Source organism: Benincasa hispida, chromosome 12 (assembly GCF_027475165.1).
Source record: "Benincasa hispida cultivar pf3 chromosome 12, pf3_genome.v1.1, whole genome shotgun sequence".
Classification (NCBI taxonomy): Eukaryota; Viridiplantae; Streptophyta; class Magnoliopsida; order Cucurbitales; family Cucurbitaceae; genus Benincasa; species Benincasa hispida.
Window position 1 is genome coordinate 21,116,201 of NC_143489.1, and position 72,089 is coordinate 21,188,289.

Genomic DNA, 72,089 nt, shown 5'->3' on the forward strand with positions numbered 1-72,089 from the left:
CATGACTAAATAGTAATATTTAATTTTGTTAACAAATACCCTAAAATTATGAGATTATGGAGATGGAGAACCGATAGATGATTACACTTTTTAAATTAAGAATAAAATTACTTATTTCTATCAATTTCTCCCTTCCTTCTTCACTATTCCCTTATTTTCTCAAATAGCTCTCAATATATCCCACTCTCCTATTTTCTCTTTATTTTTCCTATAAACAAACCAATTTTTCCTATCATCTCAACCAACTTTCTTTTTTCTCTTTACAATCTCAATATCAATTGAAAATAAATTTATCTCAAATTGTAATTAAAAAAGCAATAAAACATATCAATAACGATAAAACATCTACTTAATAATATACCAAAAACTACAAATGAAGATGAACATGTGTATGTCACATACAACCTGAATAAAAAAATTTACAAAATTGTACACTAAAATATCATAATATCCTTTAAATTGCCCTTTAAATCCCAAATTTAAAAACAGAATGATTTATATATCTTTTTTTTATGTATAAATGAAAAGAAAAAATAGTTGTACCTTTTTAATCATTAGAGCGAGAACTTCAATAATTGCATAAATATCAATGAAAAGAGTAACATATATTTGCAACCAAGATACCAAATAGAAATCTACAAATTATTATTGTGGACGAATAAAAAAAACAACCATGGTATAAAATAGAAAAAAGCAAGAGATTCTCTAACATAAACAAAAATATAAAAGTTTAATTTTTTTTAAAAAAATAATCTTCTTAAAAAACTACATTTCAATAAATAAAAAACAGTCAAATCAAACTCTAACCTAATCTTCATAACACGATCATAAATTTCAAATGATTTGTTCATCGTGTACTTTTGCCAAAAAAAATATATATATATATCAAATCCACGAAAATCCTCAGTTCACACAAATTCTAAGACCTGTGGAAATTTACGACATAACGATATGATAAGGAAATCTGAATAAATCATGATAATGGATGAATGATAGTGAATCCAATGGTCATTCATTCATTCTCATTATCAAACTTTTCAAAACTTTGAAATCAAATGAAATGACCACTAACCTTTCAGAAACTTTGAACGTTGTTCTCAGGATTCGACAACTTTTAACATATAAATTGTTGTTCAACAAACTACTTTTATGAAAGTTCTTATTCATAAAAAACGTCCATCGTGTTATATAAAGAAATAGTTATACGTGAAATGTTTATGAGGCTTAAAAAAAAGTTATTTTTAAGAGCAAAAGATGAGGGTTCAAGAAGAAAAATTAGGGGATTAAATTTTTTTTCAAAAAAGAAGTAAGGGTAAAATGGAGAGTCAAAGATTCTTCCGATTTTGCCCCTATTAATATAGTATAGATTATTGGTTAGTATAGAAAAGGAATGGGTCTTTCATTGGTTGATAAATCCACCACCACATTTAGCCAATAAAATTCACCCAAAAATTAAAGAAAAAGAAAAGAAAGAGAGAAAGTGGGAAATAATACTAATAATAATAGCAGAAGAAAAAAAAAACAGTGAGAAGAGTATGTTCTTTTTCGTTTTGGTGAAAAAGAAAAAAAGGAAAAACAATTTTTTTTAGTCCCTAAATTTTTAAAGATATGTACATTTGATTCTTAAAATTTGGTCAATTCAGTATCCAATTTTGAGATCCAATTTTGAGAAATAGGTTTAAAAGATCCTTGATACATAAAAGTAATATTAAGTATTATTAAAAGACCAAATGCTTCTATTAAAAATCTGCTAAAAAGGTAATTTTTGGAAAAAACATTATGAAGTTTACTTGATGAAACAAGAAAACTAGAAATAAATATTTCATTAAAAAAAAAAAAAGAAGAAAGAAATTGGAATTCACCGGTGTACAAAATTATTGGTCTCTAAATAAAATTTTGGAGACCAATACATGACAAATTAAGAGATGTCACATGTCTCTCACTCCAAGGTTAGGTTCAAATCCAAGTTCAATTGTTGGGTCTAAAAGATAATCAAGCTCAAGCCCACCTAATATCTATAAGAACTCTATAAACAGGGGTCTTATCCTGAAAGAACAAAAGAGCGAAGCTATGAGGCTCTTACACTCTAATCATTGAATCTTTGACTATATGAATAATATTACTCTCTTGAAGCCTTGAAGATCAAAAGATTAAAGCTATGAAGAGTATAACTCTCCTAAAGATATACAGAATGAAGATCGAGAAGACAAAAAAACAATTCTCTTGAGTTCAAGACTTTGAAGTTAAAGCTCCTAAAAGATTTGGAAGAAAAACTTCATTCAACACTCGAGATAAAGCACCAAATGATTATATATTAGAGATTACACTCACTAAACTGAAACTAATACAAATACAAAGTGGATTTCAATACATTAAATTTCTTCGAAGATCTCGTCGAACAACGTCCTCTAGAAAAATTTTCAATATCGATCCGAATTGAGTGTAAACTAGAAAAATAAATAAATGAATCCTTGATCCTTCTGTTTATATTTCAGAATTGTTCTATACGTGGAAACTGTTAGGGATAATGACCGTCCACGTATCTCTACAATGGTATTGATATTGTCCACTTTGAGCATACACCTTCATTGACAAGATAGTAAATAATACAACAAAAAACTCTTAATAAAGAATAGTTTGTAGGCTTACCAGACCACGACTCATTAGGCACTTTACAGGCAATACTTGTATGAGGTCCACGGTTGATCAGATAATATGTTGTATTTATCGCTTCTGCCCTAAATCTTCTCGCCAACCCAACATTAGAGAGCATGTATCTTACTTTCTCCAATAATGTCTGATTCATATGTTTTGCACACTCACTATGTCGTGGGAATATCCTTGACAGTATGATGACTAACAATCCTTTTAGCTTTAAAAAACTCATGGAACTTGGACCCATGGAATTCTAGACTGTCATTAGTTCACAATCTTTTGATATTTTTCAATCAAGATCTCCCACTGCTTGAAATTCTTGAAGACTATACTTTTATGCTTCATCATAAATACTCAAGTCATTCTTGAGTAGTCATCAATTATAGACATGAAGTACAACTCTGGAAGGCCCCAACACTTTGAATGGATGTAATCAAGTGTCTCCTTTGTTTGGTGAACGTCCCTTGGAAACTTGCTACAATGAAGCTTCATAAACACACAATATTCATAGCGTTCAAGATCCTACTTCTTATGCCCACAAAAAAGATTCCTCTTTAACAAAATATACATCTCCCTTTTCACTCATATAACCAAGTCTCATATGCCATAATTTGGTCATATCCTCATTATCAACAGTGGACGGTGCAACAATATCATAACCTGTTACTATGAAACCCAATAGAAAAATCAAAGTTTTGTATTTCATACCTCTAGAACTACCTAAAACCCCTTGTAGACATATAACATGACTCCACCTTTACTTTTGAAACCATAACTCTTACTATCGAGCACATTTAAAAATAGATTTTTTGTCATTGATGTAACATGCCTAACCCCATCCAAAATACAGAAGACACCATTATAATTGTTGGGAATACGATCAAAGTTTCACATTTGCTAAATAAGAGGATGATTGTTGGTTTACAAGAGAGGAAAACCATCTCTAATGGTATGAGATCTTTTGGGTGAAACTAAAAGTAAAACCATAAAAGGTATATACCGAAAATGGATAATATCATACCATTATAAAGATATCTAAGTATTATTTGAAACGTCATGAAATTCATTTAACACGAGGTTACTTGCATTGTATAATCGTATTTTAAACGAATTCTTGAATTACATAGTTTCCACCCAACCATGAGTACATCATTAATTTGCCAGAGTTATTTACGTGTACTACAAGAACTCTTCGTTTTACTCTTCAAAATCGAAATGATCTCCAACATCAATAACAAATATCTACTTTGTGTTCTTCATATAATTCAATTACCACATACCCCAGTAAACATAAATAATAAATTGATAATGTAGATTGTTTAGTTGATCTAATATGATTAATGGTTTTTTTTTCAAAAAAAAAAGGGAAAAAGAGAAAGAAAGATGCTAATCTTAGTAGATTAAAAACACTAAAGAAACAAATATCTTTTTTTATAGAAAAAAAATCTTTAAATATTTAAATTTTCAAAGACAGAAAATATGCTAAAATCTAGAAATCTGGAAATGTTTAGTGTTGTCCAATGGGAGGGGTTGAAATAAAGGCCCCCAATTGAGGTTGAAATCTGAAAGGCTATAGGCACAGAAAGGATCGAAAAGGAGGCACAAGGCTTGACGACGGGTAGCTTCAAAGCGGTCTTGGCATCTAGTGGCTTTGTTGTAGAAAATCCTTTGATTTCTTTCAAACCAAAGGTCTGCCAATAAGACCTTTACAGTATTACACCATGGATTTATAGGAAATGGGACCGGCAAGGAGCTGAAACACGTTACTTTTGAAATCATTGCACAAGATCCATGAGATAAATTGTAACAAGAGCGAGCTCAACTGACATAATGTTCATACTATCAACCTCGTAATTTGAGGCTCCCACCCAACACTTTAATTATAATGCTTCTTAAAAAAATGCTATAAATTATAATTTAAACTTTTATAAAGATAATGGATGATGAAAACAATTTTGGTATTTTTTTAATTAAAAAAAGAAAATAAATATGGAAAATGCGCAACTTAGATTCAAGGAAATTGAGGGGCCACATAACATACCATCTCAACCAATCTCCACGTTCATTCAACTTTTGGTACAATGATTTTCCAAAAATAATAAAAATAATAATAATAATAAAAGAAAGTACAATGAGACAGACTTATTATAAAATTTTAATTTTGAACAAGTTCGTCTCTTTACTCAAATATATATATATATATATATATATATATATTTGTCAAAGAGATGAAATTCTTTCTAAACTACTATATTTTTTACAATAGTTTAAATTTGTCTCTAGCTTTTAAATTTATCACTAATACATTTAAATATGAAATTCAATAATTTTTAAAAAATAAAATTCATTATTTTTTAAAAAAATAATTTTAAATTATAAAATAATCGAAAATATTTATAAATAATAGCAAAATATCACATTTTATATAGGATTTACTGCGATAGACTACCACTGCGATTTATCGCAAATAGACTGTGATATTTTACTATTATTTATAATTATTTATTTATTTTTCTATATTTGAAAACCGTTCTTAGTTTCGTATTTTTATTCTAAGCCTCTACAAATCTACTTCCAAACACCGAAAAACGTGATTATTAGAGGTGTTCATGAGTTGGGTTGGACTGGGTTGAAGAGCTTTTTAAACCCAACCCAATTGTTCGGGTTGTAAATTTCTTCAATCCAAATAACCCTCATTAAAAAATGAACTCAATCCAACTCAATCATAAGCATTTGGGTTAGGTTGGTTCAGGTTACTCGAGTCATTTATTTATTTATAAAAGGAAGTAAAATGTTAATACGTACAAATTCGATTTAACTATTTCATATATGAATTAAGATTAACAACTCAATTTCAATTTATATAATGTATAATCTTTTTTTCAAAGTGAAAAAAAAAAACTATTTTCAATAGTTGTTGAAGAATAAATTATCCAAAAAAATGATAAAATTAAAGAAAACTAAAATAAATATATGTATATCTAATTGTACATAAGCAAAAAAAAATACATTTTAAAGTTAATAATAAATTTTGATTGGTTTGAGTTATTTTAGATGACCCATGAACCAACCCAACCCATAAAGTTTTCATTTATTTGAACCAAACCCAACTCAAACAAATTAATAACTCAATCCAAATCAAACGTGTTGGATTGGATTAATCGATTTTTTCGGATCATTAGATTTTTTGAAAACTCCTAGTGGTTATATGGGTAGGGAAAAAAAGGTTGTGCAAATAAGTTTGGTTAAATTTTTTTTATATAGGATAAAATAATAATAATAATTAATAATTGATTATAAATATTTAATTGAAAAGACCGTAACTCAATTGATATGATGTTTATATTATTAACCTCGTAATTTGATTTTCGATTCTCCCACCCCACACTTTAATTACGATATTTTTTTTTTTTAAAAAAAATAATAACTGAAAAGTGAGGATGAAGTCAATTTCTCCAAGGAAGAGAGTGGGCTTGGAAGTTAGCACGCTGGACGAGGAGATCACGTGACGGTCACACCTCATTGGATGAAGTAACATGTGGGGTCCACATTGACGATTGTGCTGTCGGATTCCGATTGGTTGTCACGCACGAAATTGTACGGCGATAGCCTTTTTTCGATAATTAAACTTATATGGTTACAAACTGAAGTTTAGGAAACCAAAGGAATAAAATAAAATAAAAGTTTAATTATAATATATTTATATATATTATATTATATTTTATTTGAGTGTCAAAATTGAATTGTGGGTGCTTTTTTTGGGGGCGTTAATTTTACCAAAATGAGAGAAGCACCGAGGTTATATGCACGCAAATTCATACATTGCTTGTCTAGGTTAAATCCATCTTGAGGTGCTTGATTTATGTGTTTTTGTTTACTTTTGCTCTCATATATATTTTTTTAAATACCTATTTTAGTTAGAGATGTCTACGGGGTGGAGTCACGATGTCATTCTCCATCTCCCTTCCTACTTCCCATTTTAGATTCCCCACGGAAAATTTTTCCTTGTTATTATTTTTTTTTGTAAAATGCCTATTAATTTAAATCACTAATGTAAGCAAATTTTAATTAAATAATTAACTTTATCACTAAATTATTTATTATGATTAGTTTTATATGACAATTTGAATTTAAAGATAAATTACTCAAATTTCGACCTAAAAAAGTTAATTATTTTTTTTAGTAAAAATAAATAATTATAAATCAAATTATTCACATAATTTAATTTAAACATTCAATTTAAATGTATTCATTATCTTTCCTAATAAATAATCAAATTTAAAATTAAATGTAATATTTATATAATAATAATAATAATATAATATTAGATAATTATACTAAATAAATATGTAAAAACTAATCAGCGCGAGTACGGGGAATGGGGTGGGTCCGGGGTCGGTGACGGGACGGGGAATTTCCCCTCCCCGTTTAGCTCATGGGAGATTTTTTTCTCACGCTCCCTCTCCCATTCCCCGCCTAATCAGGGAATCCCCATCCCCTGGGGAAATTGGATATTTAAGATTTAGTTTTATAAACTCCTAAATTTGTAATAATATAGTCTATGTACTTTTTAGATTTTTAACAATTTATTTCTGTAAATTTGTAATGCTACGATTTAGTCTCTCTATCGTAAGAAAATACTATTGGAATTTAGTGAAGTTTTTTTTACACGTGTGATTGATAAATAATTGAGGTTCAAGTTTGTTTATAAATTATAAAGACTAAAGGGGCGTTTGGGGCAATGACTATCCTAAGACTATAATAACAACTCTTTAAATACTATTTCAAAACCCTCAAATAGTTACCGTCAACACTATTTCAAAACTTCAATTGCTACAATATTTACTATTTGCTACAGTTTTTACTATTCTACATTCACCATTTTTTTTTTTTTTTTTTTGCTACAGTGTTTACTAATACCTACTATAACTAAAATAGTTCATGCCTCAAATACATATTATTATAACTAAAACTAAATAATTTATACCCCAAACACAAACTATTATAATCTAACTATAATAACATATGACTATAATAACCAACTATTTGTCCTAAACGACCCCTAAGTTGTTCCATTATTAAAATTGATAATTAAGTTTGATTTTTTTCCTTTCATGAAATGGACTGAATTGTTACAATGTCAAAAGTATAAGGATTAGTTTGTTATATGCTAAAGTTCATCATGAACTAAATTATTTCGAGTCAAAATTTATGGACTAAAATTTTTTGCGACATTTTGTACCTTATTTTTCATAGTAAATTGACAATAATTTATTATTTATCAAAATGCATAAATGAACGCTAATTGCCATGTACTATCTCTTTTGTGGTTAGTGACATGTCTTCATGTCCTCATTGGTTGTACTCAAAAGAAAAAAAACACAAGAGTTGTTATTTCCACATTCCCAAATTGTTCAAACCATCAACAAATAATAATATCAATAAAAAAAGTTTAAAAATCATTTTTGGTTCTTAAACTTTTATAGAAGTAACATTTTAATCTCTAGCTTTTAATTTTTAATAATATAATTCGTGTACTTTTAATTTTATAATAATTTAGTCCTTAAATTTTAGTAGGCAATAATTTAGTCAATGTACTTTAAAATATATAACAATTTGGCACTTATAGTAAAAATAACTTTAAAGATTTAATGCGTTTTCTTACATATATAGATCAATAAAATAATTGGAGACTTAATTTTTAGTTTAAGTTTAATAATGATGAAAAAAAGTAAAACTCAATTAATTCTATATATATTTTTAATTCTTTTAATTTAATTCATAGACATTAAAACTTAATAGTGAAAGAGAGCATTTAGTGAAAAATCAAGGTTAACTAAAAGTGTAAATTTTAAAATTTATGGACCAAATTGAAACAAAACTCAAACCTCAAAAACAAAATTATAAAATTTTAAAATTCAAGGACGAAATCGAAATTAGATTCAAAATCGAGGCGAAGAATGTATTATTTTTCTTTCTTTCCTTCTTCCTTTCTTTCTTTTTTTTTTTTTAAGTTCTTTATAATAATTGAGAGTTGACAAAGTAACAGGTTTTTCCCCTTAATTTTTGGAAATTGAATAAAAGTAGATAAATGTTAATGAATATGAATTACATTATTAATTATTGAGATTACATTGCTTGCTTCATTAAATACATAGTTTGTTTTAATTTTAGGATGTGTTTGGAGTGATAACTATACTAAGACTATAATAATCACATATGTATTATTTTGTATTATTCAATTAGCTACAGTAACACTATTTCAAAACTCCCATTTACTATGGTATTCACTATTTACTACAAGTTTTACTAGTTTACATTAATCACTTTTTTATTCTTTGCTATAGTGTTTATTATTTTTTGGTCAAACTAAAATAGTAAACCCTCAAACATATACTATTATAACTCAAATTAAAATAATCTATACCCAAACACAAACTATTATAATTTAGCTACAATAATCTATGATTATAATAACTAATTTCTTGCCAAATCGCCCATTTATTATTGTTTGTTTTTTTGGTAATTAGTCAAATCAATGACAAAAAAAAAAAAAATTAATAATAATAATGATAATAATATGCATGGAAAGAGAAAGTAAAATGCTTTTGTTGGTTGAGAAGAGATAGAAAAGAAATGGGGATAGATTCCAACCCACAATCATAGGCTTCCTCTATTTTCTGTCTTCTCATTTCCTTCCACTTTTAGGGTTTCTTCTTTTTTTTTTTTTTTTTTCAACTCTTTTCTCACCAAAAACAACATTCTTCTTCTTCTTCTTCTTCTTCATCCTAAAATTTTGCTTCTCATTTTCCTTTTTTCTTTCAAAACCCTTGGTGGGTTCTTATCTTTTTGCACTAAAACCCCCTACTATTCCATTATTCCCCCAAAATCCCTTCTGGGTTTTCAAAAATTACCCAATAAAATTAAAAACTTCCCAAATAAAAAGAAAATTTCATTGATTTACCTCATTGTTCTTCTGAAGTTTCTCTCATCTTTCCTTTCTTGGCATCAAAAAAGAATTACATGCCATAATTTTCTTGTCCCTCTTTTGAGCTCATTCACAATTAACCCTTTCAAGTGTGAGAATCTTCCCATTTTTTCTTTTCTTTTCTTTTTTTTTTTTTTTGGAATTAATCCCAGCTGAATTTCTTTATCTAATATCCCCCTTTTTTAGGGATAAATTTCAAAGAAGAACGACATGGTTCGAGGAAAAGTAGAAATGAAACGAATTGAAAATTCGACAAGTCGTCAAGTGACATTCTCAAAGAGAAGAAATGGGCTCTTGAAAAAAGCTTACGAACTATCTGTTCTTTGTGATGCTGAAGTTTCTGTCATAATTTTCTCCCAAAAAGGAAGGCTCTATGAATTCTCAAGCTCCGAGTAAGTTCAATTTTTCCAACCCCCCCCCAAATAAATTTCAATTTTAATTGAATTTTTATTCATGAATTAAAAGGACGATAATAGTAAAAAAAAAATGAAAAAAAAAAGAAAAAAAAAAGAAAAGAACAGGCATTTTTTAGAGTAAATATCTCAACAATATCTATCTTTCACAGTGATTATTTATTCCAAAATTGTACCTCTTAGATTTCATCTGATTTTCCAAGATTTTCCTTTCTGGGAAACCGTAGTACTTTTATTTTTTTTTGGGGGATTTTTTTAATATAATTTCCTTAAGACATAAACTATGGGCAGTCTTTTTTTTTTTTTTTTTTTTTTGAATTATTATGTTGTTTTAAGACTATGATTTTATGGGTCAATTGTACCTTTTTTCTTGAGGGTATAATTCAAAAAGAATTTGCTAATAATGGACCTTTTATTTTACTTTTGTTGCATTGGGAGGAGTATACTGCAATTTGGATATATAAAATAATCTAACCCATTAATTTATATTCATCTTGATGCACATATAAATATATATATATATATATATATATATATATATATATACCTATATATATATACCTTCTAAGTTTACCAATTTAATTTATATTATATGAATTATTTTATGTTGTGTGTTTTTTTTGGTTTTATTGTAAGAGAAAGGGAAACATGTTACATAATACATATATATAGTTTACTTAATTATTTCTCTATTTCTTTATTACTGTAGATTATTATATGTTCAAATGCCTTTAATGATTAATTATTAATCACAGGAAATAATCTCTTTCAAAAAAAAAAAAAAGAAGAATATATTTTTCTACTATTTATTATTATTATTTTTCTACCTATTTTCCATCGCTTTCAATTATTTTGTGACCGTACATTCTATAATTTACTCTCTTCCCCCCCTTTTCATGATCATTTTTTTCACCACCTATTTGTTCATTAAAACTACACTTACTTGATATAATTTCTGCCGTTTTATTATTCTAAAGCAACATGCAATTAATAAAATATCCTTGCTTTACATATTTGTAATTATTGCTCTCACTTTGAAACAATTCTTTGGTTATTACTCTAGAAAATACATCATATATACACATTTATGCGTTTACATAGTCTTAAAAAAAGCGACAATATACGCTAATTGAATTCTTTAATTTCGATCATATTAATAATTTCAACTTATTGGATATGTAGAATTATAAATAAGTCGTTGATCTTAATATTTACTTCTTTAAAAGACTTTAGTAAACTTATTTATATCTTTAATAGTGTACCTCTATTTATTTTAATTTTGAGTATCCAGTAATATGAAGAACAGTGGAATGTGTATCTCAATATGTTCCAAACCTTTAATCCATCATATCAATACCTACGTACATACATATAATCTTTTTTTGGGTCACTTTATGACAATTTCACTTTGTTTTGTTTTTTGTTTTTTTTTGAAATATTTGAATGGAAAGAAATAAAGGAGTGTGTCTAGGTATAGAGGGTTCTTGAAATAAGGAGTGTGGTTTCATTTAGTCATGTTTAATCCTTCACTTTAGGCTAGAGTAACTAATTATATTTTTAAGAATATTTTTGTGCTTTTATTATGAATATTTGAGCTTTCTTGAATGCATTTTGTGTAATTTTTGTTTAATCCTTTTTTAGTTTGACTATGGATCTATGTTTCTATCTTCATTTTTATTGATAATCATTCATTTTAAGATATTGAAGCTTTAATTTATTAGATAATATATATAAAATAGGTAAAAAAGTATATGTAGAAAATGATAATTCTCGTCCAGAAGTACATTGAGAGTCATGGATTCTACAAGTGTCTGAAGTGTTACAAGTAAGTGAGGGTAAGAATTAACATGGAAATGATTAATTTGTAAATAATTATTAAATTAACTAATTAAATCTCAATGCATTTGATTATATAGTAAAGGTAAAAAGAATAAAGAAAAATATTAACCATAATTTATGATTTTTTTTTTTTTGTTTTAGTAATCTCGATATTGGAATTAGAAACCCTTTTAATATGAGAATTCCTAATTCTCAATCACTAAAACCTCTAAATTGATTTGATTTCAACACTAAGATTTGGGTTAAACATGGATTGTTGTAAGATCAAGCATCTTGAGACAAAATGAGTTTCTTAGCCCAAAATTCGAACAATTTAATTCTCTTCACATGTAATTCAATACATAAATTGTAAATTCAAGAAGCTCTCCTTACTAATCTTGAAAGAAGCATAAAAGTTAAGACTCAATTCATTGTAAAAACTTATCAAACACAGTCTAATGGCAAGGTTTTATATAACCTCCCAATGAAATCCCAATGTCACATCATTAATTATAACAAAATTACAAAATATCCCTACTTAATATATATATCATAAAGAGGATAAATAATAATAAAAAAAACTAAAATTACATCAAAATTATTAAATAAAATATAAATAATAAATCGATAGCTTGGATGGTGCACATCATCCTTGAACCAAATCAAAACCTTGTAATGTAGTTTTAAAGTCATGAGAAGAAAATGATGTCAATTTTCTTAGACTTCTCTTGGACGGTCTCCCTTATAAAACAACTTTATAGTCATGAGATATCAAATGTTGACACTGTTTGGGATTCCATCTATTTTGGAAAGAATATTACTCCTTCCAATCCTCATTCAATTTATTACCATTAAAGAAACTAGGCATAATCTTTGAGCTTTGTTTCATAGTCAATGTTTTATTTTTTTATTTTTTATTGTAAAAAAAAAGGTCTTGAATGTTTTGTTTTGTAAACAAGAAAGATTTTACCTCACTAATTTTCAAACTCATGTTCTTGGCTTTTATCTCTCTCTCTCTTTTTTTTCCTTGTAGATCGAGTATTCTTCATATGCCTTTTCCCTTCATATATTTCTATTGCTTTTGTCTCGGTCTGATGCCTTTTGCTTTTCGACTCACACACATCAAGATTTACTTCTCTTGGAAATAATGATACAAGAGAAAGATCGAATGTTACTTTGGAATCTAATGGACTAGTAATGTTAGCACAAGTAATCTAGTTTCAAGTTCCCTTCCATCTACTCTCTCTACCCCACTATTATTAACATATGCCTTACTAGGCAAAATGCCATTATCATGCATAAGTGCAACAATAGCAAGTTTCTTTGTATTACTTTTTACCTTGTCAAAATGGTCATATCATGGTAAGTAAACTATTTTTTTTTTCCACTAATGTATTGACATTGGAACTAGACTTAGATTTAGTGTACTTAATGATCTCCTTTAGAGTTGTCTTTCTATCTTGATGGCAACATGCACCATTTCTTCCAAATCTGCACAAGGTTGAATTTCTTCTCGATCAACAAACATATCAACAATTTTCTCATTAAGTCCTTCAACATAGAATCAATCTATGGTAGCTTCTTCATCTTCATATATGGTCATCTGCTCAAATAATTGCAACATCTCTTCATAGTAGCTTTCCACACTTTTGGTCCATTATCTCAAAGTTTCCAATTTGTAAAAAAACTTAGGAACAAAATGTTTCATCACAAGAAGCCTAACCTCTTCCATACAGGCATTGCTTGATTTTTACTCCTCTTTGATAACATATTATTCCACCATGTTAAGACATAGTCCTCAAATGTAGAAGCAATCGATTTTACTTTATCCTTTTCTCTATAGTAGTAGTGATCAAATATGACATCAATTTCCTCCTTCCAAAGAAGATACTCTTTGGATATGAAATAACACCACATCATTAATCGCAACAAAATTACATAAACAATCCTACTTAATATGTGAATAAAATTAGAAAATACTAAAATTACGATGCCTTGTACGGTTCATACCAAATCTAGTATGAAAATTCCATTAGATAAGTTCCCTAATTCTTTATAACAACTTCAAAATGTATTAGAAAACCCAATAGGATTAGACAATTCGAAGATTTTTTTTAATTATATATGATCATTAACCTTTAAATACATATAATTTCAAACATTCATAAATATCTCTGTCTCATTAATTTGTCTCTTGATCTCAAGTTGAATCCCTAACTCTCTCTCACACAAACACATATATAATTGGAAATCAAACAAAACATAGAATGGTTAATTAAACAAGACAAGAATAATTATTTATCAACTACAAAAATGTAAGCTACAACACAGCCCTAAAAAAGAAATCAGCTATATTAAGATATGTATTAATTATTAAGAAAATAAACCAGAACTTAATAGTAAGTTCAAATCCAAGAATGACATATAATAACCAACAAAAAGGTAAGAAAATAACAAAAATGTCCAATTACAAGTTTATTTCTTCAACTCTTTATCTAATCAATTGAATTTTTAAAAAGTATCTAAAAAGTCCATGAATTTTTAGTTTTGGGTTCAGGTCTATGAATTTTAAAATTGTCAAATAAGATCTTAAAGTTTTTTTTTTTCTCTTTTTCTTTCGAATTTCTTAATCATAGTTTTTATCTTCCCCAAATAAACAATTGAATTCTTAGCTAAATTCTAAAAACAAAAACAAGTATTTTAAAAACTATTTTTTTTTAATTTTTAAAACTTAGTTTGGATTTTGAAAATACTCTTAAAATGTAGACAACAAAACAAAGAAATCAAAAGATGCAAGTAATGTTTTATATGCTTAAATTTAAAAAACCAAATATAAAAATACCAAATGGTTATTCAAATGTCATCTTAGAGACTTATCATTGTTGTGGTTTCATATTTCTCTTTGGGCTTCGGTTTTTAAGACCTTTTGTAATTATCTCCTAGGTATTATTTTCCTTAGCCGGAAACCTTTTACCTAGAGGTCTCTTTGGGCTTGGTTCTTTTGTATGTCTTTGTATTTTTTTTTAATTTTTTTTTCTCAATGAAAGCCGTCGTTTCTATAAAAAAAACACAAAATTAAAAATTCAATAACGTAGAAAATACTTTTTAAAATTGAAAGATATAAAAGAACGAGCTTAGGTATCTTATAAACATTATTACGAGACCTCTTAAATTAAATCATTATATCAAATGAGCCACGTTTTGTCAGCACGTAGATGCCAATGTAGCTGCTTATTGACTAGACTAAAACTCATTTTCACCCATTTATATCTAAATAATTATATCAAATGAGCTTTTAAATATGGTTATAGTTACGATTATATTCTTAGATTTTTAATTATAAAAATTGAATCCTTAAATTTATATAAATATTAAAATTGAACACTCAAATTTATGTACTTGTAGACATGATAACAATCTTATAAATTTGATTGTTATCCTATAAGATTTAATCTTATAAGTTTGAGGGTTCAATTTTGATCACTTAAGGGGTCTAATTTATTTAACTATTGTAATTTTGAGGATCTAATTTTAACACTTCTAAAAGTTTGAGGACCCAATTTCTACAATTGAAAATTTGAAGGTGTAATTACATTTACTACCATATTTTAATGGTGGTTTTTACGATAATTCTTAATACGAATCACATAACGACTCAAAGTAATAATAATCTAGAAGATGAGTTTTAGAGTGATTTTGAACATGACAAAAATGATTTTAATAATTACAAAATCACTCCCAAACATAAACAACAAAGCTACAGTCTATAATCTCAAGATGTTGATGCCTGAACCTCTCGCCTCCGCCGATTTTCGACACAAGAGCTCCCATTTGACAAGATGAGATCTGTCACACCCTCTCAATTCCTTTCCATAAAATCTCTCATAAACTTCCCAACATTAATTCATTCAGTTGCTTTTCCTGTTTAGGGAAAAGCAAGTAAATGGACTGGATCATAAATGAGAAAGATTATAAGCTATTCAACTAAGAATAATATGTATTATCAAATTTTAAAACAAATTAATAAATGTTAATTTAGGGTAGTATAGAATTCCAAATGTTACATTATCAGTGACAGATCATAGCTAGTTTCCAATTTCATTCTACAAAGATAAAACTATTATAGTTTTAAATAAATTAGAAAAATTATTTTAAATGATAAAACTGCGAAAAATATATATAAATAATAGCAAAATATCACCGTTTATCTACGATAGACTACTATTTGTATCTATTATGACACAGATAGTAGTCTATCGCGGAATGAAATTTTGCTAGATTTATAAATATTTTATTTTTCTATATTTGAAAACAATCTTTTTGAATTTATAGCTAAGTATTGTTTGAATTTTATTCGGTTTATTTATCACTTGAATTATATCATCTTATTTGGTTCAGCATGCAAAAGACAATCGAACGCTATCGCAAGTATGGGAAAAATGGAGAAACCAACCCTTTTCGATCAGAAGGATACATGCAGGTTTTTTCTTCAACTAAACTCAATTACATACTTATATTCTATTTTAATTTTAATCCTTTTTGTTTATGAACTTTAAATTATTTCTAATTTGTACTTTCAATTATAATCGTGTATTTAGTAAGCCTCTAAGCTTAAAAAAGAGATTTATAGTACTTAAACGTTCAACTTTTGATGTTATTCCATTTTAGTTCCTATTCTTGTATGTTTAAATTTAACCACTGTAATTAGGGCTTCTGTAGTTTTTTTCCCCTTTTTAATTCGTCTGTTGAAGTAAATTCTTAACAAATTTGGTTAAATAATTATCATAGTTTTCATAAATAATTAACTACATAATATAAATATGTTTCCAAAACATAAAAACAAATGTTATAGAGATTGAGATTAACAATAAACTTAAAGTTGCACTACTCTTAAGATTAAGAGTATAGAGACTAAAATAATATTCTAACTACTGTTTAAGAAGCTTAATCTAAAATATAAGTTATGTTTGATAATGAATAAAGTCATTAATTATCATCTCAAATGACGATAGTTTAAAAAAAAAAAAAAGAAAAAAAAAGGATGGGTTACGTCAACCTTAAAAAACTCAAGAAGGAAGAAAGTCAAATGATGGTGACTTGAAATCATAATGATTTGACTTAAGAAAACTGCGATAAGACTTTTCGATAGAAATTTTTTAGGGTTTGTGTTACGGTTGCCAAGGCATCAAAATCTTTCACTCTCTTTTTTTTTTTCCTTTATTTTTTTAAATAATAATATTATTATTCCATTCTTTATTATTTGTTTCTGATAGTATATAAATTTCTTAATGCTAATATATGACAAGTTTCTTGTGGATTATGTTACAATATGTTTTATAAAAAATGATCAAAGAAAATTTCTGTCTGCTACTTTAGTTTTGATTATATAAATGTGTTGGTATGTTATGTAATTTAAGGCATTGAAGAAAGGAAATGTTAGATCAGGGAGCAAATTTAATATATAAATATTTATGGATGCATTAATAAATTTTCAAATGGAGAAAAAACCCTCGATCATTTTTTAACATAACAGAAAGACTATGTAACAACCAATTTGGAAGAATTAACATAAGATTGATTTCTGATGTAGGATGAGATGTTAGGAAATTAATCAAGTTTAACAAGTTAATACTAGTTCCTATAGCATTTTTTTCGAACGATCATCTTTTTGAATGAATGCATCAATACAAGTTTCGGAGTACGATGAAGGTGATAATGATGTGTCAATCTAAAGATATCTCAATGCATCTCCTGTTCCCTCGTTCCTTTAGTATCTTGTTAAAAAAAGTTAATACTAGTTTAGTTGATAATTTTGAGTTAATTAGTGCTTAATAACTAGTAGTTTATTTCAAGATAAATTAGAATATATATATATATATATATATATATATAACTTTGTCCTTCGTTTAAAAAGTACTCCTATTTTTCAAAGTTGCATTATTACGTTCCACCTTTCATAAATATTTTTAAACAATCATTGAAGTAGAAACCCCTTAGAATTTTGGATGAAAATTGGAATCTAAATTGAGTGTGTTGGTGATATGTAAAAAGGGTCGTTGGTAGTGTTTGAGTCAAAATTTTCATTTCGAGTCATCAACACATTGTTCAACGTCTCAATTTTCATCTAACATTCTAACTATATTTACAAATATTACCATCTAATAAAAGGTCAATAGTAATTTTTTTTAGGACGGTCAATGATATTATTATAACTTTTGAATGATTAGAAGTATTTTTAAATCGAAGTGTAAAGTTTACAAGTACTTTTTATAAGTAACCTCACTTTTAAATATGATTTGAAATAGAACTTTGTTATATAGAATTTTCTCCCAAGTCTCAAATTTGAAATAGATTTTCCTTATTTGATCATGGATTTGAGCTAACCACGAATCCGTTGCATCGATCTCTAAGCAGCAACTGAAGCAAGAAGCTGACATAACTGCAAAGAAAATCGAAGAACTTGAAAAATCACAACAGTAAGCAATTTATAAAGCTTACCATATTTTTCAATAATGTCACATGTGTTATAGGTTAAATATTGATATTGAGTATTATTTTGAATTTGAATAATGATCTTAGGAAGCTTTTGGGACGAGGGTTGGATTCATGTTCCTTTGAGGAAGTTCGAGAGATTGAAAAACAGTTGGTACATAGCTTAACCCGTATTAGAGAAACTAAGGTACGTTTCACAATTCTCACACTATTATATTTTTGTTAAATTTTATAAACTATGGATTTGCATAGTACTTTTGCATGACATATATATATATATATAAGAATATGAAAATTGTCGCAATAAATTTTTTATGATGAGATTTCTTAATTATTTGCTAAATTTTAACGAACACACGAGGATGAGATCTCTTGATCATCAAGATTTAACAGGTAGATTTCGCTAGACCAATTTTCGATGCATGAACAATTTCCTTCTCATGTATTCATGAGTTTTGTAAGAGAACAAATTTCTTCGACTTAGGGTAAAATGTTATCATGAGCTCTTATCGACGAAATACAAAACTAAGGACAAAAATTAATATTATACTCATGCAGTAAAAGAGCTACAGCTACTGAAACTACTCAGTGACAGTATGCATGTAAGGTAACCAATAGAATATGTTGTGAGTTTGTTTTGATTGCATGAAATGTAAAGAAAACAGTTAGGAATAATGGCTAAATGCAGCAGTTGTGTAAACGATGGTCGTCGATGTGAAATAAAACTCCGAAAGAACACGCGCAAACTTGACTCATCGATTCCCTATGCATTCGTTCACCTTCTAAATTTGTTAACCAAAATCCCTCCTAAGGGGGAAATTTCTTTGAGGGGATATGTTGAGGATCCCACAATGGAAAGATGGAGAGATCTCATAATTTTTATAAAATTCACGTGCTACTCCTTCTCATAGTAAATTAGTTTTGAGATGGAACCCATGTTAGGTAATATAGTATCGTAGTTCATGAAACCCAAACAAATAGTTGATCCTATATAAAAAAAAATGAAATTTGATCCAAGAATGATAAACCCACAAAAACACCATCTTGAGAGGGCATGTTGAGAATCTCACATTGAAAACAGTCTCTCGCAATCTTTTGAGCCCATAAATCTCAAATACCAATTGGTTTTGAGATGCTAAATTAGATAAGTTCATAGTGATTGAGGCAATTTAGTATATACAACCTCAAAAAGAACACTTTTCTTTGTAGATTTATTCTTTCACTTTGTTGAATGAAAATTCATCTTGAACAATAATAAGATCTCATTGCTTTGGATGGTCACCACCTAAACATCGAATGAGGTTGCCTAGCAAAAATGGCTAGTTAGCAAGATAATTAAAAAATTTAATATACTGTCGAAGATCCAACATTGGAATACACAATCACAGTCAAGAGACGGGAAATGTGTTTGTAGACTAATTAAAACTAGAATCCATGATGTCATCCAAAGAAAACTAGTATGAACGTACTTGAAAAACCGAAAAAAAACCCTAATTCATCGAGGGTTCGAAGGTGATAGGCAATTTGTGATCCCAAATGGCATGACTAAGAATTCATAGTGCACTTCGTGATCCTGGAATCTAGTGTTCTAAGATGTCATCTTCATGAACACATATTTGTTGTGGTGGCTTGACTTAATTACAATTTAGATTAAATGCAAGAGCCATATATGTAGTTCTTCATATTTGAACCAAACAAAGCAAAGTCTTTTACTATTAAAACACATTTTATTAGCAGAGTAGAAGTAATTTTGATAAATACATTTTGTGTGAAAATTGCATTAATCGTGAAAAATATTAACCTTTAGAGACGTTTTCGTGGTAAAAATTAATATTTTGAAAATTGTCCTTTTAATTTTTTTTTACAGGCTCAGCTATTCAAGGAGCAGAAAGAGAAGCTGATTGAAAAGGTAATTTTCATATTGTGATAGCTTTTCAGTTCATTCATATCAGATAACTAAATTTTCTTTTTGAATTTTTAGATTACTTGTACAATAGAAAAAATTTGTTCTTTGAAGTTTCATTTAGCTTATGGAGTTGATTTTAAAGTTAAAATCTTTATTTTATTTACAAGATCCAACCTAAATTATAGATTTTCTATGAACTAACTGATAGATCACAAAAATATTAACCTAACAAGAGTAATTGAACAAAGTATTGCCTCGCATTCTACAACACTTCCAAATATGAAAACTCAACAAAAATAAAATATGCTAGGTTGCGAAACTTATGTGAATCTAATATGCGAATACATAAGTCAAACACGATGTTACAAACAATATAGAACATAATAAACCAAATTGCGAGAATAACAGAAAAATAAACACACAAAGATTGGTTACACAATTTGATGCAATCACATCTACATCTGGGGGTAGTGTGCCCGATGAAAAAAACTTCATTGAAAAGATTTTAACAATTACGATGAAACACTTATCTATTAGACAACTTATACAGAGCCTCTTAAATAGCTTACTCTAATGAAGAGTTTATGCTTCTTCTAAACTTGAGAATCCCTCTCTTGTTGCTTTATTACTCTTTTCATCTTCTTGTTTGAAACATACTTCAATACAAGATAGTTTAGGCTTTACGCTTCCCCTAAGAATGAGAATCTCTCTCAAAGCTAGTACTTAGACTTCTCTAGGTACAAAACTAATACAAAAACTTATTCTTCACTGAAGTAGAGATGTGAATGTACGTTGCAATATTAGACACTAGCCACACCCTCATAGAGAGGAAGACACTTTTCTTGTTGCCATAACACCTCACTCGTAAATGTCCGTGAAATTTCTTCAAAAAGGACCAACCCTTACAACCACCATGAGACTAAATATATATAATCTTCGTAAGGAAACAATTCTGTAAGGGCAAAGAATCTTTCCTTGGACGGAACAGAAAGTGGTTTCCGAAAATCTACAACAGATAAGGAAAAAATATTCTCCAGAGAATCAAATAACCAAGATGTCCTTGACAAACATAAAGACATGTTGTGAGATAATTTGCTTAGATAAAAAAAACAACCGAGCCAACACAACTGCAATAACATGTTAGTTTGATAACCATTTGATTTTAAAAAATTAAGCTTATAAATATAATTCTACCCTTAAGTTTCTTTGTTTTGTCATCCATTTCTATCTATATTTTCAAAAAAACCAAACCGAAGTTTTGTTAAAGGATTTTCCTTTTTTTTTTTTTTTAGAAATTGGTTTTGTTTTTAGAATTTGACTAAAAAAATCAAGTGTAGAAAAGTAAAAACTAGATCTGAAATATTGGGAAGAAACAAGATATAAATTTCAATAACGAAAAAACAAAATTTGAAATCGTTATCAAAATGGAAGAAGTCCTCCTACTGGAATCAAAAACCAAACAAACCAAGAATCTAACTTTGATGAGAACTCCAACTTACACTAATATAAGAATTTTAAGAGAGAGAACAAATAAAAAAGAACCCTAAGGCAAAGCTGCATAAAGAATTAGAATCCATGAAAGAACAATGGCACTCTTGGATACATTTTCTAAACTTGTTTTTGTTTTTCAAATTTGGTTAAGAATTCAAATATTTTTTTAATAGAAATAAAAACATGTTAAAAAAAAAAAAGTGAGAAAACAAACATAATTTTCAAAAACTAAAAACTTAAAATCCTATCTAATTAATAACATTTCAGAACTACCAAACCTAAACATCCAACATAACCCAACATCCAACATATAAACCAACACTTATCTTGTCCATGACCAAAGAAACTAGAAACATCCAAATAAATAGCCTACCCTTGTCCAACAACAAAAAAAAACATGGTCTTTTGTTTAGATAAGGAAAGCTGCATTTGGCCACAAGTCCATACAAACATAACACCATCTAATTATCATTAATCTCTTTAAACAGTAAAGCCTCAGTTTTGCTTAACTTTTGGTTAAATTTGATTTTTTTATTATTGAGTTCAACTATTGGGAGTAGGATATCCAACAACCGACTTTATAAATGATGATTGATGTTATTAAAGTGTTGATATAATTAAATTTACTATAGTTGATTAGTTTAATGACTCAAACGGTGATTGAATATAGTATTAGAGTAGGAGGTCCTGTATCAAAACCTATTAGCTTGAGCTTTTAGTTCAGTTAGTGAGTTAACGGATGCCTTATCTATTAAGTTAGGCCTAGATTAACCAATTTCTTTTAGTTAGGGTTCCTTATAGAGACCCCCTAGCATCTTTGTTCAATCTTGGAGTATGAATCACTGAAGAACCTATCCTCTTTTAGTTGGAGTATGATTGATGTTATGTATAGCCTACTCCTTAACGTCTAACTTAGGCTCCTCCTAAACTTGAGATCTCCTCTCTTATAACTATAATATTCTCTGCAAGTTTTGTTTGAAACATTCAAACAAACTTACTTAGACTCCCTCTAAGTATAAGATCCACTCAATACAACCATATAGACTCCTTTGGGTATAAGTTAGCTTCAAACTTCTTCACTGAAGTATAAACTTAATCGATCTCTTCAACCAATTGTGAAAGACACTAGATAACAGCCTCGAAGAGAGGTATACACAACTTTCTTTTCAAATAACACTCTCACAATAAGTAACCACTTATACAACAATAAGAGGCTTACCCTAAACGAGCGCAAACACCCAAATACATATGAGCTACTACGAGGATAACTTCCGAAAGGAAGAGAATATTCATGAAGAAAGATATGGAAAGTTGTGCCTACAATTTATTTTTTCAGATAGAAACTGCTCAAATTGAAACAATGCTCTTACAAATCATAGAACAAATAACATGATATTTTTCCGGTAAAAAAATCAACCAACTCAACTCCAACAATACTTAATTTACACCAACTAAGAGAAATAAAGGTGTAAAGGTAAGAAAGGCTTTATACTCTCGTTTCTTATATGTGAAAATATGAGAGTTTTGCTCAAGCCATATAGACCAAAGAAAAGCCATTGTAAATGGAGAATTTTAAAATCCCAATGAAAACCATGTTCAAAGGTTTTCTTCTTCTTTTATTTTTGAAGAGTTTTTACTATAAGATGCTACAGTACCAACCTTTTAAGTTCAGAGTCGTGCAGTGTATCATCTTTTTCTCATTCCATTATGATGAAAAAAATAGAGTAGAGAAAGAAAAATAGCACACACAAGGTTTACGTGGAAAGCCCTAATCAGAGAGAAAAAACCACGGGAAGAATGATTTTTATTATATGATTGATACAAAGAATACACAGTGACTGCCAACTTAAATAGAAAAAAGGGAAACCCTAAGGTACAAGTATAAAGACAAAAAAGCCCCTAGAGTAAAAAACCCTAATTTTAACACTCCCCCTCAAGTTGGGGCGTAGATGTCAATAAGACCCAACTTGCTCTCACACGAGTCAAACAACTGTCTGGGCAGTCCCTTTGTTAGGACATCTGCAATCTGTTGGTTGGAAGGAATATAAGAAACACAAATGTTGCCACTATCAAGTCTCTTCTTGATAAAATATCGATCAATCTCCACATGCTTTGTTCTATCATGTTGAACTGGGTTATTTGCTATGCTTATTGCGGCTTTGTTATCACAATAGAGTTTCATTGGATCGGTATGATCTTGATCAAGGTCTCTTAAAACTTTTTCAAGCCAAATTTCTTCACAGATTCCTAGACTCATGGCCCTGTACTCAACTTCGGTACTACTTCTGGTAACAACACCTTGTTTTTTACTCCTCCATGTGACAAGGTTACCCCACACAAAGGTACAATACCCTGATGTTGACTTTCTGTCTACCACAGAAACTGACCAATCTGCATCTGTGTATGCCTCGATGCATCATCTTTTAGTTTTCCTGAACATCAAGCCTCTCCCTAAAGACGTTTTCAGATATCTCAAAATGCGCTCCAATGCCCTCATATGTTCTTCGTACGGAGACTGCATAAACTGACTTACCATACTCACTGCATATGAAATGTCGGGCCTAGTATGAGAGAGATATATTAATTTTCCTACAAGCCGTTGATATCTCTCTTTGTTAACTGGAGCACTTTCACTCATATCACTTAACTTTACATTTGCTTCTATAGGAGTATCAACTGGTTTATAGCCTGTCATACCTGTTTCCTTAAGCAAGTCTAGAGTATATTTCCGTTGGGAAATTGAAATCTCTTCTCTCGATCTAGCTACCTCTATTCCAAGGAAGTACCTTAGTTTTCCAAGGTTCTTGATTTCGAATGCCTCAGCTATCTTTGCCTTTAATCGGTCAATTTCTGAGGTATCATCACCTGAAATGACAATATCATCAACATAAACAATCAAAACTACAATCTTCCCAGGTACTGACCTCTTAGTAAAGAGAGTATGATTTGAATGTCCCTGTCTATACCCTTGTGACTTTACGAACGTAGTAAACCTATCAAACCAGGCCCTTGGGGACTGTTTTAACCCATCAAGGACTTCCTTAGTCTGCAAACTCGGTGGTTAAACTATTTCTCGAATTCTGAGGGAGGACTCATGTAGACTTCTTCCTCTAGCTCTCTGTTGAGAAAGGCATTCTTCACATCAAGCTGGTGAAGGGGCCAATTTTTATTGACTACAACTGAAAGCAGAACCCGTACTGTATTCAGCTTTGCTACTGGTGAAAAAGTCTCGGAATGATCAACCCCGAATGTCTGAGTAAAACCCCTGGCAACCAATCTGGTCTTGTATCTATCAACTGTTCCATCGGGTCTATACTTTACTGTGAACACCCATTTACATTTTACTGCTTTATGACCATTTGGAAGAGTGACTTAATCCCACGTATGATTTTTCTCGAAAGCCCTAATTTCTTCCATGACTGCGGCTTTCCATTCAGGAATTTCCAATCTGGTCTTGTATCTATCAACTGTTCCATCGGGTCTATACTTTACTGTGAACACCCATTTACATTTTACTGCTTTATGACCATTTGGAAGAGTGACTTAATCCCACGTATGATTTTTCTCGAAAGCCCTAATTTCTTCCATGACTGCGGCTTTCCATTCAGGAATTTCCAAAGCTCTGTGTATATTGTTTGGTATCACCACTATATCTAGGTTCGTAGTGAGGGCCTTGAACAGGAGATAGATTGCTATAGGACAAGTAACTCTGCAGTGGATATATTGTACACGATCTGTTACCTTTCCTTGGGGCAATCGGGAGGTCAAAGGATGCACCTCAGTCTTTACTTTCTTCGGACTTCATATTGCACTCACCCTCCTACTCATACGTCTCATGTTCTGTCATTTTTTCACTTTCAACGGTGTTTTCAGTTGGAATAGGTGACATTTCTTTTCCAGGTTCAACAATATTCTCTCCTGGAACAAGTGTCTCACAATCATCATTTTCTGCCTCGATTACATCTTTGCTTTCATCGTCTTCCCTGTTTTTGCTCTCACCATTTTCAACACAAGCATCAATTTTATCACATTTATTACCATCATCAGGGATAGAACTATTAATACCTGGAACTGATCTCCATTCTGACTCATGGATTGGAGTCGGAGAAATAACAGGCAGCGCCATTTCCTTCTTGAGATTCCTCCTATAGTATGTGATCCATGAGACTTGTTTGGTTTGTAGAATGGATTCATTGTTACTGATGTCAAGGATGGGCTCAAGCAAGACAGATAGACTCGGACCCCAATTGGTTTCTTCACTAGTATTCTCCCCCTGAAGAGAACCATTGGGAAAGAATGGATGATCTTCGAAGAATGTCACATCCATGGAGATAAAGTATTTTTTGGAAGAGGGATGATAACACTTGTACCCACGTTGATGAAGTGGATACCTCACAAAGACACATTTCTGAGCTCGAGGGGTAAACTTGGTTCGGTTAGGGCCATAATAATGGACAAACATAACACAACCAAAGACTCGGAGGGGTACATCAGAAAGAAGCGGGTATTTGGATAGGACTCTTTGAAGGAATCTAAGGGGGTTTGGAACTTTAAAGCCCGGGACGACATCCAGTTTATCAGATGGGTTGCTGTCAAGACGACATCACCCCATAAATAGGAAGGAAGGGAAGTTGACAACATAAGAGACCGAGCAACTTCGACTAGGGGCGGTTTTTCTATTCGGTCACTCCATTTTGTTGAGGGGTGTACGCACAAGAACTTTGATGGACTATTCCTTTTGAGATTAGGAACTCTTTTAAGGAATAATAAGGTATTCCCGACCATTATCACTCTGGAGAAAGTGATTTTGGCATTGAACTGGGTTTCTATAGAATTGTAGAATTGTTGAAAGACCGATGTAACTTCGGATTTGTCTGTCAGAAGGAAAACCCAGGTTAGCCTAGTATGATCGTCAATGAAGGTTACAAACCATCGCTTTCCAGTAATGGTAGTAATAGGTGACGGACTCCAAACATCACTATGGAATAGGGTATGGTTTAGAAGGCTTATAAGGTTGAGACTTGAAAGAAACACGGGGCTGTTTGGCTTGGACACACACATCACATTTTAACTTAGAAATATTAACATTATGAAAAAGACGAGGAAACAAATAATTCATATACTAAAAATTCGGGTGCCCAAGGCGATAGTGCCACAAAATATAGTCAGTTTCAGAAACAGAAAAATGAGATGAAAGTAAACTAGTCCTATCACATATCCTAAATGTGGCTTATTCAGTGAGGAAATAGAGCCTCCCATCATGCTGGACAGTGCCAATCGTCATTCCCGAGTTCAGATCCTGAAAAGCAATAGCATCAGGTGAGAAGATAACACGACATTTCAAATCCCTTATAATTTTACTAATAGATAAAAAGTTGTAAGAAACTTTTGGTACATGCAACACATCTTGGAGAACTAAGCCCTCAAAAGGTAACACCCATCCTTTTCCAGCAACCGGGGCAAAAGATTCATCAGCAGTTCTGATCCTCTCATTCCCAGCACTTGGTTGATAAGAGAAAAACTGGTTGAAGGAACTAGTCAAGTGGTTTGTGGCCCCTGAATCTAAAATCCATGGTTTATTACCAGTTATACTAACAAGCCAAAGGAGTACCTGATTGGGCGATTGCACTGACTCCTACTGTACCAGTAGTGCTCTGACTATTTTCCTGATTTTGAGGCTGTGTGTCTCCAGTTACTGATTCACCTACCAGTGCCCGACCTGACTATCATTTCTTACCATTCGGTGGACGGCCATGCAATTTCCAGCATTGATCTTTCGTGTGCCAAAATTTCTTGCAATGTTCACATACTGGTGGTGACTTACTGTTCTATTTATCAGGGCCTGAAGTTTTGGAAGCAACAGAATCTGTTGGAGTCATAATAGTATTATTCATTGTCCTAGACCTGTCTTCCTCAAGTCGTACTTCAGAACAGACCTCCATTAGGGACGGTATCAGACGGGTTCCTAATATACGACTGCATACTACATCAAACTTAGAATTCAGTTCGGCAAGAAAGTCGTATACACGATCGATTTCCTCAGATTGATAGTGCAAAACTCCTCCACAAGGAAAATTCCAAATCATCTCACGGCACAAGTCCATCTCTTGCCAAAGAAGTGACAATTTATTGAAGTAAGCTGTAACATCCATTGCCCCTTGCTTACACTCGTGGACCTGCTTACGTAAGGTATATAATCGCGAAGCGTTCTGTCTCCTCGAGTAAAGTTTTTGGATTACCTCCCAAATATCTCGAGCTATGGCTGCATATAATAGGGGTTTTCCAATTTGGGGTTCCATACTTCCTACCAGAATAGATCTCAACAAAGAATCCTCCCTTTTCCAAATTCTTTATTGGGGATTTCCTGGCCTTGGTTTCGGTATCTCTCCCGTCAGATACCCAAATTTGTGACGACCCTCAAGGGCCATTTTAATAGATTGGGACCAAGAAAAATAATTTTCACCATTCAACTTTTCTCTTATAATAAAGCTAGAAGAATTGCCTATAGCTCTAGAAAATAAATTTGAAGAGTACGTAGGGAAAGAAGTTACCGAATTTCTAGGGTAAATCGGTTGATTCTGATTTAGATTTGACTGGACATTGGATGTCGATCCTATGCTTCTCCAATGGTAGCCATCTGTTGTTGGAACATCTCATTATGCTTCTTAATCTGTAGTTGCAACTGAGTAAACTGGTCTTGGATTATATTCCCATGATCCCAACGATGGGACGATGAATCTCCTCTTCCAAATCCACCAATGATTGATGATAACTGTCCCAAATTACTATTCGCATCCGGCTGAGCCATGGGATCCCGATTGATTAAATGACAGCCACTTATTGGATTTATTCCCGGTTAACCCAGCTGGAAGTCTCTGTCTACACCTGCTCAAGGGATCGGCTGAAACCTACCTATTGAACTTGATGGGTCGACCCGCACGGAAGGAAAAATGCCTGGCTTGGCGGAAAACACGACGTTACCTAGCTGGAAGTTTGGCGGAAGGTCGCAGGTCGACTAGAAAGGCAGGTTCGGCTTCAACCCTTGTGGTTCGACGGTGATCGGCTGTGTCACTTGGAAGGCATCGATGGGCAGAGGCGACTTCAACCTATGCGGCACGGAAGCCATCAAATGGGTCTGCTGTGGGTAAGCTTCAATCGGTTGCGTCTATATGGGATCGAACGAAATCGGGCAGAAAGTTGCTGGCTGGTCGGATCCGATCGTCGGCTGGTCAGATCTAATCGGGTGACTGGGTCTGGTCAGCTGGTCATCACGTTGAAAGTGGGGAAAGAGAGATTGGAAATATCGGTTAATGGCGTTTTGGATAACAATGGCTATATCTGTGCCATTAGTTTGGGATTCTCCTGTTGGGTTTTCCTCGGTTGTGGCCAGGGTTTTGTCTCCATGTTCTGATACCATGATGAAAAAAACAGAGTAGAGAAAGAAAAATAGCACACACAAGGTTTATGTGGAAAACCCTAATCAGGGAGAAAAAACCACGGGAAGAAGAATTTTTATTATATAACTGATACAAAGAATACACAGTGACTGTCAGCTTAAATAGAAAAAAGGAAAACCCTAGGGTACAAGTATAAAGACAAAAAAGCCCCTAGAGTAAAAAACCCTAATTTCAACATATTATTGATTGTGTACTTGTGAAATCTTGTGACATATGTGGGAAGGTTCAGAACTAATAACTATTGATTTTTGGTTTTTCATTTTTGATAACTAAGTTTATAAATATTACTTTCACCCATAAATTTGTTTGTTTTGTTATCTACTTTCTCCCAATATTTTCAAAAACTAAGCAAAGTTTTGAATACTAAAAAAATAGGTCACATTTGATGACAACTTTCTTATTAGTTTTTTGTTTTTGAAATTTAAACTTGTTTCTATTGTTCTAACTAATGAGAGGGAAATGAGAAAAATGGGAAGTGAGTAAATTTCATTCTAGAAAACTCCATATAAATACATATCTTAAGTCTAAAAATAGATTCCACAATGTTAGTAACTAATCCTACTAACCCCACAAGAATAGGAACTTAGACTTGACTACGACTAAAAATAACTTCAACTATTTCCTAGAAACTAGGAATTGACTAGACCAACTCAAAAACTAATTTGCAATTTTGAGTTACTAACATTCTCCTTCTAACTCAAATACTTCAAACACCTAACTTGCTCCTAAGAGCTTGAAAACGACTCACACAAAAGGACTTAGTGAAGATATCAGCTATTTGCTCTTCTGAGCTGCAATGTACCAGCTACACTTCTCTTTCCTTCTGCACCTCTCTCAGAATATAATACTTGATCTTAAAATGTTTGGTCCTTCCATGAAAAACTTGATTCAATGAAATGGCTAGAGTGGCTTGATTATCCACAAACACCTTCACACACTTTTCCTGCTTCAGATGCAAGTCATGCATCAATTTCTTCAACCAAACAGCTTGGTTGACTGCTGCCGTCGCTGCAATGAACTCAGCTTCTGCAGTTGACTGAGCCACTATATCTTGCTTTTTTGAACAGTATGAGAAACACCTTGAGCCAAAAGTGAAACAATAGCCAGAGGTGCTTCTCATATCATCTAATGACCCAGCTCAATTACTATCTGAATAGCCTTGCAACTCAAAATTTTTAACTTTTCTAAATTTGATCCCAAATGATAGTGTGCCTTTCAGATATCTCATAACCCTTTTTCCAACAACCATATGATTCTTGCTTGGACAGTGAAGAAACCTAGATAAGACACTTACAGTGTACATAATGTCAGGCCTAGTGGATGTGAGATACAGAGGCATCCAACTTGACTTCTGTACATATTCTCATTAGCAGGTTTCTCTCCATCATCCTTTTGCAACTTCTCCTTCTGAATCATTGGGGTGTTCAGACTCTTACACTCCTCCATATTGAACCTCTTCAATATCTCTCTTACATACTTCTTCTAACAGAGGAGCATTTCATTTTGTCTTTGCTGAATCTCCATACCTGGGAAGTAATGCATCGGACCTAGATTAGTCATCTTAAACACCTTCCATCATTTCTTGCTTGAATATCTCTATCTGAACATCATAACTTCCTGTCACTAGCAAGTCATCTACATAGAGAGATACAATCACAATAGCAGTACTTGATTTCTTCACATAGAGTGTGGATTCACTTAGACTCTTCACAAAACCCAGGTTCAGCAAGTGATCATCCATCTTACTGTACCATACCCTAGAAGCTTGCTTCAACTCATAAAGAGTCTTCTTCAACAAATAAACCTTCTGCTCTTGTCCTGGTATGATGAATCCATCTGGTTGCTCAACATAGATCTCTTCTTCTAACATTCCATTTAGGAATGTTGACTTCACATCTAGTTGATACACCTTTCATCCATGCTGGGCTGACACAGCCAGTAGCAACCTGATTGTGTCCATTCTTGCAACTGGTGCAAAAGTCTCAGAAAAATCAATTCCCCAGACTTGTGCATACCCTTTTACCACTAACCTGGCCTTGAACTTGTTCACAGAGCCATCTGGGTTCAATTTGGTTTTGAAAACCCATTTGACTCCAATCACTTTCCTGTCTGCAGGCTTCTCTACCAGCTCCCATGTATTTTTTTTCTCTATCATACTCAACTCTTCCTTCATTGTCTCCATCCACTTCATATCTCTTTTAGCTTCTTCATATTCTGCAAGCTCTAATGGAGCTACACTACTTCTTTCATACACCTTCCTCAATAGTCTAGTCCTTCTAACTGGTGCATCATCAACTAATTCATTAGGATCCAGAGAGACTTCTTGTTGCTTCACCTCTTCTTCTTCTATCCAGTCCCACTCTTCATCCTCCAAAAATTGAACATCTTTGCTAATCACCATCTTCTCTGTGTGAGGTTGATATATCTTGTAGGCTTTGAACACCATGCTATAGCCTACAAAGATTCTTGGTTCGGCCTTCTCACTCAACTTGTCTCTCTTCACCTGTGGAACATAACAAAAACACAAGCAGCCAAACACCTTCAAATTTGTTAGTTTTGGTTTAGTATCAAACCAAGCTTCATAAGGTGTCTTCTTTTCCAATACCCTCGGGTAGTCTATTCAATAGAAAGACTGTTGTGTTTGCTGCTTTAGCCCAAAATTCCTTTGGCAAGCTTTTCTCATGCAATAAGCATCTTGTCATTTCCATAATACTCTTATTCTTCTTCTCACTGACTCCATTTTCCTGTGGAGAATATGGAGCAGTGAGCTGATGCTCTATCCCATCTTCTTCACAGAAGGAATTGAATCTTTGCGATGTATATTCAGTCCCATTATCAGTTCTCACCACATGAATCTTACAGGCACTTTGATTCTCAACGCATCTCTTAAACTTCAGAAACACTTCAGCTACTTCAGACTTATGCTTCATGAAATATATCCAACACATTCTGGTATAATCATCAATAAAGATAATGAAATATCTGCTACCATTTAGTGAGAGAGTTGGTTGAGGTCCACACAAGTCAGTATGGATGAGCTGCAACTTCTCAGTTGCTTTCCATTGTGACTTCTTGAAAGGCAACCTTGTTTGCTTCCCAGTTAAACAAGCTCTGCAGTTTGTTTTCAGCTCCTCTAGAACTGGTACTCCTACTGTCATCTCATTCTTCTGCAGATAGCAATCGTTACTGATGAAAATGCCCCAACCTCTTGTGCCATAACTCAGTGTCATTCACTTGACACTTGAAAGCTATCTGCTCCTTCTCGAGTGGATCCAACGAGAAGCTCTTATGCTGCATCTTTATTTTGAACAACTCATTTCCATTGGAATCAGAAATGAGGCACTTTCCTTCTTCAAACAATAGTTTGAATCCATTCTCTACTAATTGACCAACGCTTAATAAGTTTTTATCAATTTCATGGATAAACAACACTTCAGTAATCAACTTGGTTCCAACACAACTCTCTATTGACATTGTGCCCTTCCCCTTTACTTCTAGATACTCAACGTTTCTTATCTTCACCCTTGACTTGAATGACTTGTCAAGGTCCTTGAACAACTCTTTGTCACTTGTCATGTGATTGGTACACCCATATCAACCAACCAACCATCACATTGAGTGACTGATGCGAAACAAGTAGCCACAAAGAGTTGATCTTCTTCTTACTGTACTACAACATGTGCTCCTCTGTTGTTGAGTTTTTGCTTTCTTACAAAATCGTTCCATGTGCCCCAACAAATGACATCTTCTACACTTCACATCTAGCCTTCTCTAGCATCCGAAATGTGGATGATTCTGCTTCCCGCAGTGCTTGCATGTGCTACCAGCATCCTTTACAGTAGACTCTGAGTTATTGTTGCCACTTCCCTTCTTCCCTTTCCCCTTCTTCTCTCTTCCACCTTCTCCCTGCTGCACTCTAGCTTTCAATGCCCCCTCAATGCTTCCTTCTTGTCTCATCAACCTTCTCTACTCTTGTGCTTGCAAAGCACTAACTACTTTTATCACCTTGAGTTTAGAGAGGTCTTAAGTATTTTCTAAAGAAGCAATGGTTACTTCATACCTCTCAGGTACTGAAACTAGATTCTTCTGAACCAATCTGTTGTCAGATAAATTGGTTCCTAATGCTTTTGCCTTGTTAGCAATCCCAATCAACTTATCTGAGTATTCTTTAATGGACTCAGAATCCTTCATTTACATTCTCGAATTCTCGCATCAAGTTGAACACTTTCATGTCTTTAATCCTCTCATCATCTTCATTCTCACTTTTGAGGAACTCCCAGATCTCCTTTGCCGACTTCAAGGCCATAATTCTGTTGAATATGGCGGGAGACACAGCTGCATATAGGCACGCTCGAGTTTTTGCCTTCCTGGTGACCCTCTCCTTGTGAGTCTCGGTCTGATGTATTGTTGGGTTATTGGGAAGTAGATCAATCTCATACTCTTGCTCAATTGCTTCCCAATAATCACAACCCTCTATGTAGGCTTGCATTCTGATACCCAAACACAGATGGAGCCAATGAAGAAAGACTGTTTGATCCTAATTCCATCTCTAACAACTCTCACAAGTGTATCACTCGGTTTCTCTTAGAAATATTTCACTGATTCTCACTCGCAGATCCCTTAAGAATTGAGGGCTCTGATACCACTGTTGTTCTAACTAATGAGAGGGAAATGAGAAAAATGGGAAGTGTGTGAATTTCATTCTAGAAAACTCCATATAAATACATATCTTAAGTCTAAAAATAGACTCCACAATGTTAGCAACTAATCCCGCGAACTCCACAAGAATAGGAACTTAGCCTTGACTACAACTAAAAATAACTTCAACTATTTCCTAGAAACTAGGAATTGACTAGACCAACTCAAAAACTAATTTGCAGTTTTGAGTTACTAACAGTTTCTTACCATATTCATAATTATAGTTTTCATCTTTCTCAAAGAAACACTTTTATTTTATTGGAAATGTGATCAAAGTTGCAGATTGGATAGATAAGAAGAATATTATGGGTATATAAGTAAGGATAATTATCTTAATTGGTACAGTACCTTTCGGGTAAAACCAAAAGAAAAACCATGAGAACTTATGCCAAAGTGAATAGAATCGTAGCATTTGTGGAGATATTTGGAGAATTCTAGGTCAAATTCTAAAAAAACACAAACTACTTTTTTTTTTTTTTTAAATTTTCAAAATTTGGCTTGGTGTTTGAAAATATTTGTAGAAATTTGATAACCAAATATATAAAAACTTATAGGTTGAAGAAGTGTTTATAGTTTTAATTTTTTAAAAATTGAAAATCCACAAAGTAGATAGTAATCAAATAAGGCCGTAGTTTTCAAAAACTCATTTTTACTTTTGTGATTTGATTCAAGACTCAAACCTTTCTAAAAGAAAGGTAAAAAATCATAATGAGAAAATGAGGAAAATGTAGAAAAGAAACAAGTATAAATTTCAAAAACATAAAACGAAAAATGAAATCATTACCAAACCTGCTTATTAATTTACATTTTTGTCCAGTTATAATTTAAATTCAATTCATATACTTTCTCAATCTCATGGTCAATATGCCTGTAAAAAACATGTTAAATTTCTGATAAATATTTTCCCAGAAACATATATGGAGAACTGTCATTATTTGATATTTAGATTTCATCTTCAATCTTACAAAAAGAGAATGCTCACATGAAAATTGCCTTACATAAGCCTGTATATATCCATTTATAACTCTACTTCTTACTTTACATATCAATTTATGTTTTGCATATGTATTATTTTCATTATCTGTTTATTTTATTGAATCAGGGGAAACTCCTTTTAGAAGAAAATCTAAAGTTATCTGCAAAGGTAAGGCCTCATTTTTCAATTATTCTTAAAGACTACATCTTACTATAACCTTGCTGAAAATCACAACAAAACTTAAAATAGGCTTGCTTCTGACTGTCTCTAAATGAATGATTCTTCTGTTAGTTTATTGAAAAAAATATTATACCAAGGCCATGTTTGAGTGCTATGTTCATAAGTAGAGTAGCCTTAAGTTTTTTAGTCACTAAGAGTGTGAGACATATAATTCTTTTTAGTTGAGTTTATGTTATACTTGTTGAGCATGTGAGTTCAATCTTTTTCTTTTCAATCAAGGCATCCACTCAATCATGTGTGTTCACTAATTTTGTTTTGAAAATCCAAAATCTACTTGTAAAACTAGCTTTCAAGTTGACAAATTCTTTCTCATGCATGGATCAAACTCCATGAAAGTATTGGAAACATGAGCATAGTAAAAAATTTATATACAAATATAAAGGACATGTTTGGAATAACTTTCTAAGTCTTATACTATTTTAAGTATTTAGGGGGCGTTTAAGTTTAGGAGTAGAGTTGTTTAGTAGTCATGGAACGTTAATAAGGGCATGTTTTGATTAACTAGAGAAAAAAGTCTTTTTTATTTAAACTCTTTTGATAAAAAGTGTCTAAAATAGTTATTTTGAGTGATTACTAAACAATTCAATTTTTTTCCAAAAGGACTTATTTTCAAATTTAAACACTTGAAAAGTTAAACCAAACATAGGCTAAGTCATGGAATTAATATTTGTTAGTCGTGTGGCGTACAATGGGTTAAAGAACTCCTTAGGCTAAACAAACATTCACTTTGAAGTCATTTCATAGAGGCTAGAGTCTTCCAATTATGATACTTTAGAGGATTACTTTTAACATAAAACAAATTGAAGGAAGACAATTGTGCCCCTAATACCTTCCTCATTCCACCCTTGATTGGAAAGTTTTGTGGTTTTAATTAGAATATTGAAAAAATTAATGTTAAATATACATTATTAGTATGCTTTTGTAGTATATAAATATTTGTGTTAATTTTGCTAATACATTTATTTGGGACTTTGATTACACATTAGTGTGGTGCTAAGCCATGGCAAGAAGGTGTTGAAGGAGAGGGAGGCATAATGAGTAATTTATGCAGCCAAAGTAGCCAAGGTTCTGACATGCAGACTGAATTGTTCATTGGATTGCCTTGCTCATAATAATGGGAGCATCTATAGCTATGTTCATGAAAGATTTAACAAAACCAAACACCACAATTTGCAAACATTTTTAAGCCTTGCTTTTAATTTAACCCTTAGTTGTATGTAAAATTATTATTCAACACAATGAAATAAGATATAGAAATATAATGTAGGTGTAATAATATCTCTCATTTGTGTAGCTTAAGGCCATTGAAAACAACTTGTTTTTCTAGTTTTCTTCCTTTTTTTCTTAATCTCTTAAATGAAGTTTGTTTTGAGAAAAAAGAAGTTGGTTTTAAAAGATATGTAACCTGAAATGATTAAATTATAAAATGGGTTGCTAGTTCTTCCATATTCCACACCTCTCTCCAAGAAAAACCAAGAATAGAAGGATCGATGATGCTACTCCACTAAGAGGTTAGAGATTCAGTACATATTTCTAACACAATTTCTAGTTTAGATAAAGTACCCCATAAAGTTAGTTTGAGTTTCAACTATTTTTGTACGGTAAATCTCATCGAAAATTTGACGTGACATTTGAAGTGTAGAAGCATTTTGTTTTTTTTCTTTTTAGAGTCAAACAATATGAGATGTTAGATGATATAATATTAAATTTGTCTTCACCAGTTAACTTATGCTTTTGGGTCAATCGATGATTTAAGATATTATTAGAGAAGGTGGTTTAGAAGATCCTCTATTTAAATCCCTACAATATTATTTTCTTAAAAAATGGAAGATGAGAGATTGAAATCTCTTATCTTTTAGTTGAGATTAATGTTTCATGTTAGTTGAGTTATATGTTTACGTTGGCTAAGTGTAGAAGTGTTGAAATTAAGAATACTATTTGAAATTTTTATGGGTTTGTAGCTTAGTGATCAAGTGACCTTGAAAATTATGTGTCATTTTAAAAGCACTACTTTAACCAGCTTGCTAATGAGGTTGAAAAACACAATATTTTGTAAAACTAGTGAGCTTTTGGAGATCTTTCTAATGATCAATTTTGTGCATTTTTTGGTTATAAATATCGATCTTATGCATTGATTTGCTTCCACTTAATACTGTGTATTAATTTGCATAGGCAGACAGTACATAATGTTGTATACATTGATTTGTTAGGGATTGAATTTTTTTAAACGGTTGATGTTATAAAGCACAAATTTATGCAAAGAAAACTCACTTGATTTGAATGTGATTTGATAGTAAACTTTTTTATTTGATCACATACGAATGTGGGGATATGAAAGTATAATTAAGAAGGTTTAAAATAGTTGAAAGTTACTACTTATACCAACAAGGTACACATTTCTTTTCGATGGCTTAATTATAGGAATTCCAAAATTTAAAATTATTCTGTTTAATTATTTATTTATTAATACTTGGATATTTATCCTTTTGTTAGGTTATTCTTAGATTTAATTTGTAGCTTTTTGTCCTAAAAAATTCCCACCAAACCCTACAAGGCTCTTTTGGATAGGTCTCGAGATAAATTTGGGCTGGTTTTTTTTTGGTTTTCCTAAATGACCTCATATTGTCTTGAAAATGATGCATAAGCCTGTTGGACTTATTTTTAGGCTTTTTTCTAAACTTTGAATCTAGGGTTTAGGGTGCCCCAAATTATCGTGGAAATGACTAAGTTTTTTAGATTGACATTTTGGTTTTCCTAAGTTTTCTTTTTTGACAATACGTGGATCGGAGAATCGAACCTCTAATCTCAAACTCGATTATACAAGCTTTATACCATTTGAGTAATACACATTTTGATAATTTTTCTAAGTTTTAGCTCAAGGTTTCGAGGTAAGCTCTAAATTATCTTGAAAATGACTCATCGATCACATTGGATAGATTTTTTTTTTGGCTTTCCTAGGCATTATTTCAAGGCTCTTAGATTTAGGCCCCGAATTGTCTTGAGAATGACCCATCAAGCCCACTAAGTTGATCTATTAGTTAGGTCTGAAATATTTTCTAAAAAGTACTTTTTTAAAGGTTTCATTTCATTATTAAATTATGAATGTTATTCTTTATATTGAATTTCTAACTCATCTGACTACCACGGATACTAACTTTTATTTTTATATAAAGATGGAAACACGTTGATTACTAAAATTAAAACTAATATAAGTGAGAAAAATCAATGGAAATCATGTCTTAGGGAGTTTATTAAACCAATTGGATATTTAAGATTTAATTTAATTGAATTAGACTTTTTTTAAAAAAAAAATATATATGCAACGTTCCACAAGTCAAGAAATTCATTATCACAATTGTCTCTTCTAAGCACAATATTTCTCATGCATAGAAACTAATTAATATTCCTATGTATTTACATTTACATGCAATGCCTTAAGCCTTAGAATTTTTCAACAACTTCCAAACCCATCCTAAATATTTCAATCTTAGACCTAATTTAGCCATGCATTTAAGTTTGAATATAAAACACATTTATCAAGTGACAAATTTAGATACAATAAAGCATTCAATCTCTTGTCAGTTGGTCAAAAGCATTAAGCACATAAAAGCATTTAAGTTCTTGCCAATTGATCAAAAGCATTAAGCAAATAAACGCGTGAATGAAATTAAAGCATTAAAACATTACATCAATCCCTAAGAATAAGAAAATTAACTATACGCGTTATATTAAGTTCAAACTTCAAAATATGTCCATATCTTGTCCTAGTGTAAAATCGATTTTTTTTTTCACTTTCTATGTCAAAGTGAACATAGTTCAATGTTAAGTAGGACGTACACTACTATAGAAATTGGATTACTTGACGTTTTTCCAATGTCAAGCAGAGGGTATACTTGACGCTAATAAAAGCGTCGAGTATTCGACTGTTAACTATAATATCATAACTTGATACTGGAAAAACGTCAAGAGAAATATTTCTTAATACAATTTTCGTGTCAAGAAATATAATACACTTGACACTGATGACATGTCAAGTGTATTAATTCTTGACACTTATTAATGTGATTACTCTTGACATTTTTTATTTGTTAAATATATTTTTATCTTGACACGAAATAATGGTCAAATAATCTAATTCTTGACACATTTCCAATGTCATCTATGTTTTTTTTTTTCAAATTAAACATTCGAATTTAATTTCCATTTCTCATTTCCTGCATTACATTTGTTCCAATAAGAAAATTCTTCCATCTTCTATTACCTTCCATGTATACGAACGATTCCAAAATTTACAAGACCAATTGTTCTGAACCCCTTTTTTAACATTGATACTAGTTTACGTGAAAATATGCGGAATATTCTGTCGATCTCTGTTTTTTTAACCCTTTTACTTGACATTTTCTTATCCAAAATCACGTCAAAGAAATGTCAAATAATTAAAAACTATAAGTATCAAATAACGTAGATTTTATAGTAGTAATATTTCTTTCCTTTGAAGTCGGCACAAATACCCATATCTTCACTTGTACTATAACTGTTTTTTCTACTTCTCTTGCTAACATAACTCTCACTCTCTCTAACTTTTCTCCTTTTCTAATTTCTTTCTCTCCAAAACCTTTATCCTCTCTTACTATCATCTCTCTCTAAACTTTTATCAATGTGCCTCTCCACATATTTTACTTTCTAAGTTTCTCTTTACATCTCTTAACTTTTAAGAAAATGAAATACATTTATCAAACATATTAGATATTTTACATTTTAAAAATTGAAAAGAAAAACATTTTTTTTTAATGATTTCATGCTATTGATAATGGAAAACTAGAAACTAAAATAAATACATCCAAAAATTGGAATGGTTATTATACAATTCCTTGATTTTTTTAAAAATTTTATTAGAAATTTAAAAAGCGTTTGAAGAGTTGGGGACCTAGAAAATCTAAACATTTGTCAAAATACTACTATTCTTCTTTTCTGTAAATAGAAATATTCTAGACTAGAGGAGAAAAAAAAAAAAAATTTAAGATATGATTTAATTTTCGTCTCCATATTTTATTGGTTAACTTTAGTTAATGTATTCTCAAATATCTACTTTTATTTTTTATATTTTTAATAAATCTTAAATTTAGTTCTCTCAAAATTATTATTATTTTTTTTAATCAAAATTGGATTAAATAATGACAAAAAAAAAATTCATGCAAATGGAATATATAATATGTGAATATATTTCTAAAATTTATAGTGAAAATATTAATAGATTAAAAATATTTTTGAAGAAAATCAAGAATAAAACTCGCAGTAGGACAACTTGACCATATTTAAATCATAAAGACTCAAATTTAACGACTTGTAAAGTACATGGACTAAATTAGTAATTTAATCTAAAAAAAAAAATCAACCCCCATCATCTGTATCACGTATTAATCCCATGCATATCCTTCTTCCATACACTTGAATTTTAGAAATTACATTAAATTATACATCAAGTAGAGGAGAGGGGAATAGAGGTATTGATATTTCATGGATATCAACCTGGCCGTTTGGGTTATTTTCGAATATAGTAAAATCAATCAAAATATTTATAAATATAGTAAAATGTCATAATCTATCTGTAATAGATATTGATAGATCTATCCATATCTATCCGTGTCTATCATGATAAATGATAGTAGTCTCTATAGAAAATTGCTAAAAATATTTTCAAATATAGTAAAATGTCAATCTATCAAGGATCTTATTTTCAATTATAACAAAATGCTAATGTCTATCCGTGATAGATATTGATAGCTAGTTTTTCCATGAAAACAATTTTCAAATTTTTTTTTTTTTGCAATTTTCTCTCTTTTTTTTAATTATTTATTTAAAAGAACAAAAAAGAAAAAAAAGGACCTGGCAGGTTAATAAATTATAATTATAGCCTTTCATCAATAATTGACCGTAATCTATCTTTTTGCACTTGAATTTCCTGGTGAATATTTATTACCATATATAATGGCATCTGTATTCTACCATTGTATTTAATAACAAATTACACCCTTTCATCAATATGCTCAGTATCTAAGAGATTTCTCAGACTTTAGCTTAAATTCCTTTGCCTTTCACTTTTTCTTTCTGCAAGTTGAAACTCTTTATTTTTTTTCAAAAAAATAAAATAAAATTTAAAAAAAAAACAATTTTTTTTCCTTAATACACACTAAAGATTATTGAGTACAATGTACTGATCTGTTTAGATTCTTTGATTTTGTATATTATAAGAAATGTTCAATTTTGTAAAGATCATTATATTGACTTATTCAATATATATATTTTTTTAAATTCACAAATACGTTAAACACAAATTTGAATAATTAGACATAAATGCAATTTTATTTTTAAAGGAGGCACAAAGTAGAAGTCCGTGACGTATTGAACACTTTTTTTTTTTTGTATAGTTCAATAAATGTGAACCTCTTACCCTTTTGGTTAAAGTAGTTAATGTTAAATCAATGGTTCTATTCGACATATTTTAAAGTTTAAAAATTTACAACACAAAAATATAAAAATTCGTTCATGACTAAATTTGTAATTTAACTGGTAAGAAAATTGTGTTTGTTTGAAAATTTGTTTTCAAAACAATTGTTTGCTTCTTGTTTTGTCATACATAAAACTGTCTGGTTTATGCATTTCACATTTGAGGAATTAAGAAAAATTTCAAAAGATCTATTCATGTTTTCATATAAGTTTTTCTTCACAATAAATAGGCATCTTTTTTTTTTTTTTTTAATAATTTATTTTGAAAATAGATCACAAAAAAGGCTTTTATATTTGAATCCATATAGTGTCAGAGCAGAGGTAAAATCTCACATACACATCTCATCAATCTCATTGAGTTATTTGTAGGAATCTTTGCAGTTTTGTCCCACCAGTTGACTCTGCATTTTAATTTCAAAGCCTTTAATGAAGCTCTTGTTATCTCACACCTTTTAGGAAAGAGGACTTCATTTCTTTTATTTATTTATTTGTTTTTTTTTTTTGGAAGTAAATACACAAGGACATGATGCTTCTTCTCTTGTGTATTATTATTATATTTTTAACAACAGTAATTTAAAAAATAGATATATTTTTAGAATATTATAGATTGACTATAATAGTGTAAGAAATCTACCATTGTATGGTTTAGTAGATAAAACATCAATTACCATCTCAAAGATTAATGATTCTAAAAAAAATAGAAAGATAATATAATACACAAATATAGATGTTAATAGTGATGTTGTAACACTTCATAGAACAATATACAAAGAAAGATAAAGAAAAAAAGAAGAAATTCTTAACCCAATTTGTTGAGATATCACCTATATCTTGGGGCAGTATGTCTAAGAAAGATAAATCTACTAATGTAAAAAAAAAAAACATTTACAATGTTGTATTTATATGTTGAAACAAACATTAACAGTGACACAAGTCAAACTTATCTCCTTGAAATTAAATAACATTTTCGCTCCCACTAAATGTTAGACTCCTACTCACTCAAATAGTTTATCTTTATTTCTTTCAATGAAGATCACTCCAGTCTATTCCTGCTAAGGTAGAGAATCTCTCTCAACTTGTTGTAAACTCAACCAGTATTCTTTAGATGAGGACGGATGAGATAAGAACACTTAGCATTTGCCAAGAAGGCCACACTCACTTCTAATTCTCCTCGAACTCACCAGACAATCGCAATGATAATTATCTTTTTAGAATCGCTAGCAAATATAAAGATCATCCTTAAATATGCAGAGTAGAACGCAAAAGACAATCCAAACAAAATATTTTGAAATCAACAGAAAAAGAAACTTATACGAAGAAAATATTCTACTGTAATCTTAATTGTCAATACCACAACTCTAACAAATATAATCATCAATGCATAATTATTGAACTTAAAAAAAAAAAAACCCTGAATTATGCCTTCGAACTCAATACATCATGCTAGGGTTCAATATTACTCGTAAAAAATATCAATTTGTCTTGGAAAAATTAGAGTAAATCTAACTACAATAATACGTACGTAAGTTGCACAGTTAACTAGTTAATATGTTTAACTATACATTTGTTTATTGGTCAAATCTTTGAACAGGCACCATCACATTTATTCAACCTAAAAAATTTTAGTACACTAGCAAGAAATTTTCTTTTAATTACAAAACATGATTTTTTTTTTTCCAGTTTTCGATTTTAAGATTTTGAAAAGTGTATTTTTTTAGAATAGGTAGGGTGAAGATTAGAGGGATCGGACCTCATCTTGAAATCGATAATATAAGTTGTATATCAATTGAATAATGATATATGATACTTTTGAAAAAAAAAAAATATATGTATATTTTATTTTTAAAACAACTAACTATTTTTAATTTCTCCCTCTGCCACTTGCATAATGTAAATCACTTACTAATTTTTCTTCTATTAAATTTCTTCAAAGTTTTTGATATATATTATAATAATTTTGAAATGATTAAAATTATTTTATTCGATGGAGAAAAAGTTTAAAATTAATTTTCATTCTTTATTTATTATTAAAAATATTTTTATACTATTAAAATTAATTTAAAAATATTAAAAATATGTTTTAGATTAATTTTGAATACGAGAAAAATGATAAGTTCCCTAATTTATCTTCCAAACTTCTCACTCTATAAATTCTTCTAACTTATCTTTCTATCCCTAATTATATATTTTACTCTTTTTCTCTACAATTTCCTTTTTCTTTCCAACTCATCTCCCACTTTTTTCTTTGTATTACTTTTTGTCCCTCCTTTCTTGACCTATTTTTTTTTGTTTCCCTAACATCTATCTCTAAATTTTCTCTTTTTATAATGTTTCTTTGGTTGTAAGACCTTTTTCCCTAAGTAATTACTTTTTTTCTTTTTATTTTTTTCAAAGACTTTTCTTTCCATGCCAATTCTACATAATTTGTTCACTTCAACATTCTACCTCTAGCTAACCTTTATCATGTATTTTCCCCAACTTAAAATAATGCCAAACATACTGACATATATTTTCTTTTTTGAAAAAAACTAGAAATTAAATTATATTAAAAAAAAAACACACACACACATAAATAAAAATAAATTGGATAATGAGAAGAGTATAGTCCACATATCTTTCAAATAGTGTAAGGTTGATTTTTCCATTTTTTTCATGTCAGATCTTCAATATTCCACATCAAGACGTATGGTTCTATTTAGATTCACTATTCTTTGGTTGGGTCTCTTTATTTTTAAAAAACCAAATACTCGTTTGAATTTCCTAGGCTCTAATACTATATTAGATAAACATAGGATTATTCCATTGTTTCTAAATTTTTTTCACGTGGGATCTTCAACACATGTCCATCAAAATAGTGTCTCTTGGGTTGATAACATATACATGTATTCATATGCTTAGTTAAGTTACAATAATTTTATTCAACAAATTTTAAAATATATATTGAAAATTACAATTAATTCACTCTTTGGTATTGGGAATTGAATGGAGTTTACGTACGGATGACCGAAATTTGATCTCGAAATGTAAAATCTGCACGACTTTTTAAAACTTAAGTTGTTTTTTTGTTTTGTTTTGTATTTTTTTTTACTCTTACGTCATATTAGCGTGAAATTACCAAAATAGACCATTGTGTACATGAGTTGGAATCGTGCTCTCACTACTCTCGATCCTTAGGGTTTAGGTTTTCTTTCTCTCCTCCCTCTATTTTATCTTACAACTCATTCTCTCTCACGCTCTCACTTTTTGTTCATGTCTCTCACTTTTTGCTCTTTGCTCTCTCTATTTGTATTAAAAGAAAGTGAATAATTCAGACATTGTGAGATTGAAAGTAAGGAAGGATGAGCGATTATAGCAAGAATCAAGAGTTGAGAGCCATGTACTATAAGGTCATTTCAGTAAATTTTCGCCAGCGATGACACAAGCAAAAGGACAAAAACTTTACGTTTTAAAAAATGAGTTATCAAGAGAAATAACATTTTTTAAGGTTCCATTTTGAAAAATAGCAAGATGTTTTTAGGCTATGAAAAATAGCAAAATTAATTTAGATTTAATTAATTACTAATTATTAGATTAAAAAATACCCAAATAATACCTACAATTAATTTATTTAAAAAATATATAATTTTAAAATCATAACAACCTAAATTTTATTAGTATTTAAAATAGATTTTATTTAAAAAAGTAAGATATTATCTAACCTCCTAACAAACTAAAATGTGATTTTAATATTTCAAAATAAAGGATTGACCTAACAACACCAAAAGATAAGGCGCTAGAGATCTTGAAATAAGTACAATATAATTCTTTAAGATTGACCTCATTCAAACTCCAAATCTAAAGAATTCCTTATTCAAAGTAACATTGGTGGGTAGAAAAAATTAAATGCATTATAAGTCCTCTCCGTAAGTTTTTTTCCCTAATTTTTTTCAAAATCAATCATACAACACAAGAGATGCGATATTGCAAAATTTAAACAAAATCATGGGCTATGGGTATTTTGAAAGAAATTTTGAACCTAAGAGCGATCCATGGATGTATAAGCACCGATGTCGACATTTATAAAGTTACGAAGAAGGAAATCAAACCTAAAGTTAGGATCCTCGATTAACATGTAGACCTCTATTCTCAAATAAATTCTTCTTCAATCAAGCTTCATTTTTCTTCAAGAATTCATAAAAAAGAAATCAATGGTGCTCTCTACAAGGTATCATCCCACTTACGATTAAAAAAAAAAAACATTGCTGGTTGAAAAGCCATGACAAGAACAAACAACAAAAGCTTATAGATGCTTATTTGGAAACGACGGGAAATACAACAAATATTAGAATCGATTAAGAAAAATTCAAAAAATCAAAATTTTAATTAAAAAAAAAAAAGCCTTTAAAGAGTTCAAACTATATAGATATAAAAAAGTAAAAAATAAAAATAAAAATAAAAATAAAGTGATATAAAATATTAAAATTAGAAAACACAAAAACTTGTTCAAAGAAGGGAAAACTAAAAATAATTAGACAAATTGAGATTATTTGACATATAAAAGTAAAATCTAAAATACATAGAAATATGTGGATAAAATAAAATGATTAGATAAATTCATATTTGAAAATAAAGATTGGATGAAAATTCAAGATTCAAACCGATTGATGTTTTCATTAAATCAGATTAAATTCTATTTTGGGCCCAATCTCGGGTTAGAACAATTAAATGAACATGCTCAACAATTAATTAGACAAAGAAGTAATTAACTCATATATAGTAACTTTAATTAGTTAATAAAATTCGGAATTTAGGTTAAAGAAAAGATGTAAATTAAAAACATAAGGAGAGGGGGAAAAAGATTAGAAAATAGGAATGTTTTGAGATGAAATGAAATGCAAAGGAAAACGAGAGCGTTTTGGTAGTGAAGAAATTAGGGCAACAGTTTCTTGTAAAAGGGAATCCAAAACGTGAAGCTCAACCACCTTCACAATCCCTTCTATTTCCTCCGCCATTCTCTTGTTGATTATTAAAGCATTCATATCTTTCACTACTTCACATTTCCCACGTGGGAAGTACTTCTTCTTCACTCTCTCCATTCCTCTTCGCACGTGCCTGTCCCATTGCTCGTCCTCCGCGGCAGCGCTGGCGGTGGTTTCTAGGTGGTGGAAGATTGAGGGTTGTTTCAATGGGTTGTTATTGGAGGGTGAGATCATCGAGTTTGAATTGTCCTCATCGGTTAGAATTCTTTTCATGTATTTCAACTCCGCTGATCCGCCGTCTGTGGTGGTCGTGGTCATCGTCTTCACGGCGTTTCTCGCTCCGTCGTCTCTGCCCGCCGGCTTCCCCTTGCCCTTTGAGTACCTACACGGCTGTTTTTGAAACAATTTTTTACATTTTTGAACAAAGAAATTTAATGGGTCTATTTCGTAATCTTTTCCATTTTCGTTTTTGGTTTTTGAAAATGAAGTTTACTTTCCTTTTAATTTCTTGAGTTCTTAGTCAATTTTTTAAATTAAAAATAAGCTTTTAAAAATAACTAGATTTTAAAAAATATTAGTGAAAAATTAGGTAACAAAGTAAGTAATTTGAAGTTGAAGGGTGTTTATAGATTTAATTTTAAAAAATCAAATACAAAAAATCATATGGTTATCAAACGAAAATTTATTTTTAAATTTTTTTAAAAAATTAAACTTGTGCAACACTTTCATCTATTGTTTTCTATGTTTTGTTGTTTACATTTAAAAGAGTATTTTCAATCTTTCTAAAAGAAAAAACAGGAGTGTTTTTAAAATGAAACTTTAAAAACTATATATATATATATATATATATAGTTTCTAAAAATATACTTTTGTCTTTTAAAATTAACTAAGAATTCAAATGTGTCGAAATATGAAAATAATAACTAAAAATTTTGTGAGATAACAAGCCTAATTTTTAATAAAAATCAAATAGTTATCAAACAAGATCCATCTTTTAATTTTTGATTTTTGAAAGTTGAGCTTATAAAAAAACTAAATAAATAAAAATGATCAATTTTTTTTTAAAGTTTGTTATCAAAATTTCAAATTGATTTATTTTCCTGGTTAAATACTTATCTATAATTTAGAATTAAGTTGAATATTAAATTTCTATTGACTTGTCAATATTCCTATGTATTCTGTGGGTTTGATATCGAGAAATGTGAATCAATATTGTCATTATATTGTAAAAAACCACAAAAAATAAAAAATAAACAATAAAATATCACTAATATAAATATAATATAAATAATATACATTTAAATTTATTTAAAAATCATAAAATATTTATTTACTAATTTATTTTTAATATATTTTTTTAGAATCTCAATTAACATCGATATTTTAAACCTTAACTATAATGGGAAGGAAAGATTTATATAAAGAATTAAAAAAATATATTAAAAATTGTTATAATTTAAGAAATCAGATATAACCTTTAAAATATCACAAGCTATTGGAACTATTTTAAAGTGCATGGACTTCTATACCAAAAGTTCAACCAAACTTACTACTAACTCTTATAACCACAATGTTAAGTTATAGTTAAGTAACTGGTTATATTAATATTCAACTGGTTATATTATTTTAATTCTTCTATTTTTGTACATATTATCAAATTTTCATTTAATTATTTAGCATGGACCAAAAAATTTTAAGTAAAGTATTTGACTCAATTATAATTTCTTTTTCTTATTTTTTTGTTAATTGAATCAATTTAATTGCCCAAATTCAATTGATTTTTGAAATTACTCTTCATTCTGGAGTTATTTTAGTAATTTAATTGTGCAAGACAAATGATAATTGAATGAATATGATACTTAATTTAAGGTAAACAAATTATTAAAAAATACCAATGATAAATAACTTTTGGACTTAAAATTATTTTTATTTGTCAAAGTGAACTTAACTCAGTGGTAAATTTACGCTCCAAGTCTATGCAATTATGTATTAAAAAGAGTTACTTTTGTTTCTTAAAAACAAATTTATGTAGAAAAACAAAATGTTGCATTTAATTCTTCAATAAAGTTATTCACCTATTTTTTACCAGAAAAATTTGAACCTCTTGACCAACTTAAATTATCAATTTATTCTTTTGCAGAAAATCTTACATGACCTGTTAACTATAAAGAAATACAGTAAAATTTTATAAATTAAAATAATGTTTCAACTTTTTGTATTACCTGTGCCTATCTTATTTTCTTCTTCTTTTTAAAAGTATTTAACTTTCAAACTTTATTTTTGTGATCTTTCAAATATAAATTACTATTATTATTATTTAAGTCTATTTCCTCTCCTTTCTTATAGATGATAGTTGAATCTTTAGTTTCATAAATAAAAATAAATTTTTAAAAACTATTTTTTAGTTTTTTAAGATCAGATTATATATTTTTAAAATATTTTTAAGTTGACAAGAACATAATAACAAACTTTATTCTTAAAAAAAAAAAAAAAAATAAAAAAAAAAAAAGAAAAGACGCTATAACTTTTATGACAGTTGAAATTCATTTACAACCATCAACAATGCACCCAAAAAAAAACATTTTTCTAGCATATTTTTTCAATTACATCACAAATATGCTAGATTTGAACCTTTAGACTTTTTTAAAAGCAATATCATAACAATTTACCTATGTTCAATTAACTATTTTTCTGTGATAAATCTTGTCTTTGTATCTATCTAGTCGTCATATAATTAATATTTACAAAAATACCAAATCTATTAAATAGAATAATATAATAAATAGTGATGTATTTACTTTTCTAAAAAAAAACATATATTTTAATATAAATGATATGCATCAATTAGGAACTTTTTATAGCCCACATGTATGAAGTGGAAGATTGAACCTCTGACCTCTAAGTCGATTATATATATTTGATGAAAGTGTTACTGAATAAGGAGTGAAATCGAGTTATGATCAAAACATTAGTATTTTTTTTCTTAAAAGTCATAAGTTCAAATTTATGCTTCCTTAAACTAAAAAGAAAAAAAAAAAAGTACAAGAGGTTATATTATTTTATTTATCGTATTATTGAATTTCTTATCTGTATGCCCTCTTAGTAGAGGTTCATATTTCGAATTGACTCACATGAATGACTTTGGGTATAGTTTACTTGTATTTAATTATTTACATTATCTATTTTCATACAATTTATTTCAATATTATTTTATGGTCATTAATAACAAGTCACATATAAAAAAGTACACAAAACTTTATTTTTAAATTTTTTTAAATATATATTTATATAAATATCTTAGAATATGCTCTGATGGTAAAATTGAAGGACATGTAAAGTAATGTGAAGTACCTGTTCACGAGGGACTTTGGTCACCGGAGAAGGCTCTTTCTTAACTGGAAAAATGGTTGAATGATTGAGGTTGTTAAGAAGGTTATTACTTGTTGGACAATCAAATGCTTCTCCTTCTCTTGTCCTCGGTTTTGGTATTTGGATCGGCGTCGATATGAACTTTTGCTTCTTTGAAATCATTACTTTTTGATTTCTTAGTAGGACTTTTGAACTACTACTTGATTCATGATCAACTGTCATTTTCTTAAGTTTCTTAGAGGATTTGATCTCGACTTTACTTTGAGTAGAACCAACTATTCTTTTGTTACTATTGGTGATATCAACGAGAGCAACTTCCCTTCTCGTAATTTCCTTTTCTCGGTTAATCTCTTCACAAATTTCGATATTCTCATTTTCTAGATTAATATGGAGTGAGAGGCGAGGATGATGATAGTCGACACCTGATAGCCTTGCTGACGATATTCTAGGGCTCTCTGGGAGAGAACGTGTTCCAAAGTTTGACCCGCGACAATAGGAAGAAGAGGAGGTTTGAGGGAGAATATCAAGACCCATTAGTCTTGCCAAGAGATTTGGTGTCTTTGTACTTGGAGATTCTAATACAATAATGTGATCATTATTTGGAAGTTGTTGCTCACTTGCTTTTGATTTTGTGCTACCATTTCTAGTTTTGATTTGAAGTCCCATCTGTTTTAAGATGTATAATATTATATTTTAGTAAAGTCTGAATATATATATATATATATATATATATATATATATATATAACATTAAAAAAATGATTGATTGAACATCATTACACTATCATTTGAATACACTTGATGAAAGAGGAGAGAGGAAAAGTTTACTTGAAGTTGCAAATTTTCTTGTTTATTTCTTAAGCAAGAAATTGAAGCTCCATCTAATTCCAAGCTGTTCCTTGGTGCTTCAACACCTGAAGTACAAAAAGATGGTACCAAAATTTTCTGAGAATTTCCCAATGAAAATATGAGTAAATTAAATTTTAATTAAATAAAAATGGTCACATCTCTCACTTTTTTCCTTATTTCTTTATAGTTTGAAAATGGGCCCTTATATATATATATATGTAATAATGTAACGCTTTTCTAATATCATCCATTATTACATCATCAAAACTTTATGTAATATATATTCACAAGCATTCATAGAGAATGAAATTGATCAAACAATATTTTTCTGAAAAAAATTTGAAATTTAAAATTTTCAAAGCATATACCATGATGGGAAGCTTTGGGTAGGGGAGGAGGATGATGCGGGAGGTCGGATGAGGACGGGTGGCGATTATCGAAGACGGTGTGAGTAAAATGAGAGGAACGAAAATCAAAGAAGCAAAAGAGGGTGCTCATACAGCTCGGAAGAGAGGGGCGGTGGCATCGTCGGTGGTGGTCGACGGTGGTTGTATGACGAGAAGATGATCTTCCTCTAAAGTGCCATTCTTTTCCCATGCTTAAAACACTCAAAGGCCTTTCACTTTGGTATTGAAGAAATGAAGCAAAAGGGAAGAGGACTTTAAAAGAGTGTCAATATTGTGTTGTTCAATGTAAATGAATATAGAGGTAATAGACAGAGAGAAAAGGGAGATGAATATAAATGATGTAATGGAAAAAACAGCAAAGTTTGGCCTTGAGGAATGAGTAAGTACAGCAGAAAGGAAGTGTTGTTATGTTTTTTTTTTTTTTGGGGTTGTTGGGGGCTGTAATTTGAGGTGTTCTATGCTTCTATTGTTCACTCTATTTCTCTCTCCTTGTATTGTTTTTTCTACACTAAATTCAAAGTCTTACTAAAACACAAAATTAGAGCCAATCTCTGACTGTCCCTTAGCTCTTTCTTTATGGGGAATTGAAATGTTTGAAAATGGTTGATGAATCTCCTATCCATGTTTTCTAGAGCCCATTTTTGTGGGGTTTATATATATATATATACATATATAGTGAAAAAAATACTTTTCGGTCTATTGGTTTTTGGATCTAATTTTTATTTTGGTCGATAAATTTCAAATGTTACATTTTTTAGTCCTTACGTTTTTAGTTTAATTTCAATTTAGTCCCTCACATTTAAAGTGTTACAATTTTATCTTTGATAATTGAGTTTTGTTCTAATTTGGTCTTTAGGTTTCAAGATTTTACACTCTTAATCTTAATTATTTTTCACTAAATACCCACTTTTAGTCTTTTATGTATGTAAGATCGGTATGACAACTCTAAAGAGGGTAAATAGGGTTTAATCAAACTAACTAAAAATTTTTCCTAATGTGGTCCCGATAAAGCAAATTGATACCGTTTTTGAAAAATAAGTAATTTAAACAATAATTTAATACATATGCAAAATGATCAATAAATTGACATTAACAAATTGAAGAACAATCTCTAGCAATTAATTTTATACAATAAAATATATTAACAAATCAATTGCAAAATTAAATATTAGAGGGATAGAGAAATTGACATCGATAATTTTATAGTGGTTCAGCACAACCTAGCCTACATCTACTTCCCAAGCTCCTCTTGGGTATATCACTACGAACTTGACTTGTTCCTTTTACGAACACAAGAACAAACTTGATCCTTTCCATGGTAAATCTCTCAAGAATAAGATGAAGAACAAGATGGAAAAAAAAAATCTCTCAAAGAGTTGATTTCAACAAATTATTCCTCTCAATATAATAAATCTCTCAAGAATAAGATGAAAAGAAAAAGAGTTTGGAGAGAATAATAATGGTGGTTTTTAAGTTGTAAAAATGTGATAGTTTTTATTTTTTGGAGAATGAGATTAGTTCTAGATGGGATTTTTTTAAATTCAATTTGTTTTTTATTTTGATCTTTTAGAAAAGTAAATGGTGAAGATTTAAACTCAATTGTAAATTTTCAAATATACACGTATTTTCTCAAACATTTATGACATAAACATAACAATCTCAATTTTTTATATATTTTTGTATCAATTAATAGATTATTTTTCATATATTCTCAAAAAAAACCTAATAATTCTAATTCTCTTCAAAGTGGCAAACATACCAACAAAATACATTTCATATTATATAAAATTAATTGGTATATTGTATATTGTATGTATATATATTGAAGGTAATTATCGTTAAACTTGTTTGGCTATCTTTTGTATATATATTGAATCTTGCTAACTTCAACATTATTATTTCACATATCATACAAGTTTATTTTTATATAATATGGATAGTATATTTGGAATTGAAATTGTACATATATTTACCTTTCAAAATTTAATTGGTGAGAATAATGATGTAGTACAGATTATTTTTCAAAGAGCCACAAAAATAAATGTCTCTTACCGAACATAAAAATAAGTTCCAAAAAAAATTTTAAAATAATTTTAATTTTTCGATAAAAAGTAATGAAACTGTCATAGTTAAATAAAAAAAATTACATCTCATTTAATTAATATAAAATAATCATTCTTTGACATTGGTGTCCATTGTCCATAGAGCTATTAGTTGAAAAGAAATATAAACTGGAGAGTTAAATTATCTTCAAATATCAATTGGTTAGTCTTTGTTTTTCTTTCTAGTTGACGGAGGTAAGTATTGTCTGTTTGCGTGCAGAGTTACTTGCAAGGAAGTAATCTGTCTTCTAAATATTGTGACAAGAGGTCAATATGGGGATCTGATCATCTTCATCCAGCCCATCAATGTTGTATATGGCGTTTACTACTTTCTTCTGACGCCCGAACTCCAGCTCATACTTCTCCTTCTGCCACAATGCAAGTCTACCCATGTGTGTGTTTTGCATTTCAACAATCGATCTCATGATGTCGATCATTTCAGCTTGGAATGATGGATCAATGCAAGTCTGCCTCGAGATGACTGGGCAGGTACACTCACTCTACCTGGAGATTGCTCTATTGGCTCATCATCTATTCCATCTTGATTTAATAGTGATTTTGTCTGGCGAACCTCAGGTGTGCAACAGTCTTGTGATCCAAGTCGAAACTCATCTTCAAACTCTCTGAATGCATTCGTCGCCATCACGTATGGTCATCACTTAATTGTCCTATTACTCTGTCTTTCCCAAGTACGGTGGAGAGGTCATCGTGATGGGGGAATGGCTTGTTCCATATCCCTTCACATTGGGATGACTCTGCATTGATACACATACACATTATTAATATTCATATTATAACACGTACCCGTACATTTTTTTTTCTAGAATCTTACCCGAATCTAAAGATCGAAAACTCCCTCTCAACCTGGATACATTTGAACTCCTCTTTCCAGCTGAACCCCGACTGACTTAACATCTCTGATACTATGTTGTATTATTTCTTCAAACTCTTCACCTTGCACTCAATGGTGTTCTGATTCAGTGTGCACCGGGCAATTTCTCATGCAGAATTCGCTCCAAGTGTTGTAGGTATCCTGGTCGAAACGTCCCATTGTCGGACCTCCAATCGGTCTCCACCAAATACAATAGGGATTCCATCAACTTAGCATCCTCCACCTTCGACCATACGTGTTTAGTCCTTTTACCATTACCTGCCATTATGCTGCATGCATACATTTGTTGAATGAAAAGATACTATAAATTAAACACATGCACAAACGAAAAATAAATTGCTCAAATTATATGCTCAAATTTAACTTGTTCACACAGAGTCTTGGCACAAAACATTCTCATAACATACTTGACATGTTCTATAATTAAATTCCATTCAGTAGTAAAAGAAAAGTAAGAAATGAACATCCAATAATCAGGCTCTCTGCCATTGAGTAAACATTTTGACTGTCAAGTCATCCTTGAACTTGGCTCATTCAACCGATGATTGAACAAATTCAATATGATCCCCATCAAGACCAACTAATGCAGAATTCTTCTCATCGGGCACGTCAAGCATTTCATCGATTCCCATCTCCCTTATGATCAAGTTGTGAATAAGGCAATATGCAGTTATTGTTCGACATTGGACTTGTATTGGGTTGAATTATTTTCCCCTAAGAATAACCCACTGCCTTTTTAAGAACCCAAACGCTCGCTCGACAACGTTCCTTGCTAAAGAATGTTTCATGTTGAAAAATTCTCTTGCAATTGTCGGTGCATTTCCTGCTCCATGCTAATCAGAGAGATGGTATCGTTCCCTTCTTTACAACACCAAGAATCCTTCAGCGTTAGGGTATCCAGCATCACATAGGTAATAGTATCCTGTACACGTTTCGAAATGTCATGCACATGTATTGTGGCATGTACACATATTTAAATAATGTATATGGTTAGTATAATACTCTTTGGAACCCTCAATCCATATGGTCGCGAAACCGCATCCCTAAGAACCCTTGAATCAGCTGCAGACACTTCCTACCCTGGAAAAACGAAGACGAACTCCCCATTTTGATCACTCACTGCAAGAATGTTTGTGGCAATCTCTCCCTTTCTCGTCCTATATCGAGGTCGATCGACAACATTAACATTCACTTTAATGTATGTGCCATCTAACGTACTTGGACAATCCTTTTTCTCTCAATTGATCAGAATGAATTCAAAAAAAATCTATCGTAATAAGCATATTTATGATGTATTCATATAAAAAAGCTGAGTACTTTTTGTACCTGAAACCACTTCCATCTTCTATCGGTGCATGTATTTGTGATCGGTTCTAGTTTTTTACAACAAAACAGTGGGAAGTTGTAAGACTGCCCTAAGAACTGCATTGAAATATCTCGAAACCGTCTCACCAGACCTCAAAAAGTTTATGTGTATCACTCGATTCTTGACATCGTGTGCAAGAATGTGTAGGAATATCACAACCATTGTTGGTTCCAAACAATCAATCGACCATAACATATTACATAGAATCGTAAAGGTATGTCTATCCATTCGGGTGCTTTCACAACATGCCAAGTCACTCTCGTAAATGAGGTGGAAGAAGGTCAACTGCCTAATGCAGTGCCTAACATATGTCGGTTGTCTCTCTATCCTTCGGTAGTTGTTTAAGAACATGGCTAGTATTATGAACAACTGTATTTGAGAGTGTGAAATAATTCTCATGATCGAAAAGAGGTCTTCAACAATATCCATCTTTATAGGGAAAAGGGATACACAAGTTGTTCCTAAAAGGGTAAGGTATTTGGCGGATTATGTTTCATGATTAAGAAAGAATAGCAAACGATGTCAAGCATCGGTACTGGGCATATTGGGTTATAGTTAAGCTTTATGGTGTTATTTCCCAATGTACCTATAATAATCTAAAAATACATGTTTTCAAGGGCTTAGTGGGTTTTTTCTTCCCTAAGGATAGGGTTAAGGGTATTTTAGCTAAGTCTTTTTAAAGGCTTAGTGGAGTTTTTTTTTCCTCTTTCTTATTCTTCTTATTTCCCCCCTAAATTGACTTATGAACAATTTGTATCAGCTTCTAAAAACATTGTTGTCATACTCTAGTTCCTAGGACAACTCACTGAAAGATATGCTAAAATGATGTATATAGAAAGATCTACATTTTTCCATACTTTCAAAACTTGGTGAACCGATTGTATGAATATTGATGTGTATTTTTTTTAATTCTTATGTCACCAATTATAAACTATATTTTTCAAAAATTAAGCATTGGTTATAATATTAATACCACTGTTTCATTACAATTAAATAATTTTATAAAGAACATTAATTTTCAATTTTGATTATGAAACGATAGTAAGACGTATTAAAATTAATCCTGAAACTAACTTGATAATAAGACAAAAAAATGTATAGGATAGGTTCTTATTGAAGCTGAAAAAAAAATGAAATGAGCGTATTATTAGATGAAAATAAATTGCATAACAGTACTGTTTCACCAATAATTCACCAAAAAATTGAGAAGTATCAGATTAAAAAATATAATGTCGCCAACAATTAATAAAAAATATGTAAACTAGTATTCCCAAAAAAATGTGACTAACAATTAACAAATAACATATTTCCATAAAAAAGAATAAAAAAAGGAAGTCCCCAACTTCAGTAAAAAAGGAGATACTTCGAACGTGAAAATAACAAACCTCAAACTAATTAGGAATGATTAGCGCAATTAGTTTGGGCCCTACAAGAAACACAAAATAATGATAGCTAGATTAAAAATAAAATAAAATAAATTGAACTAAGGAGTAACGAACTGACAACATACATTTTTTTAAGGTTCAACACCAACATACTATATCAGAGAGAATGGAGAAATATGAAAAGTATGAGAGGGGAAATCATCTATAAATAGAAGAGGGAGAAAAAGGTGGTTGTTGGAGAGAGTTTGGTGCATTTAAGGGCACCTAACCTCATTAATTAAAAAGTGAAATTAATTAAAATGAATGTCAACTCAAGTTTAAATAAAGACAAGTAGACTGTAGTTAGGTGGTTCAGCCAAAGTAAATACAAATATAATAGTAGAATAAATCTTCATATAAAACAGTTAGGGCCTCAGATAGAACATAATATCAGATAGATTGGTCCTTGGAAGAAATTCAACAAAAATAATGAACCAAATCATCATATCAAATTTTTGTGAAACTAAAAAGTAAGCTGAAAACAATTTTAAATGAACTGGAAAAAAAATATTTATGTAATATAACACAAAAAATCTATTAAATTAGTTACCAAATTTGAAATGAAAATCAGACTAGGATGTATAAAGAAAAATATATGTAAATAAAGGACAAGATAAATATAAAAACATGAGGGAAGAAATCGAAAAATAGAACAAAAAAAAAAAAAAAAACAGCAACAGAAAGAAAATGGAAGAAGAAAGAGGGACGACGAAATAAGAGATAAGATGAGGGAAGAAACTGAACCGCGGGAGAAGAAAGAAGATGATGGAAAAACCGAACATTGGGGTGTCAGAAGAAGAAATAAGGAAAAATGGCGTAAAAAACACTAGAAGATTCCTGGGAAATTCCAAGTTGGATGAAAGGAACTGAGAAATTGTTAGCAATGGCAGCCACCATGGAGAAACTTTGGAAAGTGACGTTCCAAAGGTTTGATGATAAAAAAAAAAAAAAAACATCAGAGATTCTTGGGGGAGAATCCAAATGGTAGAAGATGAGGGAAGAGAGAAGGAAATGAAAATATCACTAGTTTTTAGGGTTAGTATTGAGTGGGTAAAAACGGTGGGTTTAATAACCCATCGTTTTTCTTTATGGGCTTAACAAACATTAGTAATAAATACCCACAGAACTCAACAACCCATACCCATTTATCAAACACCCCCTAAAAGTTAAAAGTGAGTATTTAGTGAAAAATTGAGGTTAAAAGTGTAAATTTTGAAATCAAGAGATTTGAAACAAAACTCAAATCTCAAACGTAGGATTGTAACATTTTGAAACTTATAGACTAAATTGAAATCAAATACAAAACTTAAAAACTAAAAGTGTAACATTTTGAAACCTAGGAACTAAATGAAAACTATACCAAAAACCTAGTTATGAATGAAAAAGGTATTTATCCCTTCTGTTAAGGGTGTTCAAATGACCTAACAACCCGAACAATCTGGACTACGTAACCCAAATTATAAATGTTAGGTTGGGTTAATTTAAAATTTGGTTTGGGTTGGGTTAATATTGCACTTAATGTAGACAAAATACTATGATTTATATAATCAACAACACTATAACATACTTTAACAGTCATCAGTCTTATAATCGTCGGAAGTGGTTGTCGAAGATGATTTTCACCTAAGCTTATAGTTGGAGGTGGTTGTCGATATGAAGGTGGTATTGGAGTTGATCATCAGATATTGTCATCGAAGGTGGTTTTCAGAGCCCAAAGTTGGTCGCATGAAGGTAGTCATCAAAGTTGATCATTGAAGATAATTTTCACTGGAGTTTGTAGCCGAAGGTGGTTTTCAGGGTCCGAAATAGGTTACATGAAGGTGGTATTAGAGTTGGTTGTCAGAGTTTGTTATCAGAGGTGGTTGTTAAAGCCTGGAATTGGTCGTCGGAGTTGCTCGCTTGAAAATGGTTATCGAAGTTGATCATCGAAGGTGATTTTTGTTGGATTTTGTGGTCAGAGGTAGTTGTCGGAATCTGCGAAGGTGGTCGTCAGAGTTGGATCACTGAAGTTGTCATCAGAGGTGGTTTTCAGAGCTTGAAATTGGTTATCGAAGTTGGTCGTGTGAAGGTGGTCATCGAATTTGGTCGTGGGAGTTGTCATTGGAGGTGGTAGTCAGAGTCCAAAGTTGGTTCCTGGAGTATGACAACGATAGTCGTCGACAATGGTCGATGGGTGGAGCCATTGAAAACATTGGAAGAAGGGAGAGTTGGGGTGAGTTCATAAAATATGCCAACTCAACTCCACCAACATTTAAAGTTGGTAGTGTTAGCATAATTACTTTAAATATATATTTAATAGATTAACCCTAGGGTCATTCATGCTAAATTGCCAAGAATAAATAACATACCGGGTTCTATTGAGATTGATGATGGCTTCAAGATGGCTATAGTCTTCCTCGACTAAAACTCTGAATGCCCTTAATGGGATCTCTCTCTAGATTAGGATTCAAGAAAAACTAAATGCATTTTTTTTTGGTATATTGGGGACCATAGCCCCAAGGTCTCTTTATATACTAGTTCAATTAGGTATTCCATTAAACCCTAATTAACTAGGAATGGGGTTTTTTCCATTAAGTCATACTCAATTAGTAATCTAGGGCCTTAATTAATTAGATCAAATAATAGGGCACAATCTAATAAAATAACCCAATGTGATAAAATAGTGATCCATATACATAGCTCATACTTTAATTATACGTATTATTATTTAAATACGTCTAACAATTTCCCACTTGGGTTATGTCTATGTACCTAATGTAATTAAATCACATAAACCTTAAGCGCGCATAAACAGGTTATTTTAATAATAAAATTCCCCTTTAGTTCAATCTGGTCCATCTCCTATATTAGCACAAAATCAAGGCGACTTTCCTCACTACCTTTGTAACTAAACCTTCCTTGATTACCAATTCCAATACATTCAATGACATAGATCAAGTATGAATGGATAGTATGAAAACTACATGTAAAGTAATCTAGATCATGCCTGATTCCAACTTGTCCAAATTCCTTAGTGAGATCATTCTTAAAAGCTTTATGCTAAACCACATGCATGATAAACAAGTTCAGATAATAAAACATAAACCATCAACTTTATTCTATATAGAAAATAAATTAAGGTCAAAGAACATCTCCAATAACAAATTCTTACTAAACCATAGAATCAGAAAAATGACTAATACCCATGTGAGCAAAACTTTAGGTGGTAAACTTTTAGTCAATGGATTTGCCACCATAGAGTTTTTTTTCTATGTGTTCTATCGAATTTTGACCATTTTGAACTCTTTCTTTAACAATCAGAAACTTCATGCCTACAAGCTTTAACATTTTATTGCTTATGTTGGTTTTGGAATACTTTGCTGTCAACTTGTTATCACAAAATAATTTTATTGGTCTTTCTATGCCAACCATTATCCACAATCTAGTGACAAAATTTCGCAACTATATTCCATAATTGAACGCCTCATAACATGCTATAAACTCTACAACCATGGTAGAAGAAGCCATCGGTGTTTGTTTAACACTTTTCCAAGATATAGTTTCTCTAGCCTGTTGAGGTTGATACCCTAAATTTCGTGGTCTTGTAGTTTATAATTGTATTGTACAAATTTTTTATTTATCTAAGAAAATAAGAGGTATTTTATTCGACATTTAGTTGCATTAACTCATAAAAAATAATAAACTAAGATCCATGATTATCTTCTGTATCTAGGGCTATCTTCTGTAACTTAAACATGTATGTAGAGACATATAGATGGATCATGTTTAAGTGATAACCTAAACGGTCTATAGTAGATAGATAAGGTTAGATACCTTATCCTGGTGACACTACGAATATGGTCCGCTTTATAATTGTTACAATTGTTGTAAAGTGCTACAAATAATCTGATCCTGATAATTTATATGGAGACATGTGAGCAAGGATATTCTATACAAAGAGTTTGTATAAGACCAGACAACGAAATGAATAGTCTCTCTATATAACACCGTTGCTAGAAGAGACTTATTTCACTAGGATGATCATAGGTGACTTGATCTGAATCCTGAGTGAATTCTGAACTTCTTCTATGAAGGTGGTCCTTTGATCTGCATGGGTGAGAGTGGCCAATTTCATCGACTCAATGTGCCTACAATTTTGCGGATTCGTCTAATTGGGGAGCTGGAAACTCAGCTACACAAGAAGAAATTCACTCTTTCTCTATAGTTAGAATATGTAGAGAAATTACTCCCTAAGGGCTGATTCCAGGGCTTGAACAATGTGGCACCACACTGTCTCCTAGCTCAAAGAGTTCGATTATAGTTAGACTATAACTTATTGTTCATTAGAGGGATCAGTGGTACTTAAGAAGTTAGATGTAACTATAGAGGCAAAATTTTAATTTTGGCTTAACTGTACTTACGAGCAATTTGTGAAGAGTCAACGCAACGTTGATTGGTTATATCTAATGGACACAAAAATATATTTATAGTGTGAAGAGTGCAACTGTTGGTCTTTAGTGGAGTGACCGACAATGAATGGAAGTTTCTTAATTTAATTAAAGAATTTACTTAATTAATCAAGTGCCATTGGAACTTTAATCTATAGATTCATAAGATCCCCTCGGTAGCTCAATTGAGATTAGTGAGAATCGAATTAATTTTGGATTAATTTGAATTGTTCAAATTAATAAGGGAATTAATTATATAAGATATAATTAATACATTTAATTATATCTAATGTATATGATACATTATAATTTGAGAGAAAATAAATATTTGAATATTATTCAAATATTAATTATATGAATGTGATTCATATAAAAATTATTGGTTAAAATTAATGTGAATATGATTCATATTAAATATACAGTTAAATTAGAGAATAATAAGCTATAGGTTATATTATATGTGTTATAATATGAACTATAGGTTATATGTTATATTAGATATAACATATGGTTTTTTAATAAATATATTAAATGAATTAAATTATTTAATTTAATTTAATTAATTATTAAGGGGAGTTATGCGATTACTTCCCCCCTTAAATTCTCTTATCAACGTGCACAAGTGGAAAAGGGGTTAAGATCTCTTTCTTCTTCTTTCTGCTTCTGAGATGCACAGTGTAGATGGAAAAGAAATTTTTCCTGAGAAGAACTTTTTGAAAATTTGCTCTTTCAAATTATATCCCCGCTTCTTTCCAAAATTAATTATTTTGAAGCCCACACACTCTCGAAAGATTCTCTACTTTTGAGAATACCAAGGTTGTCGCGTGGTGGTGTTCGAAAAATTCATCACTATACTTTCGGGTGTTTGTGAGTTTGTGGGATTTTGAAGAGTTTGAGGAATTAGAGAGGAATTACAAAGAATTTCGGTCTTCAAGGGTAAGTAATTCCAAATCCCTTATTTCCTCGTTTTGTGTTAAGCATATTGTTTCATATTGTATATACTTGTTTTTGTCCTCTAAAATTATGTATGTTTCTGTAAAATAAAATTGGGGCTACGATCCGCTTCTGCATCGGGTGTTCACACATTCTACAATTGGTATCAGAATGTGGCTTTTTAAGTCCCAATTTTAATTTTTGGAATTAAATTCAGAGTGTTGGTGGATTTACTGTCCTGCATTTATGAATGATGTAACATCCAAAAATTTTAAGGTATTTTTTATTAAATTATCTTGAAATATTTGGGTAGTAGTTTGATAAAATGGGACTAAAAATTTAATTTGGGAAACAAGATAACTAATTTAAAATAATATTTGTAAAGAATTGAAATTTTAATTCGATTTAAGGGAAAATTAGATTAATTTACTTGGGGGAAAGAGTGATTTTAAATTCATTAAATATTTGAAAGAATGTAATTTATCTCAACTATTGAATTGTATATGATTTGAAATTTTTGGATAAAGATTTGAAAATAAAGAAAAGGAAAAGATTTGGAAAAAAATTGATAAGAGATTTGGAATTTTGGATTATTTTGGATAAAGATTTGGAATCATTTTGGATAAAGATTTAAAATTAAAAAAAAAAAAAAAAAATTAGGATTTTGGAAATTAAAAAGAATTTGAAATCTAAGAAGAAAAAGGGGAAATTGTGGTTTTAAATTTTATCCTCTTTAATTATGGAGTTTGGATCCAAATTAAAGAAGATGATTAATTTAAATTGAGTTGATAAGAGAAATTTGGATTTATGTTAAATTAATTAGATTATGAAAATTTTAATTTAGTTAGATTGTGAAAATTTTAATTCAATTAGAATATGGATTGTAAAAGTAATTAGATTATGGATTTTCTAATTAACTAAAAGATCGATTTCCTAATTAGAGAAGATGTCTTATTAAAAAAGAAAATCTAGTCTATCAACTACTTTAATGGGTTTTCTAAAAATTAGATTTCCTAATTAGATAGGGTGACATATTCAAAAAAGAAATCTAATCTATCTACTACTTCAAGTTATGGAATCCCAAATAATTTAGGATTAAGATTATTTTTCCTCTATAAATACAACCATCCACTTCATTCCAAAGTAAATGTTACATTGGGCAAAGTTAACAAATACTTAGTAAAAATAATTAGTCATACTTTTCTAAGTTAATCAACCGTAGGTAAAACACTTCGTGAGAGGAAAATGGGGCATATTCATTTTTCATTTCACATTTCTCCCTAAACATTCACACCATGAGGCCTATGCTCGGTCTTGAGACACATTTGCTTGTGTCCTTCTACGGGTGATGTTTGCGTAGGTCAATATCAAGGTGAATGGAGAGAGTGTTTATAGTAAGTGAGAGAGGGATGAGGGATATGAGTCAACACATCCCACGGTCTCCCTCATTAGTTTGTAGTAAACTTTCATGCTCAGTCTCGAGATACCTTTGCTTGTGTTCCCCTATGGATGACACTTGCATGAATTTTTACTTAAACTCCAGAAATGAATAAGATTGCTTTAGTTGTTGTCCAATTGGTTTTTTCCTACGGTTGGCTCATTGGGGTGGAACTCTAGAATTTAAAATGAAGGGTTACACATACAAGAAAATATTAAGTAAGTTAACAATTTCTGGACCAAACAATGTTGATTAATAATTATAGGAATAAGAGTTATTCTGGTGTAATTATTAGCTGAGATTGTCTCAATTCAGTGAATGAGTAATTGATCACCCTACAATAGCTTTTATCCTACCTACTGAAGCATCATTGCAAAATAGATGTCATATAAGGTGCATTATCTTATTTTGCTAAATTGATTGGTTGTTTAATTGGGTAATGCAAGTATAACTAATATAAATAAATTGTATGTTCTCAGCAATTTCAAAATAACAAATGCTACATTAAACTTGCTTTCTGCTAATAAACTTAACGGTGATAACTATGCAACATAGAAAAAATACTATTAATATTGTACTTATAATAGATGACTTGCGATTCGTCCTTAAGTCTTACCTACCAATGCAACTCGAAATGTTCAGGAGGCATTTGAGCGATGGGTTAGGGTAGATGAAAAGACCTGAGCGTACATCTTAGCTAGCTTATCTAAAGTTTTGGCCAAGAAACATGAGTCGATACTCACTGTTCATGAGATCATGGAGTCGCTGTGGGAAATGTTTGGATAATTGTCCACAAAGCGTTGCCATGATGCTTTAAAGTACATTTCAATGCTCGGATGCAAGAAGGGGCCTCTGTTAGTGAACATATTCTGAACACAATGGTCCACTTTAACTTGGAAAATATGAACGGGTCTATCATCAATGAAGCTAGTTAGGTTAGCTTCATTTTGGAAACTCTACTTGAGTGTTTCCTTCAAGTTCGTAACAATGCTGTTATGAAAAAAATTGACTACAACCTAACTACCCTACTCAATGAGCAGCAGACTTATCATTCCTTGATGAAAGTCAAGGAACAGAAACATAAGGGTGAGGCAATGTACCTCGTCCTTCAAAATTTTTTACGGAGATTTGACCTTTGGAACTAAGTCTGCACCTTCTTCCTCTGGCACTAAAAAGTGGAAGAAGAATAAGAGATGTCAAGGGAAAGCTAACTTCGCTACTACTCAAAAGGACAAGAAGGCTAAGGTTACAAAGGGAATATGTTTCCATTGCAACCAAGAAGGACACTGGAAGAGAAATTGTTCCAAATATTTGGCAGAAAAGAAGAAGGCCAAACAAGGTAAATGTGATTTACTCGTTTTGAAAACTTGTTTAATAGAGAATGATGATTCTGCCTGGATAATTGATTTAGGTGCCACTAACCATGTTTGTTCTTCATTTTAAGGAATTGGTTCTTGGCGACAGTTGGAGACTATTAGATGAAGATGCGGGTTGGAACTGGGCATCTTTGTTTTTATTTATAGAAATCTTACCTTTTATAAGAAAATGTATAATTATTCCTGATTTAAAAAGGAACTTGATTTCTGACAGTTTAATATATATATATATATATTATATGATAAGGTAGTTATCATATGAATATATATTAAACTATTTATTAAATTAATTAATTAATTAATTTTTTAAAAATTATTTTTTGGGAGGGAGATGTAACTCCCTCCCCCATCTTTCTCTCCATCATGTAAGTGAGGCTGTAGTTGGTTTTTCAGAGGTCTTCTTCTTCCTTCATCCAAAGACACAAATAAGTTATGTAGGGTTGGCAACGGGGTTAGGGCGGAGCAGGGGAGGGTCCCCCATCCCCAGCCCTGTGAGAAAATTCCCCTCATCCCCGCCCCCGTCCCCGCCATTTGAAGGTGGGGACGGGGGCGGGGATTCCCCGTTGGGAAAATGGGTCACCGCGGGGATTCCCCTACTAATTCCCCGCGGGGATTTCCTATTTTCTTCTTTTAATTTTTTAAGTTTGGCCTTGACTTTTGGGCTTAAATTTAGAATTTATATATTCAATATTGGGTTTACAACACTATATGTCTATAGTATACATTATAAACATACATATAAATAAGTTATTTTACATATTATAAATATATATTTATAAAATATTAAAAATATAACTATATAAAATCGGAGTCGGGGTCGGGGTCGAGGTCGGGGCGGGGATACCATCCCAGTCTCCGCCCCGTCCCCAGACGAGGCCCTGAAAAAATTCCCCGGTTTGACCTCATCCCCGGTCAAACTGGGGATTCCCCTCCCCGTGGGGACCCGACCCCACGGGGAATTTTGCCAACCCTAAAGTTATGTGAGTTGTGACTGGTTTTTCTCTGCTCTCTCAAATTTCTAAAATCCCTTCCTTCACCAAAAAAGCCAAAGCCTACAACTTCTGAGTTCTCATCCTGAGAATACTGAAGGAACCTAGTAGTGGTGTCAATTGTAGATCTCGTTCTGTTCGTGACTGAAACACATCCAAAAAATTGTTTTTTGGGCTTAGAATTTAGTTAGGTTTATGCTTAATTTGAGATCTTTGATGCTTTTATTATTTGATTGTAGGAAATCGATCAATTGGATGAGAACAAGAAATTTTGGAAGATTAATGACCAAAATGCCCCCAATAAGCTCAAAGTTTTGACCTAGGGCATTGATTAATGGAGAAAAAGGAAGGAAAATTCAAAAATCGGAGGCAGAGCAGCGTTGAACAAGCGTTGCAACGCTGCCTTGTGACGCTGCATGGCAGAGAGCTCATGGAAACAGAGTAACGTTGTAATGCTACAGTTAGTAATGCTGCAGCGTTGCAATGCTGCAACTGCTTCTATATAAGTAGTTGATGGCCGAACTAGTTCGAGGAGGCACTTTTAGGGCTATTTTGAGAGCGTAAAGCAATATTTTGGTGAGGCTTCCCTGGGGAGTGTAATTCTGGAGAAAAGTGGCATCTCAGAGCTTCAAAGGATCAAATATTTGAAGAATTCTTTGGGTTGTGATTTTGAATTCGAGGATGAGAGTCAAGAACACGGCTTGCAATTTCTACCCTCTTATATTTTTTGTCCTTTGTGTTTGGAAACCTCATGAATGGTCTATATTTGTGTTGTAACCATGGGTGACTGATTTGTGTTTCTAGGGGATTGATTTAGTTTTATGGATTTTGAAAATTGAATTAGTTGCTTCTTGGATTGAATTTATGCATAATTATTTTAGCATGTTTGTTCTTAATGCTTTTTATTAACTGATTACTAATTGAATGTTATTTACTTAATGTCGTCTCGAGAGAGAAAGTGTTGAGTAGATCTAGCATGTTAAATTGTTAATCGAGTATGCATGAGAGTGGTAGAAGATTAATAGATATTGTTGATGGAGGAACTTAATGTTGTGGCTAGTCAAGCGATAGAAGAGATTCGCGTCGATGGTTATGTTGGGATTGGTGTCCTAAATCTCCTAGAGTCTTATAGTTTGTAAACTTTGTACACATTATTATTAATAAAATAAGAGTTATTTTTATTTACATTTACTCATATCCAATAAACAAATATCCATGGTTATTGCATGTAAATTTAAGCATGTATATGAGATATACATGTGGATCATGCCTTAAGTAATAACCTAAAAGGTCTGTAGTATAAGGATAAAGGAGGGATACCTTATCCTAGTGACACTATGGATACGACTTGCTTAGTAGAGGTTTACAAGTGTTGTGAACTACTACAGATGCTCTCATCCTGACCATTCATGTGGAGACATGCGAGCAGAGGTGTCCTATACAAAGAGCTTGTATAAGACCAGACCACGAAATGATTCGTCTCTTTATATAATGTCGCTGATACTTGAGACTTACATCTCACTTAAATGACCATAGGTGACATGACCTCAATCCTGAGTGTTTTGGGAACTTCTGCCTTTGAGGGCGGTCTTTTGATTAGTATGGGTGAGAGTGGCCGGACTGCCAACTCAATAAGCATACCTTTTTGGGGATTTTTCTGATTGGGGAGTTGGGAACTCAGTTACACAAGACGGAATTCACTCCTTCCCCAAAGTAGGGGTAAGTAGATAGATTGCTCCCTTAAGGGCTGATTCCGAGTCTTGAACATAGTGGCCACATCCTCTCTTAGAAAGAGAGGACCCAGTCATAGTAGGACTATGACTTATTGTTCATTAGAGAAATCAATGATACTTAAGGAGTTAGATGTAACTATAGGGGAAAAACGGTAAATTGGTTCAGCTGTACTTATGAGTGATCTGTGAAGGTTAACGCACTATTGATTGGTTAATATAGACACAAAAATATATCTGTACTGAGAAAAGTGCAGCTGTCAGTCTTTAGTGGAGTATGATAACGGGCAGAAATGCACGTTATTATACCGCAAAATCATAAAACAATGCAGGATTGCGATGGTAAAAATATACAATATTGCGTCCAAAAGTATTAAGTTCACAACATTGCGATCGCATGCGTCCATCACATTAAAACAACCAACTTATGTATTTTTGTGCAGAAAATGCGTTAGCATAAGGCAGAAATGCGATCCGAAGAAATTAACGTCCGAGTGCATTAAGAGATTGCAACCACAAGGCTATGTGATCATTTGTGCTTGCAAAAAATCTACTCAAGAAGGTGGCCGCATAGAGCCGGTGCATCAAGGTGGGCGCATCTGGGTGAAAGCTTAATAAATCACAATGGGATAGAAAGCTGATGACGATTGATTCCGAATTAAGTTGACAAGTCGTTAGTGACATACTGTAGCAAGTACACTCAACTTTTCGGTGACAATTATTTGGTGCATCAGATAGAGAATTAATGTCATCCCATCAGTGCAATCATAAGAGAGAAGAAGCTTTTCACCCTGAAGCTCTATAAATACCGAAGGCCACCTTCATAGAAGGATTTAGTTAGTTCGCCTAGTTTTAGAGTTGGATAGTTAGCTGTGTTCTTAGTTTTCTTATACTTAGAAGGCGGAAGCGAGAGAAGGTTAAAGATGTCGTAAGATCGTCCGGGTCAGCTCGAGAGAGTGCTAGGGAGCATAAAAAAATAGAGAGAGGGCCGACTCTTGCGAGAGCAAGAATATCTTTTGAGCAAAGTAGAGAAGAACAGTGTAAAAGCCTTGGGAAGCAAGAAATTGCCACTAGGCTCTTTATTCTTAATTCGCATTGTCATTATGTACTTCGATTATAATATATAGAATAGAACTTGCATTTCTACATCTGTTTACTCTCTGTAAAATACGCATGAGTAGCTAAAACTGTCGAATGGTTTGAGAAGTACTTAGCTAACATGACCTAGGATCTTCATCGCATACGATCATCTTATCTTATGTTGCGCCCATCACCCTTTAGAGCTACTCGAGAGAGAGTCTAAAGAAAGAACCTAAGACTTGAGAGAGCTAGGTTAGAATCTAGACTCGAGAGAGCAAGATTAGATCTGCATAAGTAAGAGATAGAGACTTAGAGATAAGCTCTGTTTGCCAACATGCATCGCATGTACCCTAGAGATAGATTAGGATAGTATGTGGTCGCCTTGTGTATGTGTGTGTGTCATTCATCATCGCATAGACAAGAATAGAGGCTTAAACGTAGGTCCTATAGACACCATCGCATACATCGCATGCGTTCTAAAACTGGAAGCCATTGCATTTACATTTAGAGATGACTTGCTGTTGTATGTGTGTAGCATGATCGCATAACATGAACGCATTCCGAGGAAGTGTTAGCTAAATCCCTTCTCAACCCATTCCCCCACATACTCATCGCATCTTTTGTATTATTAACTCTTTTCTCAAATTTGCCGCATAGATTTTATACTTTAAACCAACCAACCAACTCATCGCATCTTTTGTATTATTAACTCTTTTCTCAAATTTGCCGCATAGATTTTATACTTTAAACCAACCAACCAACACATTATTTTATTTATTACCGCAAAGTGATCTAAAAATTACCATCGCATACTGTTTTCCTTAGTCCCTGTGTTCGACCCTGGGCTTACTAGGCAACTCAGTAGGATTTATACTTAGGTCTTACTGAGAAAACTTACATGCACAATGCATTTTCCACCATCGCATCCTTTATCATTATTTCATCACATAATAAGACGCATCAGAGTACTCGATAGTTAACAGATGGTGGATCCCGTGACTAAAGAGTTTAGTCTGTTATTCACGTACCATTGGAGCTTCAAGCTACAGGTTCATAAGGTCCCCTTGGTAGCTCAATGGATTCAAGTTGAGAATTAGTTCTTGAGGTTGATTTGAAGTGTTTAAATTAACAAGAGAAAATTCAATTATGTATGATATAATTGGTATGATGTATGGATACATCAAGTGGAATAATTAATGTAAACTTATTATATTTATTTATAATATATTAATTATATGATTTCTTTTTCTCTAATAACCAATTGGGTGGGAGGTTATTGGTGGTTTTATGGTAACCGTGAGATAAAAGGAAAAAGGTTTTCCTAAATTTAGTAGTTACTTCATTCAGAAAAGAATTCACGAATAAGCTATCAAGTGAAAGAGTTTCACTAAGCGATAGCTGTGCAAAGACTAAACAATCGTGGAACTTTGACTATACGATAGTCATTCAACTAATCGTAGCTATGATCGAGTGGCATAGTCTATACGATAGGCTGCCATTTATTACACGATTGGGCACATTGTCTATATGATAGACAATATCTTATCTCCCACTTGCTCGATCGTGTTCCTCCGGTCTCTTCCTCAAGCCAAGATCATATAGAGCCTAGAACTCCTAGATTCTCACACCGTAACCATTGTGTTGGTGTCCTCACTCAGTTCGTGAATCAAGTAGGACTCAATTGGTTTCGTGGAGGCTATGTTCGTTGTGTTCGTGTTGTGAACCGGTCGTTGTGTTTGAGTATTGTTGTCTTGGATGCTTGTAGATTGATCGAAGGATTTGTGAAGAATGTTTCTTTAAAGCTATGCATCTTCTATCCTTTGTTATCTTAAAGCATGCTATAATTTCTCGTTCTGCATAACCTGTCAGTTTCCGGCTTTAGACTGTAATTGATTATGTTCACTCTAATGGAATTTGGAACGATCCCTTCCGCTGCTCATGGGAATCCTCATGTTTGATTTCCTTCAATTGGTATCAGAGCCAGGTTGTTCTGATATTCCAAATTTCATTTATGTTTTGAACTTCTTTTACAGTCGTCATGGGTTTTAAGTTTTTTGCATTGCGTTTAAGTGTTAAATGCATTTGAAGATGTGTTGATGAATGTTTACGGGTTAATTGCCTCTGTTTGAAGCTTTCTTTACGATTACAAAGTGTTAATTTGTAAGGGTCCCTACGTTTTTGGGCATAATTAACAAGCAATCGAGTCTTTAATTCAAAGTGTTTGAAGTTGTTGAGTCATTCGTGATGAATTTTCGAAGCACGGAGATTCGGTTCTCATCGAGGAAGAAGACCAAGGGTTAGTCGTATCATGTAGCCTAAGGTAAACGATAGTTTAGTTTTTGCTAAACGATCGTGTAGAAAATTCTGTCTGATCGTGTAGCATTTACTAAATGATCTTTTAGCTAATGCTAAACGATGGGGTATAGTGTTTACTCTATTGTGTAGTATTGGTTGCTCGATCGCGTGGACGCTGGAGTGAACAATTGCGTAGAGCATTTAATGCTCATCGTTTAATAAAAGGTGTGCGCATTAAACGATCGTTTAGACGATTATGCTTCATCGCATCATTGTCGTTTAGTCGATCACTTAAGGCTTACGTTGCAAGATGCGCGCTGCACGATTGTGTGACCTCATATGTTGGATAAAAGGTGACGATGATGGGGTTATTGTACGCAATCGTGCATTGTGCATGCTTAAGCTATGCATTTATGCCCATGCGTCGACGGTCATGCGTTGGAATGAAAATGCGTTAATCTAGTATGCAATGACCTTGCGTTCTTATCACAAGTTTTCTTGCCTTCTCGCCAAGTATAACGAAAATGCAAGTTCTCGGGTATCCGAGGTCGAACACATAGACTTGTCACTTAATAATGCTTGTGAAGCAATGCATTTGAGGCGATGAATAAAAGTAAAAAGAATAAGTTTAATGGATTTACACACTACTCATACTCTTAACTAAACAGATTGAGCAATGTAAGACTTGCGATGAGAATTGGTAGATACACAACAACCGTTAACGCATAGTAATGTTTATTATCTTCAATCGCTCAAGTAATCCCAGCTCGTCATACTAACGCATCGCACACTTCTCGTTGGTCAGCCGCATGAC

The 72,089-nt window shown here is 31.4% G+C and overlaps 2 protein-coding genes across 3 annotated transcripts; one reads left to right on the forward strand and one right to left on the reverse strand.

The window, feature by feature from the left end:
- Positions 1 to 9,275: 9,275 nt before the first annotated feature.
- LOC120092453 (MADS-box protein AGL42-like) lies at positions 9,276 to 36,448 on the forward strand. 2 transcript variants are annotated; one of them, XM_090307678.1, is made up of 8 exons: positions 9,276 to 9,734; positions 9,830 to 10,035; positions 16,273 to 16,354; positions 18,289 to 18,350; positions 18,454 to 18,553; positions 20,234 to 20,275; positions 35,021 to 35,062; positions 36,121 to 36,448. In XM_090307678.1, the coding sequence occupies exons 2-8, from the start codon at positions 9,854 to 9,856 to the stop codon at positions 36,244 to 36,246; spliced, it is 636 nt and encodes a 211-aa protein (XP_090163804.1). In that variant the 5' UTR covers positions 9,276 to 9,734; positions 9,830 to 9,853; the 3' UTR covers positions 36,247 to 36,448. The 2 variants fall into 2 exon arrangements, with proteins under 2 accessions (XP_090163804.1, XP_090163805.1); XM_090307679.1 differs by lacking the exon at positions 9,276 to 9,734 and having other exon boundaries at positions 9,744 to 10,035.
- A 10,031-nt stretch (positions 36,449 to 46,479) lies between these two features.
- LOC150031860 (uncharacterized) lies at positions 46,480 to 51,413 on the reverse strand. The gene is made up of 4 exons (XM_090308309.1): positions 51,185 to 51,413; positions 50,796 to 50,881; positions 49,951 to 50,634; positions 46,480 to 46,989 (listed from the first exon to the last, which is right to left on the reverse strand). The coding sequence occupies exons 1-4, from the start codon at positions 51,411 to 51,413 to the stop codon at positions 46,480 to 46,482; spliced, it is 1,509 nt and encodes a 502-aa protein (XP_090164435.1).
- Between the last annotated feature and the right edge of the window lie 20,676 nt (positions 51,414 to 72,089).

Excerpts from the sequence above, each read along its gene's own strand:
- LOC120092453 (XM_090307678.1), top strand. The coding sequence starts at position 9,854 with ATGGTTCGAGGAAAAGTAGAAATGAAACGAATTGAAAATTCGACAAGT. Across the intron at positions 18,554-20,233 it reads CCCGTATTAGAGAAACTAAG|GCTCAGCTATTCAAGGAGCA; the intron begins GTACGTTTCACA and ends TTTTTTTTACAG. Across the intron at positions 20,276-35,020 it reads AAGAGAAGCTGATTGAAAAG|GGGAAACTCCTTTTAGAAGA; the intron begins GTAATTTTCATA and ends TTATTGAATCAG.
- LOC150031860 (XM_090308309.1), bottom strand. The coding sequence starts at position 51,413 with ATGGGAAAAGAATGGCACTTTAGAGGAAGATCATCTTCTCGTCATACA. Across the intron at positions 50,882-51,184 it reads ACCCAAAGCTTCCCATCATG|GTGTTGAAGCACCAAGGAAC; the intron begins GTATATGCTTTG and ends TTTGTACTTCAG. Across the intron at positions 46,990-49,950 it reads CCAAAGTCCCTCGTGAACAG|CCGTGTAGGTACTCAAAGGG; the intron begins GTACTTCACATT and ends TTTCAAAAACAG.